At 46.3% G+C, this 64,358-nt stretch overlaps 2 protein-coding genes and 1 non-coding gene across 4 annotated transcripts in view; all 3 read right to left on the bottom strand.

Moving 5' to 3' along the window:
• ARHGEF18 (Rho/Rac guanine nucleotide exchange factor (GEF) 18) overlaps positions 1 to 7,648 on the bottom strand; it is a 43,126-nt gene extending 35,478 nt beyond the window's left edge. The window contains exons 1-3 of the mRNA XM_010186838.1: positions 7,573 to 7,648; positions 2,525 to 2,661; positions 1,562 to 2,058 (exon numbers count right to left, since the gene is read on the bottom strand). Coding sequence (XP_010185140.1) covers positions 1,562 to 2,058; positions 2,525 to 2,661; positions 7,573 to 7,648 — 710 coding nt within the window. The remainder of the gene's footprint in view (positions 1 to 1,561; positions 2,059 to 2,524; positions 2,662 to 7,572) is intronic.
• Positions 7,649 to 17,280: 9,632 nt separating this feature from the next.
• Positions 17,281 to 56,973, bottom strand: INSR (insulin receptor). 2 transcript variants are annotated; one of them, XM_010186840.1, is made up of 20 exons: positions 56,430 to 56,973; positions 34,970 to 35,285; positions 33,325 to 33,470; positions 32,887 to 33,031; positions 32,451 to 32,665; positions 30,259 to 30,385; positions 29,463 to 29,713; positions 28,922 to 29,089; positions 28,264 to 28,465; positions 23,648 to 23,919; positions 23,304 to 23,446; positions 22,494 to 22,653; positions 22,137 to 22,236; positions 21,818 to 21,885; positions 21,371 to 21,600; positions 20,942 to 21,052; positions 20,704 to 20,863; positions 19,777 to 19,906; positions 19,397 to 19,531; positions 17,281 to 18,026 (listed from the first exon to the last, which is right to left on the bottom strand). In XM_010186840.1, the coding sequence occupies exons 1-20, from the start codon at positions 56,968 to 56,970 to the stop codon at positions 17,672 to 17,674; spliced, it is 3,975 nt and encodes a 1,324-aa protein (XP_010185142.1). In that variant the 5' UTR covers positions 56,971 to 56,973; the 3' UTR covers positions 17,281 to 17,671. The 2 variants fall into 2 exon arrangements, with proteins under 2 accessions (XP_010185142.1, XP_010185141.1); XM_010186839.1 differs by having other exon boundaries at positions 22,137 to 22,214; positions 22,478 to 22,653; positions 56,430 to 56,970.
• TRNAF-GAA lies at positions 45,239 to 45,311 on the bottom strand. Its single transcript has one exon. It is a non-coding gene; the product is annotated as a tRNA-Phe (tRNA).
• Positions 56,974 to 64,358: the final 7,385 nt, after the last annotated feature.

The raw sequence follows: 64,358 nt of genomic DNA on the forward strand, positions 1-64,358 counted from the left end.
AGCTGGTCCCTCTCATTGTGGCACACCACAGCCCCTGTAGTGTCCTAGCCTTGGATGGACAGTCCTAAAGAGCGCATGCAACTGGGACGAGGAGGGTCACCACAGCAGGCACATGGAAAAGGAAACGCCAGGAAGCGTCAGCCTGGACACCAAGTCCTGAGCCTGCTCAAAACAGCTTCTCTGGCTGCCGTCAGTGAGTCCACGAGCTCCTTGGTCACCCGGGTTGTTTAGTGCTGGACGGCTCTCGCTGATCTCTTAGCAACCCCTGAGACTGAGCAGCCACCCAGACAGTGACCTGCCTGGCCTGCATGAGAGCTGCTGCCCTGTTAGCTGCAATGCCAGGAAAATCCCTCTTGGCATTTACAAATGGCAGATGTTGTTATTTATCGAATCATCACTGTTATAAATCCTGCTCCCACCGGGGCCCAGCTTCGAGGGAGGAAAAAGAAATCTTCTTCTGAGAAATGAGGGGTGGACCAGCTCCCCCAGTGCCCCATGGTTTCCTGAACACCAAGTGCTGTTGCAGTGTCAACAACATAGGAGCAAAATGATGGATAGAGCTTGGTGGAAAATCTTACGCTCCGCATGGGTAGTGTCTGCAGATCACTGTCACTTCAAAAAAGCTTCAGGAAGGACTTGCTTAGGGGACAGTGGGGCATATTCGCCCCGACCCTGTGCTCACACATGCTTATTCACCCAGCAAGGGAACCAAAGAATCCCTGATGCCAACAGCCACTCTCTGCCGCCGTTGCTCATGTGCCTGTTGCACAGCATAAACTGTGAATGATCCACAGCGCGTGGAACAACAATAGGTCTGAGAACCAAAGTCTGGGCTCAATAAAGACCTGCCAAGATTTCAGGCTGAGATAATTTTAGGGTACCTTATAAGGAGGAGAGATAAAAATAGTCCTTGCTGGCTTGCACCTAACTCCCAGTCATCCGGCAGATCAATTCATTTATCAGCAGGGAGAGCATGCGTCTAGGAACCTGAAGCACAAGGCGTTTGTGTGGCAGGAGCACAGACAGCAGCAATGCCAGGCCTGGAAACCGCTCCCAGACAGAGCTCAGCATCGTGCTACAAAATACACTCTGCTCTGCAGCCGTATGGAGGACAGAGGGCTGGAGGACACGGCAGCAATGGCAGGCACAGGCCCAACCAAGCTCGCTTGCAGACAAGGAAAAGGATTTCTCAGAGCTCTCCTAATCCCTCTGCGGTGGGCAAAGTCCCCCTTGAGCCAGAGGGTGGAGGCCTTCAGGGCAGCTGATGCTGTTCAAGGTTCCCACCAGCCAGGAATTACTTCTCCCCAAATGTTCTCTTCCCCCAAGACCAGGAAAAGAAGGTCTTACTGCCAAGGAGACTTTAAAGCCTCTTGCTGCCCTAGCATCTGTTCCTCCCCATCCCACCCAACACGAGCAGTAGGCGTCGAGTTGCTTTGGCAGATACTGACATAGGAGGGAGCCCACCCAGCAGCAGTGAGAGCTCAGGGCAGCGTGATCCCTCCAGCCTCATGTAGCACCATTGTACCACATACATCAAATATTGCTCACAGTGCTGCTGTACCTGCGCTTGCAGTCCACGGGTGATAAAGGGCTCTCCCAGCTGTGCCTCCGAGAGGTAGACATGGATCTCACCAGCGTGGGGAAGGACTCCTCAGCCTCTAGGTCCAGATCTTTGTCTGCTTCTGCTGGACACTCAGAAGTGCTGATACCATCTCCCGGCACTGCTGCACAGGAGCAAACGTGGCCTTTGTGCAGAAAACGGCAGTTGGCCTTGCCGTAACGTACTGAGCAGGAAACAGGATTGGAGAAAGCAACGTCCACAGACATTTTGCTCAGAGCCCCTGGTCTCTCTTCCAGTAAGCGAATGGCAGACACAGCCTGGGTTGCTCGTTCTGGCTGCGCTGCCGTCTCCGTTGCTGTTTTGGCAACCGGCGGGCTCAGGAGTCCCAGATCTCTGTAATACTCTGTGCCGTGGAGAGTGGAGTCTGAGAGCAGATCCTCCGTGCTGCTGTGCAAGTCCACTGCTGGGACATCCAGCTCTGTGGAAGATGAGTCCTCCTGCAAAGGTAGCCACAGCTTAGCCTGAGCCACAAATCTCATCTGCGGGCCTTGCAGACATCTCCTGTGAAGGGGACACCTCCTCTGCAGACCTGGAGCTGCTTTTCTTTCCCTCCTCATGGCAAACAGCCCACCTGCAGCTTGTGGAGCCAGGCCTCCAGCTGGGTTTCTCAAATCAGACTGTCTAATAGCAGCCAGACCTGCCGCAGCCCCACCAGCTCAACTTCCTCCACTCCCTGAGATCTCTCTGTGCTTTATTCTCCCTAAAACCATGAGAAGCACAGAGGAATGATTTTTCTGAGCAGCAGAAGCAATATAACTTTCTATTCCTTGATAGTCTGGATCAGTCCCCTCTTCCCCCATCCTTATTCCACCAGAGCCCCTCTGAATATGGTGCTGACCACCTGGTTTGCTGACTGGGGCTCCTTCCTCGCACAGTGGTTGCAGAAGAAAAGAGGACACTTGCCTTTTCTTCAGCCATGCTGGTGCAGAAGGTGTCATCCTCAGCAATCAGGGATGGGAGGAAGCTTTTGGGGTTGGGATACTCCAAATCAGAGGCGCTATGGTCAGTGAATTCTCGTAAGCAGGGCTTGCAGTCAGACCCTGCAAGACAGAGGAGGTTACAGCCGGTAACCGGATGACCAGGAGGGATATAAAGTCAGCCACACACAGAGAAATGACATTGGGCAGCACCAAAACACTCCATGTGGCCCTCTGCTCCCTCGCCCCTTGTCTCCAGCCACTGCCACCAAGCTCAGGACCTTGGAAGCTTTGATCCTATGGGAACTCAGTGTAGGGGTCCCCTAATTTCATCCCTCAAGTCACGGCACATGTAAGGGCAGAGACCTTGCACCGTCCCACCCAGACCCGCGTAGGATGTCCTGAGCTGCAGGGGCTGTTTCCACAGTAAAAAAGAAGAGTTAAGCACATTGACAGCTGTTATTGACATTATGGACCTTTAAAGCAGGAATCTATGAAAGAAAAAATAGTGACTGATGTTATTTTCATCCTTAAAGAGTAAAGGATGCCACTGGGAGGCCAAACTGTGACTCCAGACAACGGTAAATGTGCAGAGCAGTAGCAAGAGCACGTAATTCTCCCAGTGCTGGCTCTCTTGTGTGAATTTTCCCCATGCAGGAGCGCTAAGCGCGTGTGAACCTGAGTGGGTGTGCGCCACCCGATAACTCATTGAGAAACAAAACCGAGGCTTGGATGTGCTTTATGGTCCAACAGATCGTCCAGCTGATCGAAGCACATTCCTATGTAACGAGACACACTGTAAACCTTAGCCACGATCTCTAAACCATCGCATGACTCACGGAGGCTTTTTATTCCTTCGAGATACATACAGCTGAGACGAATGGAAAAAAGCCAGGCCATTGGCCTAAGCACCGTGATGGATCTCTGAAGATGCAGAGAACAATAGCAAGAAACTGTAAATGGCCACATCCAATGGGAAAAAACGGCGAGAAACTGCTAGAAACCCATCACCCTCCAGGAAAGCCAAGTATAAAAACATTAATATGAAGAAGATGCTGTTAAAAAAATACACTCTTGGAAACCTCGCATCCTGCTGTGGGTTTTAATGCTCTGCAAGGGAGCCAGAAATCGCGCGATGCCAATGAGAAAAAGGCAGCAAACGTGAGGGAGAGTTTGGAGGTTTGTTCCTTGGATCCCGCTGCACACTGTAGATGCCAGATTTTCTGTTTTAAGGAGTGTTTGGTGTGTTTAAATGTGTGCGGTAATTTCAAATGAGGCTCTATAAATAATATAGAAAGAAAGCACTCTGTGAAGGGACTATTTTAATTAAGGATTTTCTAACTATAAGAGCAGGGAAAATTTGAAACAGGCTTGCTAGGAAGGTTGTAGAATTTACTTCACAAGAAATTTTTAATTAATAGAGAAATTCCTTGAGCTGCAGCTATAATGTTCTATCTGTAAAACTGGCAGAGACTTAGTGAGCTATTGAACATCACCTTTTGCTTTCCTCAGATGCACCTGGGTTGCTTCTAATCAGCCTGCAATCAAAAACCAGCATTTTGAAGCAAATTCACATTTGAACCAGCGCAGGTTTTGGCATGGGCTTGCAGGAAACAGCAGCCAAAGATGCCAGTGGGCAGTAAAAGCCACTGAGCCCCCAAAACAGGCTGGGATGAAGGCTGAGGGAGAACGGCCCCAAGGGGAGCAACCAGGTGGTGGGGAGGGTCCAGGAGGACCAGGACAAATGGTGCTTCCCCTCATACAAGTCCAAGGAAGGAAGAAAAAGGAGATTCCCAGCCCTTGCCATCCCTTGCAGCAGTGAATTACCCACAGATAAAGCAGCAATACCGTGAGAGGCAGCAGGGCTGCGGCTGCAGGAGCTGACAGGCACCGTGGCCTGACATAGCCCAGAGCCCTGGCCCACAGGTTTAGCTAAAACAAAGAGGTTTTTTCCTCCCGAGCAGGGTCTGGCTGTCCTGCCAAGGCTACGCTGGGCCTGCACCAGACTGCAGCTCTGAAGTGGATCCCTGGAACAGAGTCAGCTCCTCGGAGGCCTGGAGAATATTCCCTGTGCTCTGCCTGTGCCATGCAGGGCTCAGGATTCAGCCAAGACATAGACTGCAGTCAACAGACCCTCTCCAGCCCCACCGAACGACTTATGTCCTCCTCAGAGGCTGCAGACATTCCTGTTCAACACGCGATAAATCAGGTTTGCAGCCAGTGAACTCGGCGGCAGTGACCGTTAGGCAGCAGCATAGGGCTCTGGTGATGGGGAGACCATTTTAGGCAATGTGCGAGCACCAGCGGCGACAATTCAGGGCTCCCCACATCTGACGCCTCAGCCGGTTGATGCTGGGCTGGCACCATGTATAGAGCCGAGCTGCGCGGACGTGTGGACAAGGGGAACTGCTGGAGGGGGAAAAACACTTTCAGGCATCAGGTGCTGGCACGATGAGCAAGGAAAGACCAGAGCGGAGCATGCAGAGGAGGGAGGCAACATCTGAGGGGCTGTGAACATCCAAATAGTCCCAGTTCAGGTGGTCATACATATATCAGCAAGCTTGGCAAGCTCTGGAGTCCCTTGAGTCTCCTGGACTCTGTGCTGGAGCCTGTTTGGGAGGACCCATGCTCTGTACAACATGGGGGTAAAAGGAGACAGGACATCTCAGCTCCCCAGGCACTGACAGGCAACAGCATTCACCTCTACTGAGCTGAAGCTGAAGATGGGATGACAAAATGACACTTTCAAGAACACGTGCTGTTTGCTTTAGGGGAACATTAAGCATATTAGGTATTGCAGTTGCTTAATTCGCCTCTGGCTGGGAACCATAAAAGGTTATTGCTGAGGGGAGCAGCCTCATCAGAGGAATTCCCAGGGCAGAGCTGGGGAGGAAGTGTTGCTGGCCGGGCCAGGCAGGTCCCTGCACAGAGCTGGGCTCTGCTGCACTGTGCCAGAGCTTCCTGGCAGGCAAAACGTGACGATTCTGGGCTTCTGCGTGAGGAGGAAGGAAGTAGTGACAAGTGTCCACTGCATGTGACAGTCTGGGACAATCTCAGGGGGTTTGATGCTTTGGGGACAGTGGGATCTGGTTTGTCCCAAGGAAGAACACTCTGTGCTGCTATAACTGCATGCAAGGCCACTGAGAGCCCAAAGGTTTAAATATTTCCTGCAACTGCCTTTGATTTCCCTCGGGCCGCTCACTGGAGACCACCCACAAGTGTCACAGCAGGGGACAGCACCAGAGCAGCCAGCGCTGGAACAAGCTCTGGGCCATCACCTGTCCTTGCCTGCCCGCACCGCTGCTGGGTGCAGGGTGCATCCGGTCCCTGTGTGACCCCAGAGCCAGGCTGGCACTGGCGGGGGAGGCATCAAAGGAAACGTGGATGCGAGCTCTCACCATGCGAATCACATCCTCCGAGCATCAAACACTCCCTGCATTTCCACTGGGGAAAGGCCACACCAAACGGGTCGGATGAAGGCACTGCTCAGTTCTGCTATGTGAAACAAGCCCAGAAGGAAGGAAAAACCAGAGCATCTGGGCATTTCCCAGCAATCAGGGGTAGAGACTGCTGGGAAACCACAGGGAGCATCACAGACAGAAACCAAAACTTATTCCATCTTCTCCTGGCCCCACACCAGCTGCCCTTTACATCCCACCAGAGCTACAGGGTAAAACCTCAGCAAAGCAAGCACTAAACTCTCTGTGTCGAAATGGGATGAAGAGCAGTCCCTCGCCTGGTCTGGGCCCCACATCGTCGGCCGTTGGCAGTGCTGGGGATTGGCTCCTGCAGCCCAGGCTGGGGGAGGGGAGGAGATAAGCCGTCCAACACCGTTACACGCTGTACAGCAAGCCGCTCTCTTATCGCTGCCTTTGGGGCCTGGGTTTTGGGCATGAAGGGCCAGGGGAGTGAGAAGCCAGCACAGTCCTCAGCTCACTCGCAGCTGAAGGGCCTTGGTGAGGCCGAGAGAGATTTGTAGCCTCTCTGATGCTCCCCAAGAGCTAAAAGTCATCATGAAGCTTCCTCCAGTGACTCCAAGCACCGAGAGAACGTCCCATGGAGATCAGTGAGTGCCACAGTGCAGAAAGCCAGCACCAGGAGAGGATCTGAGCAAGACCCCAATGTTTTGTTTCCCAGCAGGACAAACTGCTCCGCAGGCGGGTGCTGGGGGAGAGGGCTCTACTGAGATGCTCTCCAAAGCAGTCAGTGCTTGTGAGCAATGTGAGGCTGATTTATTTATTATAGAAACACGCCTGACTGAGTATAGTTATAGTTATAATTAGCCCATAACTTCCACAGCAGGCATGGCACTGGGGAGGCTGGAGTGGGGAGTCCTCACGGGGGAATAATGAGGGAGAAGGAGTATCAAGGGCTCTAATGCCACGGATAAAAGTACCCAAAAGCATCAGCTTGAAGGTTGATTTTTGCAGGCAAATCCCAGCTCCTCCGGGACTGCAGACGTCCCCTTCCTGGGGCTCTCACTTCTCTTTCCAAGTCACGGCACTGCAGGCAGGAATGAGGCCAGTTCACACCAGTGCTGCCATTTCCCGTCCCTGCTGTCCCCCATGCCATGCAAACCGCCACGGCTCGGACTCTGCTCTGAATACGGGGGCTTTGCTCCTCAGCCCTCTCTGAAAGACTGGGGGAATCTTTTCCCCAGCATCTGTTCGACCACCGAACTCGACACAAGGCTCAGCCTCGCCAGATACAGCTGTCTGCAAACGCCGGCACCTCCAGCACTCTGCCAGCAACGAAACACACTTATTACAAAACCAGAAGGCTGATATTTAACCCGTTCACCAGCTCCTAAAAGCCTTAATGCTCCTTGAAAAGAAGATGAAATGGAAGGAAAAGTGTTAATCCACACTTTCAACCATGTTCCCTGCTGAGAGGAGTGGGGTTCACCCAACACCGAGCTCTGCCCGCAGATCTCAGCGCTCATTGCAACCTGCTCATCCGGGACAGGCTCTCCCCACCACCACCCCAGCTCCCAACTCACAGCTCGGACCTCTCTCCCTCTGCACAGGCCATTACCTCGCTTAAAGGACCACCGCTTCTTCCAGCGCTTCGAGAACGACGGCCAGGAGTGGTTGAGCAGCGAGCCTGACATTTGGGAGCCCGGTGCGAGGTATAACCCTGAGCGGGAGCTCGACGGCACAGAGCACGGCAGAGCTCAGCGCGGTCTAAGGCAGCACTGCAGCCTGCAGCCCAGGGGCTGCCAAGGGGGGAGTGGAGAAGCCAAGTGTTTTGTCAGAAGCATCAGCTGATGGAGGCTGTAGCCAGAGAGAAATTCCTGGTCTCTGGCATTCCCACCTGTGTGACGGGTCAGCAACTTCCTACAGCCTGGCCCGGGGATTAGTGGCACAGACACAGCCCCTGAACGCTGCTCAAGACTCACGGATGGAAACAGAATGAGCTGTTAACACACCATAACCCCCTTCCCCTCCCTGCCAAAACCTCCCTGCTCCGTTCGTGGCTATCAGCTGTCAGCCTGACAAACCACCACCTTCCAGGTGCTTCCACCAGAGCCTTCACCTGGGTAAGAGTCACCTTCATCGTCAACACGAGGTAAGAGTTAAGACACAGGCTTGGCATTTGCACCTCTGGCATTGATTTCAAGCTATTTCAGAGCCTTTGCAAGGGAATGTGTTAGCCCCTGACAGTCTGCTACATCAGCACCATCTTGCAGCTTGCAGCAAGTCCCCATCTCCTGTTGAGGACCTTTCTCTAAGGTCCTTCTCAGCTCTCTCACGCTGCGAGGCAGGTGGGAGCCATCTCCAAACTGCCCCAAGGGATCAAATTCCCCATCCTGAGGTCTGCGAGCCCACTGCTCCCGATTGGCACCAGCCCCACAGCCCAGCCCAGCTCCAAACCTTCCTCCCAACCCTTTGGTTAGGCTGAAAAAGCTGAATTTTACCCCTGTGCCGCTGTTGGGCTCTCGGGCCAGACTGAACCTTCTCCTTGCTGGGCAGAGCCCAGCCAGTTTGGGAACAGCCACAGGCACCTCCATGGCACAAAGCCCACACAGGGCTGGTTTTATGCATAGGTAGATAGCGAAGAGCATTTCCCTCACCCGGCCGCAAACCCCAAAGCGTCATCTGCCCCACACAACCCTCCCCACATCCTCTTGGCTCCGATCTCCCCGATAACACAGATCTGCAGTCCTGGAGTGGGCGCTTTTGGGGGATTGAGGCACAGACCCCTCTTGTGCTCGGCCTGACCCCAGCTGTGGGCAGTGTCAGGGTGATCTTGCAAACCTTCAGTTGTGGCACAGCAGCAGCAGGAGCCAAAAGCAGCACCTGTGGGGTGTTTGGCCACCCCAGCAATGACCCAGAGCCAACCATGGGGATGCCATGGTTTAAAACCCGACCTCATCTCCTTCTCTTCACCCACAGGAAAGCAAAACTCCTTGCAGGCTGAGGCTCCCCACATTTTGCCCTCAAACGCATGCAGGAGGAAGGCCAAATGAAACCCAGTCCTTGGGCTTTTGGCTTCAAGACAAGCTGCTGTCTCACAAGGCCTGGAGGAAGAGAAGGGACAACCCTGCTGTGGGATGGAGCTCGCGCAGGGAGCAACTTACCCTGACGGCTGGAGGCATCGCTCTGGTGAGTTCCCCGTGCACCCAACAGCTTCTTCTCCAGCTGCCACAGCAAAGCGAGAAGTGGAACCTCATCGGGGGAGCAGCAGTCCCAGGGCGGGTTTGCTCACAGGGACCTCTGGCTCAACCATTTCACCGCTTCCCTTTTCTGATGGCACAAACAAACCCGCCTCTCCCATGCTGTGGTTCCTTCGATGGCGGCCCCAGTGCTGCCCCGATGCTCACTCCCACCTTCTCAAGGGTCGATGCTCTGGGAGAAGGTCCCTCCCTGCTCCGGAGGGTTTCTGCACCCCGAAACGCCCGGTACAGGGGCCCGGAGAGCCGCTGAACGAGCGATGGCTGCGAGGACAGCAATTGCCACAAACTGCTTCCTGTTCCGTTCAGAGAAAAACCACGTTATATGTTTGTGTGCACTGTGAGAGCCCAGCACACACGGCTCGGCCTGCGGGCTCATTGCACCATCGCTCATCAGCCTCCAGCCAGGGCCAGCAAGGCCTTGCATGGGGCTCCCATTAACAAGTCCTTTGTCTTTGCTGTCTTGGGTTGACCTTGGGCAACAAAGAGACCCCGAAGCCCTGCACGTCTCAGTTGTACACAGGACAGAGCAAGAGCAGAGCACAGAAACGCCTGTGCTGGCCACGGTCATCTGGAGAGGTGAGACAGAGACACCTGGGATCCCCTGTCCTGCCCTTGCCATGTGCGGTCTGGCAGGCAGGGCCCCGGCTTGAGTTTTTCGGCACGGCCATTCCTAGTGAGCCCTGTGGGCAGATGAGCGCACGCTCCTCATCCTGCTGCCTCGAGCACACGCCAGCCCCAGCCAAGCCCTAATCAGAACAAGATCCGCTCACACTCCAATTACTCAGAGACCGCAGCTTTGGCAGTGCTTGGAATAGCAATTACCCCGTGCTCCAGGAAACCACAAGAGCAAACAGGAGTTAAGGTTTCATTTCTCTGAAGTCCGCAAGAGCTCGAGTAGTATCAGAGATCGGGGCTGCTCCTTAAACCTGGTGGCTGCTCCAGCTGCGGGGATGGCGAGTTGTCCTCAGCTGGGATGAGGATGAGATCTTCTCGACCTGCCCCGCATCTGATGTGGTTTTGGGGTTCCCAAAGCAGAGCCATGCAGGCAGCCTGGGCAATGAGGGATAAATAATGGTACAAATGCTTCCTGAGCCTCCACAGTCTCTCCACAGCATCCCAGAGCACCCACCAGGCAGCAAACCTCCTGTGACAGTGAGTTCAAGTTTTGTGGCTTTGCTTAATTTTGCATTTTAGGATCCCCAGAGGATGGGCCTGAGCCAGAAGAGGCAACTACAGAACACTTTAAAATACCAGTTTGTTTCTCATCACTCTCATGGTAAGAGGACTCCAGATGGAGCCGAAGTCCAGCTGAGCTCCTTGGTGTGCCCCAAAGAGGCATGGGGTGGCGGGCAGAGAGGGGCCAGTCCCAGTTGCCCTGTCCAGCCCCTTGTTCAGAGGCACTAGATGGCATCAGCACCACACACTTTCTGTTTGACCACACCACCACCTCCCAGGCCATCCCAGTCCTGGGCTGAGGAAAGAGTTACTGGGATTTGTGAGGGACAGCAGCGAGGCTTCACCTCCAGAGAAGCAGCATTTTTTGCAAAGAGACCATCACGCTACTCACTTTCATAGCAATTAATTGCATGTCTAGCAACATCCCTGGGTCATCCGCTGCGGCAAGATGGAGAACAGAGCCCTATGTGGGTCCAGAGCAGCCCCAAACCCTGTATTCAGGTAGGGCAGGGACCAGGCCTATGGCGTGAGGACCAGGGCTGCAGCACTGCCAGTCAGGAGCTGGGCAAATCCCGTTGTGGCTGGGCAGAGCCACGGGGAAGGAAGTACAAAGCCAAAATTGGGAATCCCACTGGCTGCAGTACTGCACCATCCTGTCCCATGAGGAGCCGGCAGTGGCTCCTGCAGGCAGACCCAAGGCTACGAGGAACTCCTGCGGTGGCCAACCTGGGGCTACGAGGGACACCGCAACGCTGAATTATTTTGCTGAAAGGAAGGAAAGCAGGGTAACGTAACTGAGCAGCGAAATACAGCGAGAAGAAAAATAGCAACAGTTAAGTCCCCACCGTATCAGTGCAGCTGATCAGGAAGGAAATCTCACCTCTGGTGAAACAGAACAAGATTTAAGTTAGAAAAACATTGCACTTCCAGTGTGGCCTGCTGCAGAACAAAGGTGAGATGGCTCCTGCAGCAAACCCCAGGACAGGGATGAAGCAGATCCTCGGCTTTTGGTTTTTCAAACTGCCCATGCAGGCATTTGTCCCCTGCAAAGACCAAAACCCCATCATGGAGCAGCAGCTCTGGCTGTTTTGGGCAGAATAAATCCCTGCATCAACATTTACCCCGTGGCATCAGGCGGCCGAGAGCCCCGTGGCGAGGACACGGCCCAGCGTGGATCGCCCGAGCCAGAGAAGCTCAACTCACTGCACACCACAGCCTGTAACGGCAGAGCGGTTGCTTTGGGTTTTTAATTACCACCACTCATTTTGCAATTGAAAGTATCACTTATTCCAAGACACAGATTTAGTGCTTTCTCTGTGGTCAAGCAGCATTCAGCGCTGCACAGACAGCAGACACAAAATGAAGAGTTATTCTTGGATAATTTATTCAGAATTTTAATATAAACAGGTAATTGTTCAATATTCTGACACACAGCAAGGTTCTTTTTTTCTTAATATTCAAAGGTATTTTCTGTACATGTCACTGCTTGGCTCTTATATATTAAAACATTGAAAAAATAAACCAAGGGGGAAGGCTTTTCTTGTTTTTTCCTTCCTTTAAAAAAAAATAAATCATGGCACATTTGATCCTTTATTCCAAACAAGAGGTATCTGCAATGCTATTTGTATTCTGGAACCTTAGATATGCAGAGAAAAAGGTGGGAGCAGCAAGATTAAACACACACACAAAAAAAGACTTCACAGAACATCACTTAACGTGGAACTAAAACTGCCTTTTTCTTATTTAAGTGCAAGCAGAAAGCATTTGCTTTTGGCTGTGTTTGATAAAGCCGATGGCTGGCACCCCCACCCATGCAGGTCCTCAAACACAAACCGGTCCAAGGGTGAAATTATTGCCCAAACCGAAGCAAACCGAAACGCTTCTCCTTTTTCAACGAGGTTTTCTCTTTTCAGATTTAGACGGGGCCTTGCTGAGCTTCTCCACTTTTCGTGGGACTCTGTTACGGGAGGATTTGGAAACGGAGATGGCAACAGCGCTGCCAGACGAACCTAGACCAACAGAGGCGCTTTGGTGCCCAGCACAGCTCAGCGCTCTCAGGTAATTAGTGCTGAGCCAGGCTTTACTGATGAGCTGGGACTTAACGAGGGCTGTGCAGCCACGACTGCACCCACACTGAAACTCCACTGGCCCGAGGCCTCCCTGTGGCCGGACCCTGCTCCCAGTGGGACTTTGTGAACTGAGGAAATTGAAGCAACTCAGTACCCTCAGCTGGGACACAGGGCTCACAACAAAACATCTCCCAGAAACAGAAATTTTTGCCCACTGCAACAAATCAATTGGCAAAAAAATAACGACGCTGTAGGAGTTAATACTAACTTTATTATACAATATTTAAAAAGTCATTTCTCTACCTGTCCCCTTATAGCTTGCATTGTGCTGCAGTTAATTTGCTGAAACTGCAAGAATAAGTGCTTACTTTTGAGAAGGACAAGCAATTTCATTTGAAAAAGAAATACACATTTAATGACAGCTGATTTGCTAATAACGGTAGCTTCAGAACTGCTTTTGAACAGTCAGGTTCCCCCAGAAGTCAATGGCACGACTGGTGGTGCCTGTGCAACGCTCGAACCTGTTACTGCTCGTACACCAACACTCACGCACAGAACCCAAGCAGAGTTAACACAGAGCCAAGCAGAAGGTCATTTAAAAAAGCCAAATTCAATTCAATTCATACAAATACCAAACTAATCTTAATCCTAGTTTCACGTATGTCTGAAGTCACTATTTCTTGATTCCAACCCATTCAACAGCTCCTTGCCCTGGACCCACGTGCGCAGGAAATGATGAGGCACCGGCCGTTTTGCTGAGGGGAGCGGGTTTGGGCTGTGGGCACTGGCACCACGAGCGTCCCCACGGCAGCGTTGAGGGAGGCTGGGACCCAGCAAGGGCTCCGAGGGGTTTCTGCAGTCTCGTGCTCACTCCAAGGCTCTGAACCGACCTCACGCGGATCATGGGAGCACCCACCACAGCCTTGAGAGTAAGGGTTTATGGCACAGAGAGATTTGACCTCCTGACTCGTCAAACACGGTTCCAGCCTTGGTATCAGTGAAGAGTCCGGAGCACCCCAGGGTCAATCTTTGTTTCAAGGGGACTCAATCGCCTCTCTCCCTCCCCAGAAACAGGGGCTCAACGATAACCAACACAGCCCCCTTCTCGCTCCTGCCTTTTCCTATTTGCCTTCAGCAGAGTTAGGTCAGCAACTCAGCAAGCAACGTTGAGGTTTTTCCAAAGAGATACCAATGCTAAATGCAACAGACTAAAATTAAGCAAAGTGTCCCATCACTATAATACAAATGTAGAGAGATACGCTACCCATAAATTACGAGTACCCTTTAGCAACCGAAAAGCAGCCTCTTCCACACCAACACGGCTGCTTTATGCTCAACAGAAAATGCCCTCCTTGCAGCATGGCCCAGTTCTTCTCACCTTTCCCAACCCGGTGCTGGCAGAGTTGACGTTAGGAGCTCTTCTATTTTACAACACAGAGTATTTACAAGCAGCCAAGACAGACACACTCCTACCCTCGCAGCCAAGCCTGGCACTGCTGTGCTGTGCTGTGCTGCAGAAGGACCCGATTTGCAAGGGCTGGTCGGCAAGTGGGATTTCTTTCAGAAACCTCTCCAGTCTCGCGCTTCAACCATTTGCTCAGTGAAAACCCAGCAGAAAAGAGCAAGCTTCCCACCGCCTCCAGCCCCTCCGCCTGCTCTCCTGCACCATCCTGGGCACTTCATCCTCAGCAGCACCAACTGCTGCCGCTCCCACTGTGGACTCTCACCCCGATGGGGATGTGGCCGGAGCAAACGGCAGCAGCTCCCCTGCAGAAGGCCCAGCGCACCTCCTTGGTTTTCGTGCAGTCTCGTTTGCAAACCTCACTGACTCTGAAGAGTGATCGGCAACATCCAAGTGAGAGATTTTGGCATCCTCAGCGTGAGGATTGCCCAGCAACAGAGACCAGAGGATCAGCTGTGGGCTGAGAGGATTTTCCAGAGGTGAGAGCTGGGCTTTACAACAGATGTTGGTTTATTCTTCCTAATTCAATAGTTAAGTGAGTGCAATCTTTAACAGCCACAAGTGGCAACCGCTAGTGTTATTTTTTTGTTTAGAAAAAAGGGGGAAAATGCTGTCATCCCCCCGAGTACCATTCCTCACCCTTGGCACAACACAGACAGGATGACTGGAATCATCTTAAGAGCAGAATTGGGTACAACCAACCACCGCGTGTGGCGCAGAGTGAGGGTGACAAGGAGCCACGCGAAGGGACTGCCCAGCCACAAAGCAAAACGCAGAATTCCCTTGTTCTGTGATCTTCCATACCAAGAGGGCCAACCAATATCATTTAAATGCCAGACCCAATACAAGATTCCACTGGTTGTTTTATAGAAAAGATCCTCTATTCCCACTGTTCTGACCACTGCCAATTTAAAACGTTGCCAAACCCCGGCCATGCTGGGGAAGGTTCACTGCAGGGGGTCCCTCCCTGCGGGCAGCGACCAAGAGACCCCAACCCAACACCACCAGCATGGAGTGGTCACAGTCCCTGCTCCCTGCTGGCAGATGTGGCTCCAGAAGGAAGCAGGATACTCCTTTTAGGCCATTAATTCACTGAAGTCCAACCATTTAATTGGTTCTTTTGTCCTTTTTTAGTCACAGCAGAACTTAGAGGCTGATATCAGAACATGAGATCCAGATTTGTAAATGGGCTCCCTTGGTCGCTACTTACTTACTGGCAATAAACAGTGACGAGCCGCTCTCCTCCCCATTCCCCTTGGTGAATGGTCCCCAGTATTGGAATCAGCCGATATTGATTTTCCCTGATCCACAATAGGTCCAGACCAGAATATTTCAACAGGTTTAGAGGTGCGTAGTATTACAAATATCCTTAAGAAACACTGAGGTAGACTGCACCAGAAACAGGACAAAAATCATCCCTCCACATCCACCTGCCAAGACCTATCGGATACAAATTTACACATTCTGTGTGTTTAAGAAAACAAATTGTTGTTTTTGTTTGTTTGTTTTTACAGTGTTTTATATATTAAAATAAATTAAAAATTCTAATACGAAAAACTTCTCTTCCTTAGAAAAGTGTGAGAGTATGTCTTCTTTCCTGCAGTGTAGTATAGAGCTGCAAAACAGTCACTGTTTTATAAAGCAGAAGAAATGTAAACGAGGCCTTTTGAAATCAAAGGTTCTCACCCATTTCTGGACTCTATTTTTCCGCTAACTTTGCAAGCAACCTGCACCCTCCACCTTTGTCCGAACCCACCAGATGGAACCACCACAAAGCCCAACAGCTCGTGGCGGTGCTCGGAGTCCGTCATCCTCCCCCGCTGCCGCTCCGGCCGGTTCAGCTGCAGTGCGGCTGAGCGGAGCAGTGCTTCCCTGCGAACTGCAGCCCCTTTCATCTCTTACAGGGAGAAGTCGCTGGAATAAAAAACCTCGCACCAGCTTGGCATCCCCACTCCAAGTCAGGAGAACCTCATGTTCTCCTGGCCGAGAGCACAGGCGGACTCTTGGACTTCTCTAGGAGGAGCAGTGAAGGACCGAGCATCTTTCTCCCCATTTAAAACCACCTCCTTCATTACAAGGGCCTGCAACATCGATCGCCGCCGTTCCTCGCTTTCGCACGTCTCCCCGCCAGCATGCTCCCTCGTCACAGACACGTTTAGTTTCACAATTATTTTCCAACACCTGACACTGATCAGCTCTGTCATTTACGCAAACAGCAGCAGAACAAAGCACAGTCCAGAAGACGAAAGCTGACCATCCTGAAGAGCCGAAGGCGGCGGCCGACGCGCACGCCCCGGGAAGATCTCAGCAAACACGGAAAGCCTGCGGGCAGCGCGGGGCCGGACGCCCCAGCAGTGGCAGCCGGGCAGCGGGGAGCAACCACGGTCACGTTCAGCTCCTGCTCCACGTGTGGAACCGAGAGCCCAGTGCTCTCTCTTCCCTTTGCATCGGCGTCAGTGTCTCTTTTTTCTGTTTGAGTTCCTGCTCGTCCTGCGGCGCAGAAAAGCAAAGCAAGGGACACAGGGACAAAGGAGTAGCAGGACTCGGGACCAGGATCTTCTCATGTCCTTCAGCCTCCAACAGTCAAGTGGAGCCCCAACTACTTTAGCTCAGGGCTTCGACTGGAGCCAGCAGACTGCATCGTATAAATGAGGAAACTGTATTAAAAAGCCTTGTCAAGTAGAAACTTAACGTGTGCTTTATAGCTCCTAGAAGGGTAATTGGCTGAAATGAGTTCATTCTGAAATCTTTGGACCACTTTAAGACCAAACAATTCCCCAAATTCTCCCCTCCCCAGAAAGATCATAAACAGTCAATAATTTATATGAAGTTAAAATTTAAACTAAAGACATCTTTAAATATGTTACAACAAACAATATATATACTCAATGCTGTAAGGACAGAAAACTCCGTGTCTCAGGTCAGGGGAACTCCTACTTTGTTTGGTCTTGAAAGGACCCACAAATCTCAGATTTCTGCTCCTTTGGCTCCCAGCACGTTTTCCTCATTTGTTAATGAGAGAAAACCTCCCAAGAGTCCTCAGTATAAAAATAATCCGTTTAGGATTCAGTCACTCCAGGGAAATAGGGGGGAAAAAAAGAGAAGCACACACTTCCGAGAAGAGGAAAGCTTCTGTGAGAACATACAAAACTTATGTACAAAAAAGAGAGAAGTATATATTTGCTATACATATACACCCCACATAGATATACTGCACACACGCACACACGCACGCACCCCTGGGATTTAACCCATTTCAAAAGTATGAAAGCAGCAGCTATTGGTCAATCTGAGGATCTGACGCGTCCGACTGCTGTGTTGAATCCTTCAGCTGTAGTGAAGAGTGCCTGAAAAGCCTGGAATTCTATTAGAAATGGTTTTGTCCTGCAGAGGTTTTGTTCCGCACCGTTACGCTGTAGCTCAGATACCAGCAAATTTCATGTCTTTTGTTGGCAAGTGTGGATGCTCCTCCTTCGGTTGATCTTACGCGGTGGCTTCCTGTTGTGAAACCATGGTTACAGAAGGGACAGCAGCCATGGAAACCTCTTCCATTTATGTTCACAGATAAGTCCACTGACAACCAGTCAACTTGGCAAAAAAAAAAAAAAAAAGAAAGGTATTAATCATAAGATGATTAAAAATCTGAAGAGTCTGTAGATGTGTGTCATACACTGTGGCAGCAATAACAAGAGTCCTGAGATCTGTGGAGGGGAAAAAAGCAGACGCAACCCTTGGGCCAAACAGGAAGTGTTAGGAAGGACTTGACCTGGGCATGGAGAGAATCCGCCCGTTTTTCTTGCCACCGTTCATATGAGTGTAAGGGATGTGCTCCTCGTAGTTCCCCTTGAGGGCCATGGAGGGCCCGTTGTCCCGCCCCAGGACTTTGTCCCTCTGCGAGTACGAGGAGGGGTCGAGGGGAATGCTCTCCATGTTCTCAAAGTCCATCTCGTACTCCTCAGTTTCCAGAGGTTTGTTCTCCTCGCTGTAGAAGAAGGAGACCTCGTGGAAGCTGGGGTGCAAGTCCTCCTTCAGCATCTCGATGATCTCGATGAAGGTGGGGCGCATTTTGGGGTTGTACTGCCAACACATCTGCATCAGGCTGTGCCTAGGGCAGGACAAACAGGAGTCAGAGGGAGGAAGAAACCGTTCCACATAGGCAGGGCTGGCCCAGACCAAAAACCGTTCCCACGTCAGACCCCCACTGCCCCCGCTGCTCCTGACACCCCGAGTTGTTTGTTCTCTTTCCAGTCTCTGCATTTGCCTGTGGCTCCCGACCCTCCTTTTTCTCTATTTCTGTCTAGATCAAAAAATTCCTTCCAATTCCTTCAATTGTTCTGAACTCGGCTTCCGAAGGAAACCGGGCTGCAGTTCACATACTCTGCGCTTACAGCCAGCTCGCCATTTTTTAATTCATTCCATTTTAATTTTAACTCAGCCTGAAAGATAACAAAAGCTCCTAAAACTTCAAGGAAAATAGGAGGCTGTGCAGAGGACAGAGGTCCTGTAAACATCCCACCCAAAAGAAAGGCTGTGGCAAGAGGTCGTCTGTTATCAGACACCATGGAGAAAGAACTTACAAGTACAAATAAAAGTCTCAAACTGGGATTTTTTTAATTACTCAGAGAAGCAGCTTAGGGAGCACCTGGGTATGGGGCCGTGTGGGCAGACCTGGGGATGCAGCAACCCCCAGGCAGTAAAAGTCAGGAGTGGCTGCAGAGAACAACCCTTAACCCCGGCACAGGAGAGTGTCTGGCCTTGGGCTGTCACCTCCGCCAGGTGTTTTTCCACATCTCCACACGGTGCCCTCTTTCCTCCATAACCTTGCCTGCAGCCTGGCTTGGTGCTTTTAAGTGGGGCAAGGAGTCTGTGACAGAAATTAAAAGGCCTCGGATGTGAAAAGCAGCTCTTGGCTCAGCAGAGCTTCCTCCTGCCTCTGCCTCATCAGCCAGAAATTGGATTTCTGAAAATCAGCGGTAAAAACCTGTTGTAACTCTCAAGCCTATTTACATAGCACAGAGAGAGATGAATTATAGAAAACCTCGTCAACTCAGGATTAATGAGCTGCTCTGCAGCCATGCGGAAGCAGACGGTGGCCGGGCTTTGCCACATGGCATAACCCAAGTGCCACTGGAGTGGAGAAAAAACATTTTGTTTGGGGCAATTTATAAGAGTGTTTATTTGTATTTTAAGCTTTTCCTGTGCTTTGTCCTCCCTCCTCTTGAGGCTGCGCTCACGATTTAAGGTCCAGGTTGGTTTAATTTCCCTTCCAGTGGAACAGCCTGGTTCAGATCTTTAATCCCTGGATCACTAAGGATGCAGCGGTTGAATTTCTGTGAGAGGGGGCTCACCAAAGGCTGGTTTTGTCCCTCCCCAACAGAAAAGGGGTTAGAGGTGCCACGTGTGGGGCCACCTTTGTTGGCCACACTTGAGTTGAAGTGCGTTGCTTGGTCGATTGTCCCCTGCTTTACTACTTACAGCCGCTCTGGGCAGTTGTCTGGCTGATCCAGGTACCCTCCATCCATTACAAATTTTAGCACCTGTTCATTGGAGAGTCCCTGGTACGGCTGCTCTGCCAAACTGCTGATTTCCCAGAGCACAACACCAAATGACCTATAAAGAGAGAAGACTCCTGGTGAGGATAAAACATCCCGGAGATCTACAAGTGACAATCTTATTTTGGGGAACACATCACTGAAAAGAGCATGACTGTATTTTTAAGAAGAGGGTTTCGAAGTAGTATTTTTGTTTTGTCTGTATTTTGAGGAGGTCAACAACTCACAGTTTAAAAACCACGTGTGTTAAAACTCTGAAGGTCCTGAGTTATAATCCACCTGGGACTGCAGAGTACAACTTACCACACATCGGAATAAGTAGTGAACACACCATCCTTCAGCGATTCGGGCGCCATCCACCGCACGGGCAGCAGTCCTTTGCCTCCTTTGCGGTAATAATCTGTCTCGTAGATATCTCTGGTCATGCCGAAGTCTGAGAAAGGCAATTGGGATGTGTTAAAGGTCTCTCCTTCCCTGCTGTTTTACCTGTGCAACATCTCCAGATGGATGTTTCCTTCCTTTAATGCCAGGCTATTTTCATAAGCCTCCTATGGTTCAACTTGCAGTCATTTGTGATTAACATTCAAAGCATTTTCCTTTTCCCAGCATTTTTTTTTAGAGAGCTGTGATAGAGACTCCAGAGTTAAAATTTTTAGTGGCAGCTTTTATTCTTAACATTATTTTTATTCATGCCCTTTAAGTAAAACAGAGCTCTCCGCCCTGACATGCCACTGCCTCCAAAGAAGTCTGAGAAACCACTGCGCTGTGGGGTTTTAATTAATTTTTAAATGTTATATTTACTTATTTCTAAATGGGTTTGGGTTGAAAACTTGTCCTTGTGGAAGAGAAATTACTTTTAAAAGGCATCTGACCTAATGACAGGATTATCAACACTTGGTCTGTTGTACCCAACACCTTTCTCGTCATAATTCCCATGAAAGCAAAGAGCAGTGAGGTAACCCTAGGCAGCTTGGGCTGAAAATAAACTTTATGGATAGAGATTTGGGAATAGAGAAGGTAAGAAAAGCTGCTCTGGCTCTAAACGAGATGATTTTCTTACTAAAGTTCACACAATCCTTTCACAGGGAAATAAGACAGTAAATTTTGCTGCATTTCCAAAGGGAGCCAGGGAAAATCCCCTGTGTTTGCCACAATGATCTTGGGATTGGTATATTTGCCTTTACAACAAATCTGACCCACAGAATTATCGTCTGATCACACCCCACATACCTCCAATTTTTACAGTGAAGTCTTCTGCAACCATGCAGTTACGAGCTGCAAGATCTCTGTGAACAAATTTTTTGGCGTTCAGGTAGGCCATGCCATCGGCAATCTCCGCAGCCATCTGGATCATTTCTCTTAGCGTTGGTGGTGGACGGCCAGGGTTATTCTACCATAAATAAAGAAGCATTAAAAACCAAACCAGGTTACAGTATTGCCCAACAGGCTCCCTCTCTCCTGTCTTTACCTCAGCATCGGGTCTCAAAGAGCGAAGGTAACTTTTCAAATCTCCGTGTGCCATTAACTCCATGACCACCAGAGTGGGTTGCCCTTTCGAGACCACCCCGAGGAGGCGAACCTGGAAAATGAGAAATTCCCTCAAGGCTGTGTCCAAACACACAGGGCAGAGCCCAGCTATGGAAGGAGGGGGCTGCAGCAAAGCAAACACCCCCCAGAAAAGAGCTCAGAGCAGCAGCACAAGAGCCTCATCACGCTGAGAAGTTTTGAAAGGTGCATTTTATAAAACACGACATGGAAAAATCCCAGCTCTTTTTGATCAACCGCCTCTGCAGATCGGCTGCTTTTGTAAGCCGATTGTCAAGCTTTGAAAGCCCTAAAGAACCGTCAGTTATGTGACAGGACTTGCTGATCATCCGAGGCACCCGGCGCCGCTCACCACATGATGGCAGCTGAAGCCTTTCATCACCGAGGCCTCATTTAAGAACTCGATGCGCTCGCGGAGGCTGGCCGATTCGTTCACGGTTTTCACGGCTACGCGCGTCTCTGGCTCTCCCTTCACTATGTCCTTGGCGATGCCCTCGTACACCATCCCGAAGGAGCCCTGTCCCAGCTCGCGGAGCAGCGTGATCTTGTCTCGCGGGACCTCCCATTCGTCGGGGACGTAGACTGTTGAGCAGAGGGAAACGTTGCTGAATTGAGCAAGCATCTTTTGAAAGACATTTCTGTAGCAGCCTTGCGTAGCGCTGCCACAGGATACTATGGGTGTAAATTAGAAAGAAAATAACTACTGGGAAACTCCATAAAGACAATGCAACCCCATGCTGCTGCACTGTGTGAATGACTACACATAAAACAAGTCAGTGAAAGCCCTCATTGCTCTCACCATCGCTGGCGCTGAGATATTCAGGGTTAGAGGATGCATAGAGTGGTCCCGTTGGTCCTTCAGTTTGTCTGGAAGAGAGATACAAATCCTTCAGCACATTTGCAGCCTTTGACATATCAAAACTGGAAGCATTTTAATTAATTCTCAAAGCATGCAGCAAATACCAACTGTCCCAATTTCCAAAGGCACAAAGTATTTCCTAAACTAAATTAGTGTTGCAATCATTATCTAGATTAGAAAACAAACACAGAGTTACTACCAAAATCTTGGGATATAAGCTTTGCTTGTTCTGGTGAAAACAACAAAAAATTGCACTCACCTCTTCTTCACCAGCACGTAAGCAGCTCCAATAATTCCAGCAATTATTATGGCAAAAATAATTGGAACAATGATCACAGCAATATTAGGCTGAGCATTCACTAAGAGAGAAAGAGAGAGTTGGAGGTATTATACAGGTCCAAAATTGAAGTCTTTTCCTCAGTAAAATCTCCCCCTTGAATAAACTGGAACAAACATGAAACTGGAGGCTATTTCGGATACAAAAGGTGGAGTCGGTCAGAATGAGCACTCATGAAGAAAAGTCACACATTTCTAAGTAACTTCTTGAAATTAGATGTATTGGTAAATATTTTATGACCCCATCAGGAATTAAATGTTGAAAGAAAAATGAACTCACAATAATCAGCCACATAAAAATAGGTGGGTTCTGTCCAGGAGCCATTTCCAGCCAGTGATGTAGCTCTAATTCGGACGCTGTAGTTTCCAGGCTGCAGCCCACGGAGTTTGCAGCCCTGCTCGCTGGCAAAATGCTTACGGGAAACGCAGTAGTGAGCTTCCTGCAGAGGAGGGAAGGGGAAAGCTGCGTTACCACCGCTGCAGCGGCACACGGGGATTTCTACCTCACTTCCTCATCTGGCAAATGAACGCAACCAGGGCTTTGACACACTCAGATCTTCTCCAGTGTAGTGGTTTGTCCTGGGTTTGCGTGTTACAGTTTGGTGGTTCAGGTTACTGCGTGTGCCATTTGCTGTATGGAACCTCGGCCCCGAAACCTGACCTGGGCTGGCAAATGCGGCCACCCCACGGCACCGAATTCTGCACGGGTAGCAGCCCTGCCCACATGCTCTCTCAGCGCTTTAATTTCCCTAAACAACTTCGATTTTGCTGTATGCTTTCTGTTCTTCTGAGAAATAAAATTCCTAACAAAACTCCAAGCAGAAAATTGGTGAATTAGAAGACGCTGATTTGGCAAATGGGCACCACAGAAGTAGATTTTTATTTTCTCAGGTTATTTTTTTTATTTCCACAGACTTCCAGAAGATACAAATTCACTGGTAAAGTTTTCTGTCCCATTGGTTCGTGCACAAGGACACCAAACAGGACTGAACACCGCATGCATGAGAATTATTAAAGACTCAACAGTCCTGGACTCCCAGGAGCCACTTCTCCACAGGTGCTGGGTTAAGGGACAAGCAGAAATTCTCACCTCCGTCTCCCCAAGACGTCCGTAACTCACTTCATACAGCACAATGAGACCATTGGGCTCCTTTGGTTCCTGCCACTTCAAATGCACAGTATTTTTTTCAACCAGCTCATGGGTAACCAGACCGACGATGTCATCAGCCTTAGCTAGAACCAAGTTCATGGTTAATAATAGTTTTATTTCATATCTTTGGCAAAATTCCCCAATACTTCATCCATCGTCCTTTCCTATCAGGACATAAAGACAGCACCAGCCCCTGTATTTCTGTGCTGCAGCTGGCTCCTGTAGGAAGAGCAGCATTTTGAAACCAGCCACCATCCCAAAGCAAAGCTCAGGAAGGGAGTTACCTTCTGGCATGGTCCTGGCACTGACGTACGCCGCAACACTGCACCGGGATTCCTGCGCATCGTGGTTGCAAGCGTGGAGCTCAATGCGGTACCCAGTGAAATGCCGCAGGCCTGAGATAACCAGCGACTCCTTCGACTTCACTTTCTCAAAAGGTTTCTGTTCCTCTGAATTCTCAGAAGCTGCTCCAGAGTTGTTTGGAGAGGACGCGATGGTGGGCATCACCACAGTGGCATTCACCACAGAGCCAAGGTCTCTTCGTTTTCTTGATGGCCTATTAAATAATACAGGTCGCAATGTTACTCATCATAGTCAGTGTAAACACATTCATCTGAAAAGGAAGAGTTAAAATGGGAGGGCTCTGAGTGCCACTGAAAACTCAAATTCAAGCCTTGCAAATGCAATGCAACAAAGAAATTACTATTTTTTTTAAACACACAGTCTGTCTCAGCCCCTGCAATACACATAGCTTTTAAAAATTCTGTACCCCTGGGACTCTTTATCATACAGGGGGGAAAAAACCCCAGGTGTAAAGCACTTCCATGAGAATCCAAGTTCTTGTGCGCCCTCTCAGCTGAACACGGCTTTATGAGGTGGCCTTGCAGACGCCTCGTGCAGTGTTGTGATGCTTCGCAGTTCAGCTCCTACGCGTTCCAGCGAATGAGGTCATGTCACAGCCCCCCACTCCAGTGACCTGAGATATCCCACATATCCCAAGTGTCAGAAACTCACACTTACAGAGCGCAAGACCCATTTCACAGCCCACTGGAAATCTGCCACTCAACCCTATGACTACATAGACAAATAGATCATTTTAGTCTTTTCCTCAGAGACCAAATCCACTACATTCTTTTCATGAGACCCATCTAAACCTCACAGATTCAGATTACATATTAATTCTGCAGTTTTGTTAACCAAATATTGCCCCCCAGATTATTGCCCTTCAGTCTGAAACCCCCTTTTCTGCAGTTGTAAAAACAGACCCAGCAGTGCAATCCCCTTAACTCTGTGTTTGCAAGTGAGTGCTACTGGGCAACTGTAACGTCAGATTTTGTCAGTAAATAAAACAGAACCAATCCAACAGAATTAAGAACTATTCACAAATTTCATTTGCTTGGGGAATAAAAGGGAACAAGTACCAAAACAACTCCCCGTTCTAACACATTCGCCATGAGAAATTCCAGGTTGGGAGCTAACCAACATAGTGAATCAGTAATAGTATTTAGTTACACAAAAGGAATTAATGCCATTTGAAAACCAGACCGTGTATTTTAAGGGGATGATGATCTTTTTTTGTGTGTGGCTATTCAAGGGTACAAAGAATGACCCGAGCTGAACCCACACTTGAGGCCATCTCCAGTCTCTAAAAATGTAACAAGCTGCTGAAGCAAATCTTTGCTGCTGGACTGAACTTTCCACTGCCACCCTCTGACTACCGGGCAAATGACTGGCAAACCACGGCTACAACGGGGCACGCAACCCCCGGCTCCATTCCCTGCAGTTATTTCTCCTCCAACAGCAAACACAACCAGCTGGAAAGCAGATTCTAAGATTTCCTCAAACTAAACACTGGGTTGTACACAACAACGTAAGCATTATTCACCCACCTGATGAAAAAATGGGATGCCAAGCAGCAAGTTCAGCAGAGCACATTCCAGTTTTTCCTTTTCTCTTTCTTTAATTACTAATTAACTCAATTTGGAGCTGCTGTTATCTTGGCTTGTGCATTGTTCTGAACAGTGTCCCCTAACAATGGGGCAGAGTTCAGAGACCCGGGGCTGGGTCATGCCACCTCCCTCCTTTGGAAGGATCCTTTACGGGCTCTGAAGTCCAGAACCTTGTTTGGACTTCAAAGCAAAGCTACACAACGCTGGTTACAAAGTGTGGATTCAGCTGGTTCTCATGTTGAAGAGAATTTTGTTTTTCACAAGTAAAACAGTAATTTGACCACTGATGCAACACAGTAAAATGCAAGATTAACTTCTCCCTTCTCAAGAAATGGAAAGCAAGAAAAACATCTGAAATTGTAAAACCCCATCTTCCCCTATTTATTATTCTGGATTTGCTGCAATTTTCTTACGAAATTCTCTGTATTTTCAAACATCTGATGTCTTCCCCGTGCAACTTTCGTTCTGACTCATGGCCATTTCAGGAGCTCCAATGACCTTCCCTGTGCAATGCTCAGATTCGTGTTCTTTCTCCTGTCCTGAGACCATCACCATGTGTGATCTCTCAGCTGCAAGGATGGAGGTGACAACTCATCACATGCAAGATGGCCTATGCTGGGGCCAAGTTACATTATTCTTTATGTGAGTAATTTCCAAGGATTTCCTTCATTCTGTAACCCACTAATATTTGTAATGGCACAAGTGTGTGAGACACAGAAAGAAAGAGAGGACACAGACGGAGAGAAGAGCGAGACCGCTTTTTCTGCAGTAGTGATGGTAGAGACTACACACAAAATTACACCCTGAATAGCAGCCATTTAGTTCCCCTCTGCCTCTCAGGACCTTAATCACTTTTGAAGTCTTTCCATGCTTTCCACAGAGTGATGGAGTGGCTGAAGTTGGAAGGCACCTCTGGAGATGGTTCAATCCAGCCCCTGGAGGAGGCTGCTCAGGACCATGTCTGGTCAGGTTCCGAATATCTCCAAGGATGGAGACTCCACAATCTCCCTGGGCAACCTGATCCAGGGTACAACCACCCCTTTGCTCCACTCTGTGCAAAACTCGTTCCAATGTAAGAGCAAATAACACAGGAAAGAAGAAACAAAGCATCAGCTTCTGATGGCCACTTTGTTCAGCTACAAAGGGAGGTTACAAAGCACCTGGTGTAAAGATACCTGCGAGCTCTGACTGGGGAAGTGGGTACAGCAAGAAGCATTTGGAAACTTCTAGACTGCCTTGCCAGTGCCAGAGCAAATTAACCCAAAAGACTTGTGATAGTATCTCCTGGAGTAATCAACCATGCACAGGGGGAAGAAGCTTTTGTGATTTCCAAAGGGGTGAGATCAGACCTGGGCTAAGGCAGAGCATGGCAGATCCCAGTATGGACACAGACATCAGATATCTGGGAACAAGACAGGAGGAGAAAAACAGCACAGGGAAAACAAGGAGACACGATGCAGGGGGAGTGACTTCTCAACTGCTCTGTCTTCTGCACCCCTGCTGTCTCATGTTCCCTGCCAGCCTCCTCTGTGAGATTCCTCCCTGTGACCAGCAGAAGGCTTCTTGTCTCAAGGGGAGTCCACACAGCGCCTCGAGAGAGGTCACTGAACCATCAGGAGCCACAGGAAAAGCACCTGAAGTCAAACACACATCATGTTTAGTTACCAGGCTGCCCTAGGAACCGGCAACAGGCACGGTATTCACAGGAACACTAATTCTAATTTACACTGCCACAGCCTGGAGCCTGTCAGAAGACGAGCAGGAGGCATGGCAACAGGGAGGTATCTTTACTGCTGAGTTAAACCAGCAAAAGGGATGTGGATTAAAAGGATGAGTTAGCCTAGGGGAAGTGGAGATTTCTTCCTTAGCAGGCTGACAAGGTGGCGCATCCCAGTGATTGGTTTCTTCCTAAAATACATACCCCAGAAACTGGCCTGAGAAGCATCCTGGGCTGGCTGCACAACAAAATTGGAAAAAAGAAAGAAATCAGATTGTCAGAATTGTCTGCCTCCATCAAGAGGAGTTTGGCTTATTGTACACAGCCTGGGTCTCCTCTGCTTTTAAGTATGTTGTGTCCTGGCATCATTTTGCACACTGGAACTTGTCCTTTTGATCAACACAAGCAGCAAAGAGACAGCACAAGGAGTGACTGCACAGGCTTCAGGTGACAACTGCAGGCATCAAACCAGGCTCGCAGAGAGCAGACACCATCTACTGATCCCTCAATAGTAAAAAATATTCAGTAACGGAGCTCTTGTCAAGCAGCTGAAAATAAATGTTTATGAGCTAAGGGCAGTAAGCAGAGAAAAAAATTTAGAGCACAAAAGGCACAACAGTGGAGAGGGTAAATCATGACAGACTCTAACCTGATTCCCAGTGCTTCCTCTGCAAGTTGCACATGAAGTGTGAAGACATTCAACACCACTAATGTGACACCGTGTGTGCCGTTCAAAACAGGACGTTAGCCACCCACTGCAGTTGCATTCCTCATGGTATTTGAGGTATTTCCCTAAGTGCAAGGGATACCACAAATACTGTGCTACAGGACAAGGCTGCGGCAGGTAAACTTTCCCTTTTCTTTTCCTTTCTTTTCAACTGGATGAAAAGGCAGACCACAGAATTTGAGGACAGAAAAAAACCCAGCTATTTTTGGCACCATACAAGTTTAAACGAGCTGCAGGCATTTAGCTGTTTGTTAAGGATTCTCAATTTATTCTCAAGCTGACAATTCAGAGATGGGAAATAAGAGATGTTCCAAATCTGCATTACCATCAGTTGTGGGTGTTCAGCTCTCACCAGTATCCAACACACATATTCAGCTGGACCAGACAGCCCTGTGGGAGCCTGCAGAGACTGGCAATACGGTCATGTCCAACCCAATATTTTTGTTTAATAACCAATTATGTTTCTCCACCCCCGCCTATATAGGCAATGCTGTTTGATATTTGTACCTGGGGACAAAAACCTCATTGTGAAGATAGTTCTCAAATGTCTTGCGGAAAGCAGACTCCTCCAGCTCCTTTTGGATCTGAGAGTCCGTTTTAGGACAGGAACAACATTCTCCACTGACGTCCTCATTTTCACTTTGATTATACTTCTGAGGGTCTTCGGATTCAAAAGGAGGAGACCACGTCCTCGAGGGCAGTTTTAATCCTGTGGACAAAACAATTTTAGTGTCACTCATGCTTGACATGGCAGAAGCAGACGCTTGATCCTTGAAAGAACCCCAAAACAGGCACAGGATGTTTTCAAAAATCAAACTTGGCCACTGACCTCTAAAAGCACAGATCTTTCCCTTGCTATCTCCACAGATGTTATTAAAATCATTATTCAGTTTAAAGGGAGTAAGTGCAGAAAGGAGATTCCCAAAGGCACAATGTATCTGATTACTTCATAAAAAAAAAGTTTTGCAGAGCTTTTTGTACTTGGCAGTAGCACCTCATGTATAATGTAACTGCACCGTGGAACACAGCTGCACCTCAGCCTGTTTCTTGAACAACTGTCTTGGAAACAGCAAAATTAGGCACACGAAGAATCTTCAAAGCTTGTGAAAAATCTCCAGACAGTTCTGAGATAGACTCAAAAGAAGGGAGAGACCCACACACTCACCTTTTAAGCAGTAATCGAGTTCATAGAGCTCACTGTCTTCTGCCTGCTGCTGCCAGTACACCAGGTAGTGTGTGATGTTGCCATTGGGCTCCGAGGGTGGCTTCCACTTCAGGATGATTTGGGATGAGGAGTTGGAAACAGATATCGGATCTAACGGGACTGATGGAACTGCATGGGTGGGAAAAGAGACAGAGGTCACTTCCACAGCTCTGCGAGAGCTTCACAGATCAAAGGACAAACACAGGGAAGTTTCTATTTTCATGGAATAAGCAGTGCTCCCCACAGGAGGTCCACTGACACCCCACAGTCCTGCAGCAGGACACACCAGCAAGCACAGAAGCTCTTACACGTGGCCACACAACCCTGATAGAAGAAGTGCATGCTGGCACACATTTTTCCATTTGTTTAGGAATATCTTCCTACCAAAGGAGCTGCAATGACAGTGGAAAGTTTTATGGCAATGGGACTACCAGGCAGAAGACTCTTTAGGTCTTATTCTTCTTTTCCGTTTGCAAGATAACATTAATTTAATGATACTGACCCGTCGCATTGGTCTGGACGTAGATGATTTCACTCTTTGCACCGTACGTTCTTCGTTCATCCGAGAAGGTGACCAGCGTTTTAACAAATACAGCGTACTGCGTCCATGGCTTCAAGCCCCTCAGAAGCCAACCTGGCTGTGCCTGGGCTTTGGGCTCATTTGACCGTGGGGGTGGGTCGACATCCACCACTGTCCAGCTGTTGGACCCACAAGCATCTTGGCCATCAAACTCCGTCACGTTTTGGTATGGACTTCAGAAAAAAAAAGAAAATCCTCAAATTAACAGAAACCTTATTCAAGCTTTTAAAAACAACACTTCTGAAGACATCACTGAAAGTGATAATCCTTCATGTTTGGGGAAAGTATAACTATCACATTGTATGTATTCTGAATGTGTAGCATAGGAAGCTTTGAAACCCAGTCTCCTAACAGCATCACAGGTTGGATACTGGATTCCAACCTCAAAGGGAGTAAAAACCTCAGCATCCCATGGGATCATTGGGGAAATTATAAACCCCATGGTTAGAGTATGTATGTCAAGAATAGCTGGAACAACTAATGTTTGGATTGCTCTTAAATGAGGAATTTTGACTGTTCACAACTCGAGTAAGTCAGGGATCATAATGAACACCTTTATTTAAGGGTAGCATTGGAAACTTAAGTGTAGGAGCCAGACTATCATAGAAGATAAATAGCTATGCCTACAGCAGGTTTAATATCTACTCCTCAATGCCAACTGCCGTTTGTGGAAGCTCAGCATGGCTCTTATATTGTAACCTAACAGTGGATCACTTACGCTTCCTTGTAAAAAAGCATAAATCCCAGGAGATCACGGAAATCGGGAGGCCAGTACGGCTCCCACTTCAACAGGATCTTGTCATGGGATGTTCTAATGGAAGAAAATTTCAGCAATTCATTTTCACCTGCAATGAATGAGAAGCAACAACCATTTTGTTAATTCTGGCAAAATAAAGGTTTCTATTTTTCATTATCTTAGATGTTTATTTTCTCCACAGATAAATATGCGAATGTTGGCATTGAGAAGAGCTGCTCAATAAAATCTTATCTTACTTTGATGCTATTCCTGCATTAAGCCAGGGGTTGGAGCAGATGACCTCCTAAGCTTCCTACCAGCTTAAATTTTTCTATAATTTTATAAAAATGGCCCTGTAGAAAATTTGAACTAAATTCTACTAAGTGGGAAATCTAAAGGCAACATATTTTAAAATTCACTATGACCTATACAGCTTTTGCAGCCTCTGCCTTCAAAGCGCATGAATTCCCAGCCGTGCCCTGGAGGAGCACAGTGCCTTTGCAAACAGGAGGGGAGGACAACAAACAGTTGCAGGAGGGTGAAGTTTTGAAGCTCAAGGGACGTGTTACGATATGTTGTGTTCAGGCAGCTCAAGAAGTACAAACTGTGTAGCTCTGCTTGGATTTGCCATTCCTGCAGTAGCTGTACAAGGGAGGAAGAACATTCATTTCACTGGCACCACATCCAGAACAAACAAGGGCTTTTTTCTTCTCTTCTTCATTTTAAATCTTTTTTCAGTAAACAGGATGCTGCCAATGTGAAAATTAGTCTTGAAATGTAAAAACAAACAAAAAGCCAAACACGCTGGCAACCGGTGGTTTGAGGTGAGGGGGGTGGCCCAGAGAACAGCTCAGCAGAGCTGAGTCAAAGCTGGCGAAGAGAAACACAACCATCCCCTGCAGCTGCCTTCAAACAAAGCCACCACCCAGCCCAGGAGCTGCACACAACCATGGGGCAGAGCTGGGTTTGAAACCCAAATCGAGTTTCATCCCCAAATGTGGAAGCAGATCACCTTTAGAGGCAGCTAATGCCTTGACCCTCCTTCACTCTGCCCAGGTCAGAGCTGCAATAGCCCTGCAGGAGAGGCTCTGCATAGGGTTTTCACTGGCACTGCCAGTTTTTAGGTAGGCAATCATTACGCTCCCCTCTCCCCACTGCGCTGGCATGGCTGCACGTGTCGATATGTGGCAAAGCAGATCAGGAAACTGCTCCAGCTGAAAGATCTTCATTTTTTAGGTCTGTTCACAAATACCTACATCAGTATAATAAATGATGGCAGAATCAGGGAAGGGACTGTTTAAGCAGTGCTGTCACCAAAAAACCAAGAAAGATTGCTTTGTTTTACCCCAGATTACTTTTACAGTCTGGTTCATGCAGCCCTGAAAGGGTTTTACTGGCACAAACAGGGAAAGGGGACTGCGTGTGGCAGAGGTTGGGAACAAACAGCAGGGTTGGGGGTGCAGAAGGGATGTGTTTATGGGAGTACTGCTGCCAAAATAAATGTCTGCAGAACTGTATCTTCAGCAGGGTGGCTTTAGTTAGAGCACAAAGCAACGCTGTGCGTTTGCTCCTTCATCGTGCTGACACAGGCACCGTCTTATCGCTGTTCTAGAAGAAAGCCGATACCTTAAAAACCTCCGAGAAGTAGAACAAAAATGGTTGGAAAAATTTCTCTGTTGTCATAGCAATTCCCTGACGTGGCTCCAGAGATGGGTGAAAATCCTGGTTCTCTACCATGTTTATTCTGCATGCGTACTATGGCCTCATGACATGGGAAAAGAAGATTATGACCATTAATCAGGTACTGGGCAGTAACACAAAGTCCCAGCCTGCACTGAGGTTATGTTGTGCTAAACTCTTCAAAAAGACCCAACAATACACTGAGCCCTGAAAAACTCAAAGCTGAGCACACAAAGAGCAAACTTCTGAAGACCAAAGTTGGCAAGGTAGGCTCCTGGCCAGATGGGGAACCCGTAACGACTTTTACTCATGGCAATTGACTGTGTAACTGCAGTGCAGAAGCAAGCGGCAAAACACAAGCCTGGAGCTTTACCAAAAGGACAAGGACACCCCTGGAAAAACATCATAGGCTGGGCTGAGAGAAGTGAGAGTGTGAGAAAAGCAAGAGGAAAGGAAAATTATGCAAATTTCGCTGCATTCTGAGACTTTCTTACATGAGGCTTGGTCACCGTTGGTCTTCAGGGCGATGTCGTTCCTTTCCTGACGCCCCTTTGTCCCAGAGATCTCCTCCATCCTGTGGATTTCTGACAAGCACAGTTTGGGATTGTAATGGAAGAAGAGTTTCCCTCGTGCAATAGTGAGGTTGTGCTTACTCCAGTCCCAGAGTTGGCGAAGGTTCTGGTTGTCCAAGGCATAAAATGAATAATTCCTGAGAGCAGAGAATGAAAACGTGGATTAGGGAGGGAAACACTGAAAACTTTTCTCTTACATTAATCCAGACATGAAAGAAAAATGAATGTAAACCATCTCCTGTGGTAGGCAGAGGAACATTTAAAAATAACTTAAGAATTGTTTACAAATCACCCCGATAGCACCGGCACTCCTTACACTTCAAAGCAATAAAATAAAATATCTTTTGAAAGAACTCACCCAGCTTCTAGTGTTTCTCCTCTAATCAGATGCAGTTTACGAAAAAAAGAAAGAGAAACCAAGGCGTAAGATCGGCGAATTTTTAGGTAACCTGAGATTTCTTCTATCAAGCCAAGATTTGCTTCTAGCTCAGCCGCTATGTTATCTGTGGAAAAGAAAACATCAGGTTTGGTTTTCTGATATCACAGAGAAAAACACTACTATTAAATATTAACATATTAAACAGCACTATTTTATAAATTCAAAAGAATTTACATGCATCAATTAGCAAAAAACCCCAAATAAGCATCACAGGACCTTTCGTTTTGTGGTTATTTTTCTGAATCACTCTAAGATCAAGTGGCCAAAGCAAGAGAGAAACAGCCCAGCTTGTGGATGGTGTCATATTCACTGATCTGACACCCAGTGCTCCCTACCCCCTGCTCGTGCAGAACTTACTTCCTCCACGGATATTTATAACCAAGCTGCCATTAACAACTGTGCAGCCACGGAGCTCCTGGGCCGATGTCACCGAATCAATCGTCTTCTCTTTCCCATAGTCACAAACCTTCGGACAGGGTCCTGCGCAGGGTGTACAGTGCAAGCTGAAAAACAAAAAGGAATGGAGATGAGATGCTGCTGCAGAACATCATCTGGGGTGTCCCTTGTAATTCACAAGAACAGAGGAATCGACTCAAAGCGACAGCGTCCTGACAATGTGCCATGGGATTCACTTGCAGTGAGTGGCACTGGCTCTTAGGAACTCCAAATTGCTGTTAATTCTTTGAATTGTCATTGCTATATTTCGAATAACCACTCTACATAACAGAAACCAGAATGTAGTGATTGTGGCTATTTTGAACAGCCCATCCACCGTGATGCTGCTCAGTGCTACACACACCAGGGCTTTTGAGATCAAGAAACCCAGGCTCAGTCTCCATCTCAAGATCATTAACCAAACACGTAATTGATGAGTGGGAGCTGGCATTCATCTGGGAATCCTCTACTTAAGGACTGGACAAAGTTGCTTTAAGAAAAAGGCAAGCAAACAGATGCTTTGTTCTCTAGGGAAATACTTCTTAAATGGCAGCAAGATGACTGCTTGCCCTGGTCTCTAATGCCACAAGAATGTGTTCCCAATTGGTTCAGAGAAATAAATGCTCTAGGAAAAACACGGAGTAGCTTCGTGAGGTCCTACTGAGGAACAAGAGAGGTGACAGGTGCTGTTACACAAGCAGTGTATCTACTTTGGGGGATGCCAGTTTGGTCTTTTGAAAAGCAAAACAGGAAAAGGAAGATAAAGTCCTGTTAGAATGAATTCCCTGAAATTATTACGGCAGGAGCAAATACATGTGAGTACAAAGCTACCAATATTCATAGGAAATCTGACTCATCACAATATATAATGTTATTGTGGGACAAACAACAAAGTTTGCAGTGCTAAACAACAGCTCAGCAACAGAAATTAAATAATTCCTTTGTCAAAAAACCCTGGGAATAGTCAGAATGGCTGTTCCCTGCTTTGACTCATGCTACGCTTGTTTGTTACATTGTCCATTTGTGTCTGGCACAGCCTGAACCTGCTCAATGAAAGTAATTACAGGGCTGAAGGACAGATATTCTGCGAATGATCCACTCCAAATACGCTGTGCTCTTTTCATTAGACATGACTTCTCCCTGTTCTGCTTGATAGCAAGGCTTTCTAGCCTGAGGTTTGCGCTGGAGTGAAGAAGGCTATTAAAGCCTCCCTCATCCCACTTCATTACAAAAATACCCTTCCAAATTGAGGATGCTCCTCTTCCTTGTCCTCTCCCTCAATCTCCCTCTTCCACTTTTTCCAAATTTGAGAGGAAATAAGGGAAGCCAAGGGAAGAATAAACTACTGGCACACAGTAGGCAAACCTGTCTGCTTTTAATGGCTCGAATTAGCAAGGTATTAATTTGCAAATCATACTAAAGTCAACCAGGTAACTGTCACAGATGCTCCAATGCCAGAAACTTTTCTTGGTCTTGACGCAGAACACAAACCCTGTGTCCAAGCCAGATAAAAGCACAGTCCAAAACCCAGAGCGTGATTTCTTTACCTGCAGACACTCATACTTACTTGCTGGAATTCATGATGTACCCTGACGGGCACTCGTGCACGCATTCGTTGTTGTGGATAACGTGACACCCTGACTCCCTGGCATTTTTGCACTTGTTATGCAGTTCCTGGCAGAAGCTGAAGGTCACGCACCGCCACCCCTCGAAGCGGTAGTACCCAGGCGGGCAGGTGTCCACACATTTGCCTTCAAGGTAGAAGTTGCGGCAAGCCACACATTTTTCAGGGTCGTTCGGCTCCGTGCAGTCCCCAAGACATTCGCTGTGACAGCACTGACCATCAGAGGTGCAGCCTTGGGACTTGCAGGCAGGCGGACAAACTGTGAAGAGAAAAGATAAAAGGCACTGAGTACCACAGGCCAACCCGACGCTGCATGGATGTGAAGGGCTTACGAGCAACCACGCTCCATCCTGCTCGGCTGCTTTCTTTCCAAAGATGCATCCATGAAGTGCTGGTGCCTGCCACTTGTCAGTTGTAAATTCCAAATGTTAATAACATTTTTGGAGTGTGCTATCATTCACCCTCACAATTCATTAATGCTCGTCCTCAAAAAAGAAAACAGATACTCTTGCTCAGCCCAGCACTACAAGGCTCCCAGGAGTCCTTCAGTGACTCCAACTTTATTTCTGAAGTCCAGAAGTGATGAAACTCCTGCAGTGGGAGCTTCCCAGTCTGGGATAGCCACTTTCAGCCACAAGATTCTAGTTTCTTGGTTTAAGAAACTATTTTTTTCCCAGCTTCCCTCGAGGGAGCCTGCTGCCCTGCCACCTAACACAAGCTCTTTAGTGACTCTACCAGGAGGTCCAAGAAGAAGGGCACACATGAGTCCTACTGCTTGAGGTTTATATTATTTCCTTTTTAATTACCCATTACTTAGCACCTCACAATACTTTTAATGAGCGGTTTGGGCTTTGAAATGGAAACCAAGCAGCAGCATAGCTCAGAGCAAGCACCATGACTAATGCTGAGCAAGGAGCTGGAGCGGAGGCTGAGTAAACCCAGTGTAGCTCTGATGGGAAGGGCAGTCCGGCCCCTCTGCCCTTCAGCACCTCCACGTCTTAATGATTCAAATGAGGCTGAACCAATTAAATCCAACTGTTTAATCCAGAACATACTCCTCAAGTTCAGGTCAGAAAAGATATCATAAAGCTGAAATTACCACCACAAGACCAAGCACCAAAGCCAAGTTCAGCTTTGATGCAGCCATTGAAACGTGAGGAAGAACCTGAGATGAAGGACAGGGACACAGCCCTAGATTTATCTGCGCGGCAGCTACACGGCCTTTAGGCTACAGCAGATCAAGACATCAGCTTCTCAGCAAACAGGAAGGTTTTGTCTGAGGGCACCTCTGAGCGGCTCCTGATGTCCTGCCCAAGCACCCTGGTGAAGGCAGACGTGGATAAATCCTCCTGTGATCAGCGCTGGCCACATCAAAGAACTTCACACCTAATTCACACCATTTGCCTCAAAATTTCCCAAACTTTCTGTCCAATATTCAGTGCAGAAGCAGGAGGGGTCTTATTTGGGGAAGTCCCAGACACACCAATGTTCAGGGGCTAATACGTCATTTTTAATTTCTGGCTAATGCACGTGAGCAGACCAGTAGTAGAACACGGTCTGGTTCTACCCTATGAAATAAGCAGCTTGTAGGACCCGTAGTACAGCGCTACCGAAGCTCTGATGATCAAATCCTCAGCTGTGGGTAGGAAGAAAATCCCCCCTGCCCCATGCTGAAGGATTGCAGAATTAAGTGTGTTAAAGCAGTTAATGCCATTCCTGGAATGGGCAGCAGTAGATGGGGAAGTGAAAATGAGAAACCTCTGCTTTGTTCCAGCCTGATAAATCCTTTGAAGAAATACGAAATGGATAAAGCTGAAACTCGATCACAAGGTCAATTTAATCTCCAATATCTTACTGCTTCCGTGTCAGGGATTCACTGATGGTATTTTTGCTCTGCACTCTCCAAAATTCATTCATTAACAAGAAACACAGCAGCGTATTTTAAATCCATTTTCTTTCGTGCTGACCAACTTCTTGCCCATTTCTAGCAACAAGTCTTACTTTGTGAACCTGCAATGACCAAACAGAAGCAACATGCGGATGATACCGTCTATTAGCCTAAATATAAAATGAAAGGCTTGTTTTGAAAGCATGGTTATACATTCCTTACCAGGCCACAGACAGAGCACAGTCTAGTAACAGATGCCACGGCTGCAGTTCATTAGAAATAACGGCAAGATATTGGCTCACTGCAGCTCGCACCTCTGTGACGCGGGGTCAGCATCGCAGGATTTGTGCAGCACAAGGCACAGCCTTCCTCATCCCAGCTCCCTACCAAAGGGCATTTTCCCAGGTCTCTGTTTCGTGCTTAAGAACTCTAAAGTTCAAAACATTCAAAAGACAGCGTTTGTTTATCAAGGGTCAGTGGAGCAGACAGGTAATCTGGAAAAGTTGGTAAAACACCCAGTGCCACCCGGCACCCAGTTAACATTGCGCCACACTATTTTTTTGTAAATCTGTTATGGAAACTGATCTTCAAAGTCCTATGCTTATTTACACATTTTGAGCTCAACCGCACATATTCACAGGGCAGAAACTGTTTAAATTCTCAACTCTAAAGATCTGCAGAAGATACAATTAAACTATTTTTAAACTGTTCTTAAGGTTTCTCTTTTTCCTGTTCCAAGAGCTTTGATGTCTACAAGACAGCTTGAAGAGAGCACAGCAGCCAAGGCAACGGCTTTTTTTCCATTAAGCACTCAAAGAAGAAGTTGTCAATCACTATCTTATGCAAATCCTCATTGCACAAGATCCCAAATAGATGCCGTCTTGACATTATCAAAGTATGCATGCTAGAAAGTACTTCATCTTTCCCAATAAGGACCCGAAAACCATGTAGAAACCTCTCCAGCATATCTTCATTATTGCTTCTTATAACTATTATTACAGCATCCAGGTTATGTGACTCCGAATGGGGATTTTGTTTGGTTGTTCTGTTTTTTTTTTCATGCTGCCATGTTATCCTTTTACTGCAGGACAGCATTAAATAAGTTTGTGCTGACCACGTCACCTCATTACCCCTTCGTCAGCCAGGTCTGCAGACTCCAATAATTGTCATTAATCCATGTAGATTTGCCTTTTCTTAATAAGACTGCACTGGTAGGAGCTGTGGCATGGTCCAGCACAAATCAAGAAGGCCCATATATATATGTGTGTGTGTGTAGATATCTACATACGGATATAGATATAGATATAGATATAGATATAGATATAGATATAGATAGATGTAAAGTCCAAATATATGCATACATATATGCATATTTATAATTTACAAATATATTTGGTCATAGCCACCATGCAGCCCCGACCTCTGGTTAATGCTGGGGAACATTTGGAGAATGTGGTGCTTTCAGCACAGGTTAAAAAGTAAACTCGTAATTCCTCAGAGAAGAGAAGAAAGGCAAAATTCATAAATCCCAGGTAGAGACAAGGGAGCAGCTTTTTTGGGGTAGGGGCAGAAGCCCTCACACCGTACCCTATAAGCTGCTGCAAGCAAAAATGCTTCGGCACCACAGCAAAGCTCATCACAGCCACAGAATCTCTCCATAGATTTTTAAGACAGAAACTTTTGAATTCCTTGTCCCAAAGATGACAAACGCCACAACGCTCAACGGCTCTGCCCTGGCTGGGGGAGAAACGGGGCCGTCGCCGAGGTTCAAACCTGTTGTTCCAGGGATGAATCAATATTTAACCAGGTAGCGAGAGCGGCTCCAAAGCCTTTGGAAACAGCGCATTTTACAAACCTTTCCGATGACAGATTCAACCTGACATTTCTTGTGCTGCTGAGGCCCAGCTGGGGGGAGGGGGGGGGGGGTACAAAAGGCAGTGGAGTCAGCGCAAAGGAATTTCTAACTCTGCGGATCGCTCCCATTTCACCACTTCCCTGTGCTTCAGGTGGAAAGAAAACACACAGACACTGTAAACACATTCCTAAGCCAACACAGGTAACCAGGAGATCCATACTGAACAGCAAGGCAATTAAACATTAAGCTGTTCAGCTAAAAAACACAATTTATCTGAAGTATGATTAAAAATATTTGTGTTAGGTCTTGTTTCTTGCTTTCTGCTGACAAAACAATAGCAGTGAATTGTCAGAAATAGAGAAAAAATAATAAATAAATCAGGGTAAGTTTTGCTGTTCCTCTGGGATCCTCTGCCACCGGATGGGTTTAAAGAGCAATGTCCTGGATGAGCTGAGTTGAGCGTTCACACAGACGCTGGCTGGGGTACAGTGAGAGGTACATGGTTTATTACGAAGAAATTCTAAATCCCATGTATGAGCATCAAGATGCCCCCCACTGCACGGGGACACATGTTCCCTCATGGTTTTGTCACGAATCCACGCGATCTTTCTGCTGTGCAATAACGAGCCCCGTCCATGTGAACGTGGATCAGCAGAGGCAGGGTCACCACGGGTCCTCTCGGCCACCCGGGGCCACCAACCACGTCCTCTTGAGAGCCAGCGGCAAGGAGCAAACTCGCCTGGCACCGCCGGGTCCTTTCCCACCAATTCCACAAGCTGTGTTTTGATTATGGGGGAGGCAAGGAGGAGGCTCCAGATCCAAAACGAAGTCCAGGACAGAAAACAACTGCGGCAGCAGAACCGCCCTCACCCGCAGCCAATGCATTCGCTGCCTTCACAGGGAGGCATCCAACCGCTTGCTATCTGCAAAGGCAAACACACCTTAACCCCTTGCCGGCCACCCAAAAAGCGGGCTCCCCAAACAAGCGCTTGCACAGGAGCCCACGCCACCACAAAACTCATTAGGTTAATGCAATTTAACAGGCGATCGCAGGTGTTTTTAGCGAACGTTTAAGTTGCGAGGTGTATTTATAACCAGGAGAAAAAAATGTAGGAGGAAGCCCGTGCGAAGCCGGCATTGACACAGCTTAAAATGGCTTTTTTTGGCCGCGATACGCATCGCTCAATGCCAGAGCTTAGGTTAGTGTAATGCTATATGACGTCCACACGTGTATAATCCAAAGCCAGAGCCCCACAGAAACAGTATCGGAGAGCTCTGCGTTTCCTCCTGTTTTTTTACTCTCACTGTAAATGGCTGCGATATTTGTCATAGAAATTTATCCATTAATAGTCACTGTAAATGGCTGCAATATCTGTCCATGAATAGTCACTGTAAATGGCTGCAATATCTGCATGTACATTTATTCACGCGTAGTCCCATACACACACACACACACACACACACACACACACACACACACACATATATATATAAAATCATACTTGAGCTACAGTTGCAGCGGCAGCTGTAATTTAATTTCCTAACTCTAAAGTCATGATAACGACCTCTGCAGAAATGGGTTCTTGCGGTTCTAAACAAAAACAAAACCAACGAGGAAAAAGAAAGGAAACCCGAGGACCAATCGCCCAGGGCAGTAACTCCTCATGTGTGTTGCAAGCGTCTGATCTTAATTTAGCACTACAGAGTCTGTGCCTGTTTCCTGCATTTCTGCAAGTGCTGAGCAGCACCGCTGCTACTGAGACCCATCTGAGACTTGCCTCCTTCTAAGACTGTGCATTATATCATGTTATATGTACACAGCATTTTTTACTTGATCCCTTTTCCTCAAGATTAACTCCTTCTCCTCCTGTCAAGAACTCCAAATTCAGTAAGTCATTAGGTAGTGTTTGTTACAGAGAGCTCTGATGTAATTTTTATCCATAAAACAATTTTGTTTTTTTCACTCATTATCTGTTTTCTTGTGAGCATTTATTTGATCTGAACATGTCAAGACGACACCTAATCAGAGTGCATTAATGTGTCACAAGGTTGAAAAAAGCTATCAAAAACTAAGGAAAACTGTGTCCAGTGAAGAACAGGTATAAATATAAAATACCATAGCAGTGTGGGTTGCTGCAAAAAAATCCATGTGCTGCCAACCCCTCTGCACTGTGGTTTATGTCCTTTAATTATTTCTTCATGTCACTGAGACCAGAGAGGCAAAAACCTAAACTGTCAATGCCCGAGACTGACTGTGGTTATCAAGCAGAATTCAGGAAACATCACAACACGTTCAAGCTAACTTTATGTCGCTTATTCACAGCCCTCCACTGCTCTCAAAACATTTATTGCTCCCTTTTACCCCCACGTCAGAGAGGTCCAAGGAACAACCACCCCCAAAATGCACAGACTCCAATGAGTTTTCAGTTCTCAGCACCGACTTGGGAAGGAACGAGTGCCAAATAAATTCAAGGTTTTACTATCAGCACTAAAATTAAAGTGTTATTTATAAAATAAGATACTACAGTACATAATGCCACGACCCCACCGAACTGCGAGTTGGGAGTGTTAGGAGGTCCGTATCTACACAGGAACAGATAAAATTAACTGCAGGTGCCTCCCTTCCCATAGACAGTGACTTCCAAAAACAACACACTGCGACCAAAACATAAAGGAAACTCTTCCCATTGACATTTCTCAGGACAACATTACAAGTCTTATCTCATTCATCAGTAAGGATAAGAATAAAAAAACCCACTTGTTCCGCCTCCCAGCCCTTTCACAAGTTACATGCTCGTTTGGAGCTACAGAGAATGTCTCAAATATTCACAAACGGGACCGGTGCCATTTGCAAACCCTGCGTATTCGGCTGCTTTCCACCAGGCATCCTCCCAGACAAGAACAGAGGCCACAGCCAAAACCAGCGGAGGTGCTGGTACTGCTGGACCTGTCAGGATCAGCAAACGTGAGTTTAGAGAAGATAAAAGGGGTTGGAGTCGTGTGCCACCTCGGCCAGTCACGATAACGGAGGATACGGAGCTCTGCAAAAGGAGTTGTTGAATGGAGATAGGGGGAAAGGCTGAGCTCTGCTGTTGATAGAGGAAAAGACTGGATAAGGGGAAATGTCTCTAGAAATGCAGCCTCTGCCATGCCAACCTTCTGCTGTTTAGACCGTGGAGTAATCTACTATCTCCTGCACTACAACTACAGGTGGAGTTTTTCTCTGGAAATGGAGAAATTTACTCATACGTGAATTATGCCAAGAAATACAGAAAACTTACTGAGAGGAACCCATGCATACACACACATATACACACACACTCTTTGTATTTATATAATACATAAAAATATAGTTATATATGTTACCTCAATGGAACAAAGCCTGGAGGAGGTCCATCAACCACAGAGGATCCACTCGCTCTTTACCAAGGACACAGCCCTGTGTCTGTGCCCAGACGCACAAAGCCCTGAGCAACTTTATGCTCAGCGGCTCACCTCTGTGGTCTTGAGTTGGTAAATCAACGGCCCAAATAGCATCTTTTATTTTTGGGGATAGGACTTCTTGGGTTGCAAACCCCACTTAGGAGAGTCCCTCACGTCTTTACCCAATAAACCTTCATTTCACGGATCTGCACCTTTCTGTTGCTCTCTCTCGAAGGTTTTCACTCCCGCTCTCCTCTGTCATCCCACCTACTGACACAGAGAAGTGGATGCCTCCCACTTTGGAATGCCCAATATTGCCCAGACAGAATAAAGATCAAAGAAATATTTTATTTTCATTTTCTTTTCTTTTCTTTTAAGCAGTGCATGTGGTGTTTACACCATGGCAGCAAGGCCCGATGATCTGAACTCTTTCTGCTGAGAGCTGGGGGATAAAGCTGGAAAAAAAAAATATGTAAAACTCAAGACCAAGTCTGTTTTCATTTTCCTGGTGCCTTTCAGTCAAGCTGATCACCCAAGCAGGTAAAAACAGCTTGGAGAAATCTGGCTAAAGTGCCAGCAATCAAGCTCAAAACACCAAAACACGGAGTTTGATTTGAAAACAGCGGCGCTGTTAAAGGCGGAGCAACCGTCCCAAAGCGCACGCAAGGAGAGCAACGAGAAGCTGCAAATACCTCACCTAGTGCCCACAACACCGCTGTTGTGCCACTCTTGGGCGAACAGATCAAGCCTGCTCCTTGCACCTTGTGCTCAAAGCTACCCAGGAGCTTAGCACAGAGTAAGGGAGCAGAATTAAGCACCAACCTCTGCTTATTTTACTTTAATACGCGAGCCCCTAAATCAACACTGCATCTTCAGGCAAAACCCGGAGTCCCCAGGCAGTTATCACAAAGCAAAATGCCCCCATGCAAACCAGTATTAACCCCACCTGTCAGTGCCTTTGATGGGTGGTAACTGCAGAAGAAGTCACCACAGCCGCTCTTACACCTCGCGTACCTGAGGACTGGGAAGCCAAAATTTTCCAAGCTTCAGTCTTTCTGGCAGTCATTTGCTACAAAAACACGTAGCGAAATCTGTCTCCTTATGAAAAGATGCAGAAATGTTCAGCGTCCCTAATCGCTGGGGAACGTGGAGATTTCGAAGGAGTAATTAATTTTCAAGTAGCGTGGGCATCAGCCACCTCGTGTTGTACTTGATTTGTAAGCCAGAACAGAGGATTTGTAATTTGGACCAAAGCCAGACTCTTTCCTTTGGAGAATTTTTCTGTAAAGTTTTGCTCATTGTTTTGCTCACAGCTACGAGAGTGTTTTGTTGTTGTTGTTACAGTTTGTTAAACTTCAATCCTAATTACAACCTAAGGATTTGTTTTATCATTCAACGGTTGACACATCGCCTGGGAGCCTCATGAAAGCTCCACGTTAATATTTAACTCTGTATTACTCTTTCCGATGTATAGCGTCTTGCAAACATCCCTGTTCACTTTAACCTACTCCTGCTCGCTCACATTGCGATGCCAGCAGACCACAGTGAAGCGGTCCAGACAGCCACAAAAGTCCTAAAAATACGTGTAATTGTGTGTAAAGTCTCTATCCGTGCTGGATTTTGAATAAAGGTCTCTGAACCAGGGTGCTGGGCCAAGAACAAGGCCTCATCTGATTTTTTTTCAAACTGCAGGACTAACACAAACCTACAAACCCTGTCCTGAAAATGAGGAGCAGCAAGATCAAAGCACGAGGTGAAATGTATAACCTTTGCTTTCTGCAAAGATAAGAGAGGGGTAAAACTGCTTTTCTCAAGGCCACGGAGAAGGATGTTGTAGTAAACAAGGCATGAGAGAATGAAAGCTGAGCTGACGCGTGCAGCTGTGTGAGAATAAGGAAGATTGCATTTTAGATATGTTATGTGAAAAGATGTGTAAAATGTAACCTGGACACACAAAATATGAGGAAATCTACACCAAAAAGGACATAAGAGTTTACAGCGGAGCTGTCCATAACCAAGAAAGGTAATGAAATGGGCGGAAGTATAAGATTAACCACAAAGATTAAGCTGATAACTAATGATCTTCACAGAAATGTCAGACAGAGGCTAAGATTTTAATCTGGACAGACCTCGCAGCATAGTCATGAACTGCAAACACAGATACTGAAGCTGAACTTGTGTTTCTGGTCGAAAATACTGAAAAGAAGCCAGAGAGAAAGGAGGAGTTTAACTTACTGCAGGTTCCCCTTTCCCACCTCACCTCCCAGAGAGGATGAGGAGAGAGAAAGGTGTAATACCACCTAAAGACCACCTCAAATGCTTCGCAGGCAATCTGGCAGGGCTCAAAACAGCCGTTATGTCCCAAATGAGCAGCCAATCACACAGAATCACAGAATGTTAGGGATTGGAAGGGACCTCAAAAGCTCATCCAGTCCAATCCCCCTGCCGGAGCAGGAACACCCAGATGAGGTTGCACAGGAAGGCGTCCAAGCGGGTTTTGAACGTCTCCAGAGAAGGAGACTCCACAGCCTCTCTGGGCAGCCTGTTCCAGTGCTCTGTTACCCTCACTGAGAAGAAGTTTCTTCTCAAATTTAAGTGGAACCTCCTGTGTTCCAGCTTGTGTCTGTTACCCCTTGTCCTATCACTGTTTGTCACTGAGAAGAGCCTGGCTCCATCCTCGTGACACTCACCCTTTAAATATTTATAAACATGAATGAGGTCTCCCCTCAGTCTCCTCTTCTGCAAACTAAAGAGCCCCAGCTCCCTCAGCCGCTCCTCAGAAGGGAGATGCTCCACTCCCGTAATCATCTTTGTAGCCCTACGCTGGACTCTCTCCAGCAGTTCCCTGTCCTTCTTGAACTGAGGGGCCCAGAACTGGACACAATATTCCAGATGCGGTCTCACCAGGGCAGAGTAGAGGGGGAGGAGAACCTCTCTGCCCTACTCACCAACCCCTCCTGATACACCTCAGGATGGCATTGGCCTTCTTGGCCACAAGGGCACAGTGCTGGCTCATGGTCATCCTGCTGTCCACCCCCAAAATCCTTGCTGAAGCCTGGGGTTGAACCAGGCACCTTTAGATCTTCAGTCTAACGCTCTCCCAGCTGAGCTACTTCTCCCCTTCCAGCCAATGCATGGAAGGAGTCACCAATGGGTAATGCAGGAATCCAGGAATCCTTCTGTTACCAGAGTGATTTCCCACCTACATATAGCCAAAACTAAGTATTGTAAAGCACATCTCCCCGTTATTTAATAGGTGTTATGGTTTACCCTGAACCTTCAATAATCTTCTTCAAATTCACAGTTGAATAGTGGAAAGGAGAAATGTATGCAGTATCTCATTACTAGGCACACTGGTATCAAATGCATAAATCATATGCACCCATATAATATTCTCACAACTACTCCAGTCATTCTGGCCTCATCAGCTCATGCCCACTAATTTATACACCCTTCTCTCTTTGCCCAAAGCCATAAGCGTGCTCTCCACAGTTTATTTCTAGGTATAAGAATTTACTTAGCAGTACTGAAATAGATACTGTTTGCTTGCCGTTCCAGAGCCAAGCAGTTGAGACCTCTCTGTGAAATGTATTTTTATTTACTACTTGCCCTTGTCATCTTCAGCATGCCAGCAAGGCCCATTTTCAAGTAATTCAATGTATAATAATATGTGGCCACACAAAAATTACCCAACTCGGCTCTATCCAGATACATATCTGCTTAATGACTTCTCACTGCAAATATACTGAGCCCCATGGGTTTTGATCCATAGGATGTGTGCTGTACCACATCACTCTGCTTCTTTAATCTAAGTGCCAAATGAGAAATTATAAAAATGACCAAAAGTCACACAAATACAACTCTAAGGAAAAACAAATGGCTATAAATTAGTACCAAACCCATAAACTCCATTGCCCAAGCACCCTTAGTGGCTATTAATCAGGTTCTCCCTTAAATTAAGCCAGAGAAAGTTGTAATCTGAAGGAGTTTAATCCCAAACTACTTGTGTCATCCCAACAAGGAGAGGCCAACAACGAGGGAACTGAATCTCCTGAAGTTACATTAAACTCAGTGGAGATCTTGAGTTTTTAACCTTTCTCCCACAATTGTTAGTGGCTCCAACTGTCAATTGTGAAAATCCCGTTTTATTTCATGCCTCTGCCATGGTAAACTCTTAAAATAAAACCAACCATCACTGAAAACACTTTGTTCGATAATAAGGAAGTGCAGTAGTAGCAAAAGTCTCATTATCCGCCCGTTAAATGACACTTGGCCATCGAGAGAAACAGGATCTGCTGACACAACCCAAACCGTGCAGGCGTGCGCCACAATTGCTAAAACACTTCAGCTTCGTGGCTGTTTATCAGCACAGGCGACCAGATACGGCCTAATCACCGCTTACCATCAGCATTGTCCATTTCGGAGCAATTAAGACTATTCAGAGCTGGTCTAATTGATACCAGAGCATAAGCCATGACACCTGCCATTCCCTAAACGGGGCAGTTATTGTGAGGGGGGAAATGTATGGAAATAACCTTACAACGGATAGAGTCCTCTGGGGGAAACAAAAAATTACACAGGCTAGTGTTACCCAGTAAGAAAAAGAGATGGGACTCTCCTCTACAGGAAACCCGAAGCTGTATCAGTTTCTCCAGAGACAAAGAGTCTTTTTCTTAAGCAAACCATGGAGCTGCTGTTACTGAAAGCAATCCTCAGCTGGAAGGGAGCCGAAGAAGTTTTCGAGATGCCGCCTCATCCACTCGCCTGTGCAAGGTCAGATCAAACACTTTATCTAAAATATTTCTGACAGCTGTTTGTCTGAACCTATTAAATTCTGTTTCAGGGCACTTCCTGCATTCGCCGTCTGATGTTTGTTGAAGTCTGGATCTGATCAGCTCCACAACACCAACAACCACTGAAGCACGGAGAGGGGCACAAACCACCCAAGAGGCCAATGGCAGCACCAAGAAGAGACTGGGGGTATCAAAGTCCACATTCAATGCGCGATCCTCTGCAAAATACTTACTACAAAGCAAAACACTTGACAGTTTATTGCTGAAGTCCTGCTCAGTCTCCTTCAGTACCAAAGCAAGGCTTATATCTGAACCCGTGCCACTTCAAATCAGGCTTTGGGTGGATGGATGTGCTACCGGAACGGAGAGTCACTGGCAAATCTGAGCGCTGAGAGACCTAAAGCGTGTTTGAAAAACACAATCTGGAGCTCTTTCTGTTATCACAGATTAGAGCATGTGGAAAAACAACAGGCTCTTCCCCAGTGCTGATCAACAAGAGCCGTCATGCAGCAACTCCTCCTTTCACCAACTGAGCCATGCAAAACATCAGGACGTTTTTCTTATCACACCCACCAAATTCACACACGGTACAGGCTCAGAAGAGAACATTTTCTATTTCCCTGAATAAAAACTGATGCTTGATGCAGACACCTAGTTCTAAATAGACCTGTAGAGCAGTTTTGGACCAAGCCACGGAAACTCAATATCTGAGCACTGAAAGAGCTGTGAAACACTACACAAGTAATTTAAGCAGCCCTGGAGATAAAGGTATTGGAGTGTGGAAGAGAAGCCTAAGGAAAAGGTGAGCTACACGTGACATTTCTTTTGGTAATTTAACAACTGTAGAAACCTGATGATGAGGTAAGAAGTTGTTTTGGATAAGTACCAGCTTCCATATAAATGGTTTTTCATGAAGTCTCCAGGTAAGAGTGCAAAATACACTCTCCCTTCTGCCAGAAATGCAGAGATTCTCCGAGCCTAAAATCCACCAAATAGAACGAACAGAGAAACAATTTATTGAGCTTTAAAGGCTTCACTTTGACTACAGTTTAAAAACAAAAGCCCTACTCCTTTAAGCCGTGTTAAGGCTCCACTGGGCGAGACGTTCAGACAGTCAGACATCGCACCGAGGAGCTCCATTTCCTCTCTGGCTTTTGGGAGCTTTGGAGGGGTACTCACAAGGGAACTCTTGGACTCCTTCATCCTGAAATGAAGCTGTGTAAACACATTCAGTGCGATCGGCCTTACTTCAGAAAGATGACATTCAGAAAAGGCTGAAGAGCAGAAAAAACAAGTCCCTTTTGGTTTATTAAATCATTGCCGTTACATTTTCACTACCCATAGAATAGCATTGGTTGGCTTTTGCAGAATAGACAAGAAAAACATTTGTCTGATACTCCAATTTTAATGAATATTGCTCAGGAGGTATTAAAATCCATGCAGCGTCGTAATGCAACATGGATGTTTAATGACGTTTAAAACGCTAAGGGAAAAATGCTTTGTTTTCCTGTGGTGTCTGCGGACTCGCATCGCGTCTCGGCCCCAAAAGTCCAGCATGGCCACAGAGCAGCAGCAATTCTGTAGGGTCCCAAGTGCCCAGCAGCAAGAAGCCTTCAAACAAAAGAGCAGTTCTACAAACAGATTAATGAAATGCCTCTCCCCCAACAAAAAAGACCTCGCAAATTTTACACTCTTCACCAGACCAATCTTGCTAAATACCAGTCACCCTCATTAGTCTTGCATATGAACAAGGGTTACTACAATGAATGGCTCAACCGTTGGGCACCTGTCAGTGCTTGTGGGAGCTGATGTCTGCAAAAGCCAAAAATGCCTATTTTACAATTACAACAGAGCAGTATTTCTTGACATCCTTGAAAAAGGGCACCTCTAACCTGATACACAAGATTAAAATCACATTTATCTTTCTGAATTGCACCAAAGCGATGTCAGCAAAACCATGTACACCCCAAGTTCTTTAAAAATATGTAGAAGAAAATTAATCCCAGCATTCTGCTGAATGCTAGCCTAACCAAACTTTATTTCCAACTCTTTTAGGGGGTTTCCTTCACAACATCTTCCTCAGAGCCTCTCACGGTGCTGGTCAGGTAAATAAAAACACATTCTCAAATTAAGGAATTCACACTGAGGGTACTGAGCTGGAGGCTCCTTGTTTGTACAGAGCATCCTCTTGCCCTGCCTATGTCCTTCTCCTTGACAGAAATCCTGACTCTATTTTGAAGAGAGGAGAAGGAAATTCCACATTGGGAAATATCTGGGACATGAACAGGTGCCGAGCATCCTGCCCCATTTTTTCGGTTCATTTAAATACAGATTCACAAGGAAGCCCAACTCAAATCAAAACCTTATACCCACTTAGCCAACGTTTAAGCACTATGCAGAGCCAAAGTGTATTCTGTTTGTTTTAAATGCCACAAACCAAAATAAAAGCGATGCTGATGACTCTCAAACAATGCCCCCCTAAGTACCCTCACCTAAAAAACAAATCTAGATAAAGACGATGAACGCACACAGTTGCAATCCACAGCATTTCAGTGACCGAGCCCCGGCCCTGGTTTGGACGCTTACGCAATGCCAGCCACAAACTTGGGATCAAAGCAGCAACCGAAATAACTCCAGGCACGTCCCGAGCGGCTCGGCCGCTGCCAGCTGATCCCAGCCCATACCCCCGCAGCTTCCCGCTACCCACCGGGTTTTCTTTTCCTTTTTTCAGCTAACCAACAGCCCTAACTAAGGGGCATAAACATCCCAGCAAGTTCATTCACACTGCTCCAATAGGAACTCGCACACAATGATAGGAGATAATTGGGGAGCAGGATCATTGAACTTTTGACCAGCTATTGTTACACACAGAGAGAAGGGCGAGCGCTGCTTCCTGCAGGACACAGTTCTGTAATTAATCAAAAGGTCCCGAAATTCTCAACCTTTCAGTTCGAAGCAGTCTTCGCACTGGTTGCACCTGGGGTTTTTTGACCTTCTCTGTGTTTTGTTTTGCGGTGGTTTTGTATTTACAGAGGCAGCCCCTGTCAAGTCTAATTCCTGATAAAAGATGTTCCAGAGAGCTTTGCCAAGGGACATATTTCAGTTGGTCTTCTCACACACTTCTTTGTACGGACTCAACAGCTCACAACCCCTTCAAAGCCTTCACCAACAAAGATTTCCAGGTCCTTCATCATAAAATGAAAGAATGCTATACGATCACACAGGCCTTACATTTAATTTGCTCTGCCTACATCCAGGAAGGGGCACAAGAATGGCATTTGATTTAGACTACTTTTACAATTAATTATGATTTTTAAGATTTAACATTCATATTAAAAATTCCTTTAAATTCATTTAAAATTAATTTAAAATTCATTGTTCTGCCTTCATTAAGGAGAGGCGAAGGGAGGAAAACGTCCAGGATCTATAAACTGGCCAGCTCCTTATTCTCACACATGGCATTAAAGCACCCTGACATTCAGCGGGACTTCCTCTGAATGAAAGCAGCCTCCTCCTCCCCGAGCAAACACTGCACCAGGTGAGCCATCTGCAGCTCCCATTCATGCATTACTAACACAGCTTAACCCCGCTGCTATTGCTGTTATTTTTTTACATTCTACGACTTCCTGCTTCTCCACCCATGCCCAGACAACAGCATTTTCCAACAAACGCGCCTGCCAAGTGCAGTCAGTCTTCTGTATTTTGTCTATCCAGGGGTAGTGCAGGTTCCTTTCTTTAAGCAAACAAAGTAACTTGGAAATGTTCCTGAAGTGGGAAAAATCAGTATTCTGCCTGAAGTACCATTGGCACACCACCCTTGGAAACTGCAAGCAGCCAATGTCACCACTGAAGACGGAGCAGAAATCCCAACTCAAAACCTCTTGCAGTAACGCGAGAGCTGAATGCTGCTCCTGAAGTGTTAAACTCCTCCTGGTCTCCTCAATGGCCCAGGCGCTGCCTTAAATACCAACTGGTTTGGGGAATGGGCTGAGGATGAAAGAATTAAAATGGCAACTCAGACCAAACAAGATGAAAACTTGCGATTTTTTCACCCTATCAGCAGCAAAATACCTCACTGTCCTTTTTTAACTCATCAACTACCTTTGCCTTGACAAGAGCTCTGTACAGAAATGAAGATACCTCAACTCTGGGGAGAATTCTCTTTATATGCATTACTTAGTAGCTGTCGGATGAGCTAGGAATTAGTTCTTGTTCAAACGCTCTGAAGATGAAGCACATCAGATGGTGCCTTCTGTCTAAAGCACTGCTCAGAAATTGGGGCTGGGGAAGGAAATCTTCAACCCCCTGCATTTAAGTAAAGGTGCAGCTGCGAAGAAGCTGAAGAAACATAAATGAGGTGAAACCATAGGGATTTCTCAGCAAGTTGAAACTAGAAATCTTGAAATCCTACAGCCTTGTGTCACCCCAGGTCGGTGGAGAGAAGCCTGCTGAGATGCTTCTTCACAGCCCCACGTTTGGTTTGGTGTTTTTAAAGCAAGCAGCACACTCTTAAACAGCCATTTGTATGGACTGATGGTTTCCACCCCTTTTGCCCCATTTCGGGGTTGTAACACACCCCCAAGCACCATAAATCTCTTAACTGCTCTTAATAAGCTCAAGTGAATTAGTTTAGGATGTGGAGCCGTTCGCGAGCACCACAATAGCCCCAACCACAAGCACTGGGTGCACTCAACAAAGCTGTTGCTTGGCAAGGATCACCACAGACGCCCCAGTGAGATTATCGGGTGTCAACTTCCAGCTGCCATTTGCCAGAGCTAACGGGAAAAATAATAATAATTTTAAGAAGGCAGTTCTTATCAGATCTCCAAAATAAAAGGAGCATTTCCACTTCATGTGGTAGCAACTGGAAACATTTCTTTTGTGTCTGAAGCTTTAAAAATATCTTGCCCTTGAGGTTAGCTGAGTCTGTTCAGCGCTTCAAGACTCCTTTCCCATACAAAGGTAATAAAACTAAGCTTATGGTTACAGAAATTCCCAGCACATAAAAATTACAGGAAGCTGTTGCTAAGTAATATTTCTACCTAAGTAAACATCACAACACATTTCCCACACACACCTCTGAACTTTGCTATTGAAACCTGCCTTGAAGACGTTCGTAGCTGCAGAGTTTCTGTGGGCACCGGTTTCTTTAAAAGCTCTCGGTGCCATTTCACAGCAGTGGAGAAACATTTAGGTCTGAACAGTGTTTTTCTGAGTTGTGTTGCCTGTACTAGGAAACAAAACAAGCTCCTAAACCTCTCTTCGGCTCCTTACCTGTCCCCTACCTGTCCCAGAATTTCCCCTGGATAAGTCACGGGAAAATTAAAGAGAGATTCTGTTGTATTCCTATTTAAATAAATCTGGACAAACACGATTATTTTATTTTTGCATGGTACCTTTGTTTAGCAGCTCCTTTGCAAGGCAATTACTCCAGACTGCCATCCCTTCTATCAGCTGTTTTACTGTCCTCTTCAATTGCCCCAGATGCTTTCATATGCTTTCCATTCTTTTTTCATGAGCTTAGTATTTTGCAACAAATTCTAGATTTCACAGAGACACAACTTTTGGTTTTCTCTCATAAAACAAGAGAACAGATTGAAGAAAGAGCCCATCTACAAACCTGAAACAGCCCACACTCTTAATAACTCCAATTTCCTGGTAGCGTGAAGTTCCAAGATGAAGAAGATAACAGACTCCTGCAAAGGTCCATTCAGGATGAACAGGAGAACCTGAATTTCATCACGTCCACTAAGGAATGAAGCCCGTATTTCAGATAATCCATCCTTATAGTCCAGGAATGCAGCCATCCGATACCCACCAAGGGACTGGCTGATATTGTGGATTATTTTCCTGTTCATTTTTATTTGGCCATTCCACTTTTCCTTCCTATTTCCTTACACCACCTCCAAACGACCCGATATGGTAGTAAAAGGCTGAACCCGCCTTTATAATGAGACTGTCAAAAATCATCAGGCTGCTTCAAATTACATATGGACAGAGAAGACGACAGCAAAGAGCACTGGCAGGAAACCTATTTCAGAGGGAACTGTTCCTTCCACAAGTGCAGCGACAGACACATAGCATTTTTATGACAGAAAAAAAAAAAGTGGAAAAAAATGCAAAATATGAAAATCATGTTTGGCCGATCGAGACCGAGGTCTAGGACGTGGCATTTCCAGCATTTTTGTTGTCTGCATTCTTCAGCAAAGCCACTCGCTGCATGAACATGCCGTGCCGAACTAGGAACTGTGTTTTTACAGCAGTAAACCTAAGTATGTATGTAAAAAAAACAGCCTTATAAAAATGTGGGCTGAAGAGGTACAAAACCTCCAGATCAGGAACAGCATTTGGCTGCCATAAACAGCATCAGGCTAGACCCAAATTCCAAACAGACTACATCTTTCCCTCCCGTCCCACTCAAAATATAACATGAGTTGGCCTTAACTGAACTGACTTGCTTTTCACAGCAACACCAGGAATTTAGAGGGGAAAAAAAAAAAGAAAACTTTCAGGAAACAGATCCCGACCCATCTCAACCTATGGTAAATCCACCTACACATCTTCGCACTCAGACACAGACTTCTCAGTATCACAACTGGTTTTTCACAGCGTGCAGCTGCCCACAGATCATTTCAGTTCCTCCCAACTGGTTTCATCCCCAACCTTAGCTCCCTCGTCTGCAAGTACATCCTTCACTTTGTTGTCTTGAACATGTTATCGCCAACCAAAAAAATGTCTGGGCTGGAGGCAGAGCTGCGAGGATGATTCAGAGACTTGGACGCGTGCCTCCGAGATAATGGTAAGTTAGCTGTGGAGTTAACTGGGATCTCTGCGCTGATTAAAAGAAATATCGAAGATGCAGAATCAATGCGAGATGTGGCAGGGACAACGCAAAGGAAGCGACGTGGACACAGGCAGGGGAAGGTCGGGGCCTGGTGTGGAGGAGACGGGGGACACCCAGGACCCCACTCCAACCCCAGCCACCGCCATCTCCTTCCCGCCCATCACACAAGACCTTTCTGCGACCTTTCTCAGCCTCCCCACATTTGCTCTCTCAAACTTCTCCTCTCCTCTTTAATTTTCTCCTGCAGGCTGGAAAAGCTTCCCACCCTGGGACTTGTCTCTGTCCATTGACACACACTTTGTAACAGCAAAAATAAATCAATATTTACAAAGGAGGGATAGAAGTAACTGCGTGAAAACAAACCATACAAAACCAAACTTCCCCTAAGAAAGCTGTACTGAAACCGTTACGTTTCCCTCCAGCATTGGTTAAAAGACACAGAGCAAAAATAAAAAGAGGGGAATAATCTTAAAACCAGAGCGATGGGCAACTTCAGCACAGCATCCCCTGCTGAAGGTTCCCAGATAAGGTGCAAAAACGCAGAGGAAACAATTTCACACCATTAAGATGGCCCTGGGAGCTGCTCTGAGGCTTTTCAGACTAAGGAAAGCCCAAGTACGATGCACACAACTCTGAATAATCTTGACAAAACAATTCCATGCGCTGTGGATAAGGTTTGGCTGCCACCAGAACAGAGAGCAGCGATTCCAACAGGTTCACTAAATAAACGCCACTTCATCTCTCCCACAGTCACTAGCGGGCATGTGTGTTCAAAGAAAGGCTGCTCAAAAAAGCCTCAAAGGCTCCTCGAGCTGTTAAAATCACTTTAGAAGCACCAGGCAGGTGTCAGAAGGGACAATATAATACAGATACCGGCTTGGTGAGAACAGCAGCTGCCAATAAATAGAAGCACAAACTTCAGCATTCAAAACAAAGATTAGCATTTCTTGGTAAGTGAAAACACACACCAGTCACAGCCAAAATACGCAGGAGCGCTGCTTCTCAAAATCCTGTACAAGGAACACAGAAAACCAGATGGGAGCATCTGTATAGAATTGCTTCTGAATTAATATTCAAATTTAAATTTTGATTTTAAATGGACTTACTAGCTCAGCTTCCTCAGGTAACTAAGAGAGCGTGTGATGCTGTATGGGTACAGCTGAATTTGTACGAGAGGCTCTGGAGTGCCAAAACATGACACTCACACAGGTTTCATGGAAACAGGCAGTCATATAAAGCAGAAAAACCATACATTCCAGTCTGCTGTAGCACAGCCCCAGAACATTCACAGGAATGAGGGACATTACAAACAGTTTAGCCACAGAAAAAGTTTCAGTTAGGTCTTTAACCGTATGAAATAGCAGAAAACATAAAACATGAATGCGTAAGAAACCAGGTTTCAGTGCTGATAATACCTGAATACCAGAAGAGCTTATGAACTAAAAACGCTTTATAACCTTATTTTCATTTTAAAAAAGGAACACACATAGGCGCTCGCATCCTCTTGCTCATACCCTGTTATTCTGGCAACAAAAAATAGCAACCTTCTTTAAAAGGAAGCCCAGACGATTTTGGGGTGAGGAGTAGCAGAGGGAAACCACATTAATTTCATTAGTCTATGCATACTGGTAGGAATTTCTCCTCAGTTTGGCACTTTGCACTCAGAGTTGCCCTTTAAAGCTTGGCAAAGAATTCTCTCCAGCCCGCAAGTTTCCTAATTTCGTCTTAGGACACACTGCTTTATTTTGGATGCACCACCTCCAAAGAGACAGACAATTCTGAATGTGTCACTTTCACCTCAATTCACTTTGCTCCCCGACGGTCAAATTTAACATAAATCACAGTAAATATATAATTAAAACTAAACTTAAGGTCAGGACCAAGTTTGGAAAAAACAAATCTCTATGAAATTAAAAGCAGCCCCAGTACAGTTTAAGAACTGGAGTTCAGGGGTTGCGGCAGCAGCAGACTTTCTGAACACCGCCTCTCCCCTGATCCAAAACCCAGCCTCAAAGCCCCGTTATTTCACCCGCCTCAGGACTCATCCAGGTATTTCAACCCCATCCAGGTCCTCTCTCCTCCTCCTCCTTTTCCCTTCAGGTCTGATTTGGCTTCCAGCTTCTCACTCTGTGCAAACATTCCACGTATCTTACACCTTGTTATGGCAGGAAGGCTTCAGTAAAAATGTAACTGCACCTTTCTAGGGTTGGGTTTATTCCATAAGGATTTTTCCCTGTCGTTTTGTTTCCACCTGCTGCAGCCTTTCAGTCAATCTGGACTTTTAATTCCCTACTCAAACTCCACCAGAGATACTAATACCACTTTAAATATCATACAAAATACCAGTTACACTCATGGTCCGTTAAACTTGTGAGCTGTAGGCAGTCCTTAACTTTCCAAAGAAACCAAACACAACGTTTTCGGTTCTGTTATTCAGAGATGAAAGAACTGTTAAAACAGCCCCATCCCAAAGGTCCTCCCTTTGCCTAACGTCAATTTTGAGCCTTGCTTTTAGGTAGCCATGAGTACGTACCTATTAGCCCCATTAGGTTAAAAACTGACAGCAAAGCCGTATTTGACACGTACTGCTCCACTCTTACCTCTCTGACAGCGATCGTGGGTCCAGCAGCGCTCAATGAAAATGCCGTTAATCACGGTAGGTGGGCAGTTGCTCTTCCCTTTCACAGTTCCTGGACAAACATCTCCGCACTCTTCCTTGTCATCCTTGTTGGCCACGATGTAGTTATCCTCGACAGAATCCAAAATCCTTGACCAGTCGATGGTGGACAAGTAACACAATTCGTTGTTCTTCTCAATCCGCACAGCGCCTCGAGTGATGTTCATCAGGTTATAGAGGCCGATCTCCTTCAGGTGAACCATCTCAAAAATGACGAGCGCGTAGTTAAAAAACAGGTGAGTTCCTCGAATCACTGTGAGGTTGGGGAAAAGGCCCTTTAAACTCTCCAGGCCGTAGACACGAAAAAGCAGCAAGTAGTCTGTAATCATGGTCAGCTTGGGAAAGCTGAGCTCGCGGAAATCTTCAGGCTTGGTTTTAAACATCAGCAATATTTGCAAGTGGCCCTCAATCACGGTGCAGTTCTCGAGCATGTTCAGCCGGGTCAGGTTGTTGCGAATGTCCATGCTTCTGCAAACTGCAAGGGCAAAGAACAATGTTATTTATTTATCTAAGGAAAGGTAATTGTTTTAGTTTTCTATATACACTGTTTTGTCCAAGCACACCACAATATACAGCTACGCTCACAATACGTGGCTCGGTCCTTTTCAGTACATCATTCTTCAAGTGTTAAGAAATAAACTGTGGGGAACATTCCCTGGTATATGATTACAAAATAAGACTGAAAGAGGATTTCATAATATTATTTCTGCCATCTTGAGCTTCTGGATATTCCCTCCATTACAACTGCAGTTGTAACACAAAGTCCTTCGATGGCATTAAGCATTTACAAAAGTAAGAGATGTCGATGCAACTGAGTCTGTTTTCTTTAGGCAGCTGCCAGCAACACACCGACCTCATCTCAGATTGTGCAATTAATGCTGGTGGATCAGAGGGAGTCATTTAGAATGGTTGCAGGGGGGGAAGATAGCAAAAGAATAATGGTGAGCAAATGGTCGTGCTTCGGAAGAGAGCAGAAAAACCTGGAAATACACACACATGCAGGAGTACAGCCCACACTCTTGCTCAGACTTCGCGGACAGGAGTAATTTACTACACCAGTCATTTCTGCCCTGAGCATTCTCTTCAGATTCAGTGTTTGGGCTTTTTTTGTTGTGTTTTTTTCCTCTCAAGGTTGCAAATCTCCCTGCCTTGATGCTCTGGACAGTTTCTTTAGGAGAACCAGTAACCCAAGGAACTTGCAAAGCAAACAATTACATCAATCATAAATTAGAAGGTAAGCAGAATAATGTGAATCCAGGCTCCAGCAAAGGGAAAAGACAGAAAGAAAAAAGTTTGAATAGGGAAATATTTTTTTTTAGCTTCAAGCACAGGTAAGAAATTTAGAAGGAAGAAGGAAATTTAGAGCCTGTATAGCGCAGCAGAAGTCCCAGTGACAACCCTTTTAAAACCAGACTTCACAGAAACACACAGACAAACCTTAATACTCAAGAGAGAAGGCCATGGAAAGGTGAGATGCTTGGCAATACGAGGGTCCAAATCCATTCCCTGTCCTGTCCAGGTGGATTATTATTTAGTTCAATTTTTCTAAGAGCTTAGGGATTCTCTCTTTTCTCTATAGCTGAGACAGCCCCCACCACTCCCCTCCTCAGAATTAAAAACACAGGATCTCTACTCTTTTTGACCCTGTACGTAAAGCTCACCGACCATAAAATTACCATTATTTCTTTTCAAGAAATCATCCAGCAATAATCAGGCCTTACAAAAGTGGTGTAGAGACAGATGTTTAATAGCTACAAGTGTCTGACTCCTCGTGGTTTTACACAAACCACTGCTGTGTGGGTTAAAAATAAATTCTATGCAAATATCTTAATGATTATTCAAAAAATTGCTCCACTGCAATAAAAAAAAAATCTGGCAGCGCTGGCATGGGATTTGAAGCAATGTTATTGCCCAATGGGATTTTTTGGCACCATATCCAAGTCGTTTCATAAATTGCTTTCTGGAAGAAAAAGCTAATGCACACAGTGCCTCAAAGTGGGAAAGGAAATCTGATGACCAATGAGCAGCAACCTCTTTGCCCCACGAAAAACTGCAGCCAAAGGGGAAAAAAAGCCAGAGAGCTGCTTTGCTGCACATCCCAACCGTGGGCTACGAGAGCTGGGAGAGCAATAGGTTTCATTTAAGTACTCTATATATTTATTTCAAACAATTAAGATAGGTATTTCCAAGGAAGCAAGCATGTGACAGGGCGGGCTGGTGGCTTCATGAGAGGAGAACCAACAGAAGGATAAGTAAAACTCAATGTACAAATGCAGCTAAAACTTTCTGATAAGCTCAAAATCCAAGATTTTGGGTCTCATTTACTGCTTGCTGAGCACACAGGCAAAATGCAGCACGCTGAGATGGTATCCACAACCAGTTGCTCTATCGCACTATAAAGTACTACCTAGAGTAATCCGAATGTATACAGCTGACCTTAAGGAAAAGGAAAGGTCAAAAAACACCGCTCAACTCTAAAGACTACGAATGACTTTCAAGAGTAAAAGCTCTGGGCTTTTATAGTGGCTCAAGGCCACAAAATGCATGTATGCACTAAGTGTAATTACCTCCGTCTTTCATCATCTTGAGTAGTATTAGGTAAGTCACCAGAAATCAGCCACGAGCTGGCCCCCAGACAACCCTTTAATCCACACAGCTATTCCCTCTGTGGAAGGAGAAGACAGCAAAAGCCTGAGCACGGATGAAAGGAACCGCAGGATGAAGTCCTCCGAGTGCTGTGGCTGCACTTCAGGCTACGAAAATCTCCCTGAGAGCCAGAAAGGGAGCTGGGAACCCGGTTTGGAGGAGCCATCCTGGTGGTCAACTGCTGCAGCCCCACACCTCACAGCAGAGGGCAGAAAAATCACATCTGACTTGGCCAAGGAACGGATCCGCATCCAGCATGGCTCCACTGAGAGCATCTGCTGCTTGTCTAGCAATAGGTCAATCCCCTGCACTCCTGGGGCTCACAGCACTCACCACTTTCCTGCATACTCAAAAGAAGTCAAATTACATTGCTTGTGAATCTGCTAATACACGTAGTGATGCCTCTCGTCCAAATAGCCAGAAAGTTGCTCAAGTATCTCCCTATCTCCCCACAAAATGCAACGACCTGAACACCCATGAGGTGTAAACCTCCCCCGCCTGCAGCTTTCCCCACCCTGAAACATCTTCCCCATGGGAGATCGCAGAGAAGGCGGCCAAAGGCTACAATAGCCAAATATTTTGACCAGGACTGTTAAAGCAGAAAGGTTAACAGGAGCTGAACCTAAAGAGAGACAGGTGAAGCTTGGGGTAAACACCAAAGCATTTTGAAGACCATAATCATATATATCTACCAGAGCTGGACATACACATCTACAATCCATTAATTGTTTGCATCTTTGAACTATTTTTGTATTTTACACCAATTCTAAACCCTGATGCAGAATGTATTATCTGTCATTAGTGCCGTGGGTGCAGAGCAGACAGGAGATTCCCCATGTCCTGGCAAAGCAGGATGTGACCCAAGTTACTCCAACTCTGCTGCCCTCCAAGCTGAGCAACAGCAACGCAACGACCCAGCACCTTGCGGGCTGCACGTAAGGTTGCCAGCACCGGGGGCTTCTGCACAAGTCCTTTTAAAAGGAGTTTAACACTAATTAGGGGGTTGTTTCTGAGATAAACCATTGAATAAAAGGCTAATATAACTGTAACTCTACAAGATGTAAAGGGTTTACACAGATTTTTCCACATTTAGAGAAAAATCACACTTAAGAATTATTTCTCGTGTTTTACTTCAGTTTAAGTGGTAAATACCACCATGGTATCAGAGCTCCTTTTTTCTTAGCACCTCAAGGATCAAGGAGAATAACGAGTTAAGGACATCCAAAACAAAATATGTTTTTTTTATTGTAGAGTCCTCAATCTTTTCATGTTTTTCAATTCTCTTCGGCACTTTGTATCTTCTGCTCATGCAGTAGCTGCTTAAGTCACCCCATAAATTTATTGTTACCAAGGCAACAAGCAGCAGTTTTAAGTGAAGTAATAAGTGTTTTTCCACAGCCTGCCTCGATAGAATTTATTCTGCGAGGACAGGAGGATTAATCAACATTTCAGTATGAAGGGGAGGCAGGTTTGATCCACCAGAAGGACAGCAAAGTTGAGCAGTCAGTTATAACATGGACAACCTGGTTTCAAAATACACATAAATCAGCTTTCAGGAAAATAAAAATCTCAAATGGATTCTCCAGTAGTAGGCCCAAAGCTGCTCCTGTTTAAACTACTGGCAAAATCTCCACTAAACAGAAATTCCTAAATTTCAGCAGAAAGAGGCTCCATGTCCAGCAGCACAGCATGATGCTGCCAGAGAGGAAACATTCCCCCATCCCTCAGTACCAAGCTATTAAAAATAACTTTAAAAAAACCCAATAAAATCATTATAGAGACGTTTCATCAGACTCCTAAGGAAAAAAGTTGCAAGACACGCTTTTTAAAAACAAACAAACAAATCCCAAGATGCCAAAGCCTCTTGAACAAACTTGTTTGGTAACAACCTTGAAGTACTGAATGAAGAAACTGGATCTGATTTAGTTTTCAAGATAGAGCCTAACAGGGGAAGAGCTGGAACTTAAACCTTGTTTATAGTAAATTCTGTGGATACCAAACCGTAATGATTCACCGCTCCGGAGCTCTGGCTCTAACAGTTGAGACCAGGATAATGTAGCATTGCACAGAAAGATGGCAAACAATCCAAGATAACTGTTAGTTAATTCTGCAGTTTTATAGCGTTCGCCGCTTACTTGAATAAACAAATTATTTAAGAAAAGTTACACTCACTGTGATCAAGTCAAGAGCTTTGCAATTCTATATAAGGCTGAGTTGTAGAAGTGGTATTAAGGAACTGGCAAAAGGGCTTTTGGGTGTTCCTTGGGATAACTGCTGAGACAGGAAAACATCTTTAAGCAACAGGTTAGCAGAAGGGACTGTGAGCTTCTAGCCTGCCGTAGTATAACCAACATTAAAATGCATAATTGTGAAATACTAGTTTTTAAACTTCAGTTTTCTACCTCAGCCATTTAGATTCGAGCAATGAAGCAAACTGAGATACGGACTCAAAAGTGAGCCCGTCCATAAACCTCCAGGCCCCTCCGATAACATCTCAGATGCTGAACTGAAGGCAAAGCTCTCGTGGAGATTGCTTGCTTTAATGCCAAAAGCACACAGAACCTCCCAGCCTGGCCTACACAGCCTGCTTTGCTCTATCATTACGCTCTCCTCATTTTAATTAAAAACATAAACAGCAAACACAGCATCTCAGGAGCAGGGGAGCTCTCTCGGGGTAATGGACACAGGTCCGCACTAAGAGACCTCAAAATCCTCCTGACTTCAAAGGCAGCAGGAACAGGTTTTGCACATTGCCGGTATCTATGTAATTGATATTCCACAAGACAGCCACCCCAAAATTGACCTCGAGAGACCTCACGGGTTTTACAGACTGTTGAGAGCGAAGGTTACTGTACAGCCCCTCTTTAAAATGGCAAGAGGGCACATTGGGAGAGCTGACAGACACAGATATTGCTCCGTTTGGATACAGCCCTGCCCTGCTGCACTTACTCCTTCTACTTTACACTACTGGGAGCAAAGTTTCATTGTGGACCAAGTCTCTCAACATCGAAAATTAACACAGGGCTGAGGTGGCACAAGGGACCAGTTCCTTAATGTGTTAACAAGCACAAAAAAATCTGCATGAGCCAGAAATAATAATTAAGCAGCAAGTTATCTTAAAAGGCTATTACTGCAGAAATACAATGTGAAATCTGTCCCACCTGATGATTTAGGTAGGGAGATCTCAGCTAGATTTCTAACTCCCAGCAGCAGCAGCAGGCAATGGAGTACACACGCAGCACCCAAATTCAGGTGAAGAGTTTTGAAAGGGAGGAACTGTATTCCAAATTCTAGTGACTGTATTGATTAGTTTTCTACTCGTTACAAAAGGAGCTCAAGTAAGTTGCTCAGCTGGTAGATGTTTAAAACTAGGTGAGGTAAATCCCACCCTAAATACCACAGCTCATTAATTGCCGTGCAAGAGTCCTGTATGAGATTTATTTCAAGACATTGCATTATGTTTACACAGTGATAAAAAAGACACACAAACCTGTTTTTCTTCACAAAATAAGATATATGTATCTTCATTTTATGCGTGAGTCAGGTCTCTTTTCCTTAACCCTTGCTTCTACTCCTCTCAGTAACTTCTGAACTCACCAACTAACTTCAGCCACATGTAAAAGAGGAAGAGAGCTCTCACACATCACATTCCTAAAAGACTCATGAAAACTGGGGATGGTTTAAGGAGGAAAAATGCAGCATCTCCATGCAAAGGATGCTTTAAGCGTGAACTCAAATCATCCACCCAGTTTGCCTACTGAGCCACCTACGAACACACTATATGCTGCTTTTGCCCAGCCTCGTAACAGATACTGTCTAAAAGAAGTAAAGGGAAGAAAAAGATACAAGGCACAAGAAAAACTACATATGGTTGGGCTCAGAGATGGGGGGATATTATCAGTGGAGAGCAGGGTTATCACGGGGCATGTTTGTAGAGAACACAGGCTACAAATCTCCAAGAAAGCAGACTTCATTCGTTCCGTTGCTCAGGGAACAACTTGTTTGCTTATGCAACTGTTGTACACGCGTTTACCCTGCGAGCCACGCTGGTGCAGGCCCTCAGATTACTGAGCTGTGTCGTGCGGTGCTGTGTGACCCAATCCTTCCCAGAAAATTGAGCCAAACACCAAAGGACCTGAAAACCTCACGGGTAAGGGACCTTATCATCCAGAATGTTCCTAAGTATTTGCAATACGTGAAAGATATAAAAATATGCCACCCCAGGCTTTGCTTTGATATTTTGTGCATCGCTCCTGGTTCTCCATCCATGAATTATAGAGCATATTTTCCTACTACGCAGTAATACAGCAAAGATTAGGCAGTTAAGAGAGTAAACACACTTGCAACTCCAAAAGCAAATATTATTTAAATAAATAAGAACCTCTAGTGTAGTAGCAATAATAATGTTTTCAAATTAGGAACTGCTGGACTACAGTTGTATACATATTTATTATTAGTGCTATATGTCAACTACCTTTTCCATTTCTCTGTTGGGAGCGGGCAGGTTTGTACACGATTGCCAGCTGGAACTCTCCCTCCCAAGTTAAAACCATACCACTGGTCTCTTTTGAGGCTTTTAACATAAAAACATGCACGGGGAAGAAAGTGGGGTATTTTTGAAATATACGTGCTGGATAAAAGAGGCTCTCTTAAGGGCACATCGTGCTTTATTCCCTGAACATCACACACATCTCAAAAATGCTCATCATTGCATTGTCTGCACCTGAAGCAGTTCTCTCACCATCGCCTTTTCCAATCGGAAAGCTAACAGGTAGACTATGGGATTGCCTATGGGACAGATGATTTATGTGCCCAATTAGTGCTCTTTAAATAAATACATTCCTTTTATTTAAAAACACCTACAAAAATAATCCAGAATTAGAACCCCTAACTAGAAGGACTTCCTAAGCAAGTTTATTTCATGTAACCCATCAAAACAGCTCCTAAGGCCTGAACTCACGTCAGTCGTGGATTTAACAGGATTGCCATCGCCAACACACCACCTTTCTACCCCTGCCTTGTATTTTACAAGACCCTGCTTAAGGACCGATCTCAGCCTCCAAGCTTCACCCCCCATTAATACCCGCGGATTTGAAATATTTACCTAAAAGTATTTCCGTAGTTAAAGACAAAACCTCCCAATTCCCTGCCTGGCCACGCTAAAACCCTTCTGAAACCAGAGCCGGTTCTGAAACCCGCCGAGAGA

The sequence above is a fragment of the Mesitornis unicolor genome, unplaced genomic scaffold (genome assembly GCF_000695765.1).
Source record: "Mesitornis unicolor isolate BGI_N332 unplaced genomic scaffold, ASM69576v1 scaffold7216, whole genome shotgun sequence".
NCBI lineage: Eukaryota > Metazoa > Chordata > Aves > Mesitornithiformes > Mesitornithidae > Mesitornis > Mesitornis unicolor.

Bases quoted from the DNA above. Each gene is read 5' to 3' on its own strand.
- INSR (XM_010186840.1), bottom strand. From the start codon at position 56,970: ATGGACATTCGCAACAACCTGACCCGGCTGAACATGCTCGAGAACTGC. The intron at 30,386-32,450 runs GTAAGAAAGTCT...CATTCATTGCAG, and splicing joins CAACGGTGACCAAGCCTCAT to GTGAAAATGAATTGCTGAAA. The intron at 21,886-22,136 runs GTGAGTGCAATT...TCTCTCTTCCAG, and splicing joins TACGTGCTGGTGAAGAAGAG to ACAAACTGAAGGACCAACGG.